The 72,089-nt window shown below is 43.7% G+C and overlaps 2 protein-coding genes across 2 annotated transcripts; one reads left to right on the top strand and one right to left on the bottom strand.

Annotated features, from left to right (window-relative positions):
- The first annotated feature begins 41,838 nt into the window (after positions 1-41,838).
- LOC307033348 (uncharacterized protein) lies at positions 41,839-45,141 on the top strand. The gene is made up of 5 exons (XM_079671778.1): positions 41,839-41,940; positions 42,254-42,435; positions 42,806-43,063; positions 43,472-43,643; positions 43,942-45,141. Exons 2-5 carry the CDS (start codon positions 42,258-42,260, stop codon positions 44,087-44,089), a joined length of 756 nt encoding a protein of 251 aa, XP_079527904.1. The 5' UTR covers positions 41,839-41,940; positions 42,254-42,257; the 3' UTR covers positions 44,090-45,141.
- On the bottom strand, positions 44,479-46,596 carry LOC307033349 (uncharacterized protein; the record flags this gene model as incomplete). Its single annotated transcript, XM_079671779.1, has 3 exons — positions 46,003-46,596; positions 45,469-45,690; positions 44,479-44,671 (listed from the first exon to the last, which is right to left on the bottom strand). The coding sequence occupies exons 1-3, from the start codon at positions 46,335-46,337 to the stop codon at positions 44,479-44,481; spliced, it is 750 nt and encodes a 249-aa protein (XP_079527905.1). The 5' UTR covers positions 46,338-46,596.
- Positions 46,597-72,089: the final 25,493 nt, after the last annotated feature.

Here is a 72,089-nt window from a genome sequence, read left to right as displayed (position 1 = left end):
TAGGCAACCTACATAGCAACATTTTTAATAAACATTGTTCTCCCATAATCAGAACATTGAAATTATATATGAGCACTATACAACAATGCTTCAGCAATAAACTTAACAAATCTCTGTATGTAATTTGTTTAAAGCCCTGTGGTAACAAATGACATGCACAGTTGCCATTTCAGCATACTGCTTTCAGTGAAACTCCCTCATATACAACGTTTTGCAAGGGCAGCAAATGTTAAAAAAGGGAATTAAATGTAACAAACAGAAATATGAGCACTATATAACAATGCTGCTATGCTTATAAAAATATCCACATCGAAGAAGAAAAAAGAGACCGGGACAAAGAGCTCCATTAGGCAAAACCATGTGTGCTATACATAAACAGAGTCATGTGTGCTACAAATAAACCAGTCAATGTGATCCCTGGCCCTGCTTTCCTTTGCTGAGCTCCATTATCTGTGGATCGTACTTTGTCACTTTAAGTTGCACACAAGCTTCAGAGTGGTCAGTTGTCAAACGACTGCGGGAGGGGCTGAGCACGCTCTTCATGTGCGAGAATATCTACTCACAGAGATATGTTGAACCAAAGACTGTCAGCAAAGCCAATGCAATTTTCCTGACACAGCTGAACTTCTCCGGTAGAGATATCCAACAGGTGAAGATGCAAGACCTGTGATCATGTCTTGCCGTGGTTTCCAGCTGTTTCCGCAACTCCGCAAACTTCGTCATCCACAGTGTTGAACTCTTAAGCTCAATCATCTGCATCATCACGTCCTGTGTATCCAGCCAGCCTATCACAGATACATCCAGTTCATGTCCATCAAAGCTTTCGGGTTTGATCAAGAAAGAGAACATGGGTCCATACTTCTGAAATTCCCCGAATCGTGTTGTAAACTCCGACTCCAGCTCGCTGATGTATTTGCATATTTCAGCTGTGCTGATGCTGTGCTGCGTGGACAGCTCCCTCAAGTGGGTGAAGTAGCGGAAAGTGGAGGTGGCCACATCATCTGAAAAAACTGCCAGCTTTCCAACAAAAGCCTTCCATGTGTCAAACATATCCAAAACAGTTTGACCTGTGCCTTGCAGTTTCAAATTGAGCTCGTTGAGGTGTCCAGTAATATCTGTGAGAAACATAAGTTTCACGACCCATTTCTCGTCCTCGAGCTCTGGAAAGTCTTGGCCTTTTTCAGCCAGGAAGGCCTTTATGGCATCAAAGCAGCCAACAAACCGCTCCAAAACCTTTCCACAGCTTAGCCACCTAACTGCCGAGTGGAGAGGGAGATCTTTGTATGAGCTGTCCATTTCCTCCAGCAGGGATTGGAACTGTCGGTGTGTCAGAGCAGATCGCTGAACTATGAAGTTAACAATCTTCATCACTGTGGCCACAACCTCGTTAAGATCTGAATTTGACATCTTTGCACAGAGGTTTTCTTGGTGTATTATGCAGTGGAGTCTCATGATGGGGTGACCGACTTGTTTCTCAATTAATGTGACCGCTCCCTTGTTTCGCCCGACCATGGCGGGAGCGCCATCTGTTGTCACTGCAAAAATCTTGCTTATGTCAATCCCTCGCTCCTCAAAATGCTCCATACAAACTTTGGCTATGTCCTCACCTTTTGTTGTTTCAGGCATTGGTTTTAAGCAGCAGAGCTCTTCTCTTACAGTCGAATCACAGTATCTTACCATGACTGCCAAGCGTGGTATGTCGTTCACGTCCACGCTCTCATCCAGTGCAACGCTGAATACCGTGGCTTCTTTCAAACCAGCTGTCTGCTGCGCGCAAACGTTTTCTGCCAGTTCCTCAATGCGTCGTTCAACAGATCTGGCTGACACTGGAATTGCTTTTATTCTTGATTTTATTGTCTCTTTGTTTGGTAAGGAATTAAACAAAACCTCTGAGCTACAGAGGAAAGCCTCCTTAATATATTCACCGTCAGTGAATGGCTTTCCATGTTTCGCGATGCAATGAGCAATGCAATAGCTTGCTTCGGTAGAATCATTGTTAGCAGTGGCAAAGGCTTTGAGAGTGTTTACCTGTTTCCCATAACCAGACACGGCACATTTTATGGATTCAGCCTTGTCTGCCTCATCCTTGAAAGTTGTCTTGTGTTTGGTCTCAAAATGCCGTTTGACACTTGACGTCCGACAGACAACATTTTCCAGACATAAAGTACACACAGCACGGTCCTTCTGAAACACAAAACCCCACTCTTCTGTCCACGAGGGCTGGAATGTCCGAATATTTATTTTAGATTTCTTAGGTAGCGGACCTGCCATTGTCTACCGGGCCTGCTCCGTCACTGATTAAAACAATCTTTAGGCAGGAGTCGTAAATCAATTTACCGTAAATAAAACGTCGTGCATATCTCCCAATTGCTGTGAAAGAGGTAATTTGGCATGCAGATGAGAAAGCACTTCAACATTTTCCCCAAAACAGCTCATTATGGCTACTGCAATTTGTGAAGTGCGTTCCTCCGTGGTGAAATGAACAGCACTACACCACAGTGGAAAGCAGCAGCAAATCGCCTGGAGTTAAAGAGAGAGGGGCTGCGTTGCGTGCATGGCTTCCTTCTGCACGTAACGGGGAGACGCGCTCTGGCAGCGGTCTCGTTCAGGATCCTACATTTAAATATTTTGCACACTTATTCCTAGCGTGCCACTGGTTACGGTTCCGCGTGCCAACGATGACCCGCGTGCCAGGGGTTGCCGACCCCTGCTCTAGGACCTAACATTCACACACCGTTGGCCATGCTATTGGGAGCAACTCAGGGTTAAGTATATTGCCCAAGGATACATCGACATGTTGACTGCATGGGCTGGGATCGAACCCACAACCTTCTGGTTGAAAGACGACCACACTCCCTCACGGCCTTAGAACTTCAACGTTTTTGAGATACGTTCAAAACAAACGTAACGTGGGAGAAAATACGTTTCTTCCTAAACGTAATTGAGAATGCAGTATGAAACGACTACAAACAATATTGTGATTATTTACCCATTAACCAGCATAATAACGGATTTGGTAAACGTAACAGTGAGCCGCCAGCCCGAAAATAAGTTTGCTCTAAAATTATATTAATAAATGATTATTATCATTATTATAAGCTAGAAAATAAATGGCAAAGATAGGTAGAAAGTAAACGTATTTGAGTTATGTGCAAAACAAACGTAATGTGGGAGAAAATAGGTTTCTAGAAGATATGTAGAAAATAAACGTATTTGAGATACGTTGATAAAAACGTAACGTGGGAGAAAATACGTTTCTCATTAAACGTATTTGAGAATGCAGTTTAGTTTTGAGACAGGGCTGCTTGAAATGGAGTTAGCTGACACTTATGGCGTATCACATTAATTACACAAACACAAAACTCAAACTCAAAAGTTAACTTTTCGTGAAAGCCAAGTCAAAGGAACTCTGCGGCTTAGAGGGCAGAATTATAACTAGGTTTTAGTTTCTTTAACTTGTCTTTAATTATTTTGATGACACAGTTATTTAAAGAGCAACTTGCAGGGTTTTTTTTTTCTAGATTTATGCTTAACCTTGCCTGGAAATTATAATTTAAAAAGTTCATGCAGGATTTGATATGTTTTACAAGACATAAGGGCAGGAATTCAGAGGGAAAGGAGCCGTTTTGAGCTCTGCTACTAAAAAACTGCTTTTTAAAAAACGTCATACGTCAATCGCGTCATATTACGTCACATGGGGGAGCAACTTTCTCGGACTCCTACTCTGCCCAATCCGCGGTCGTAGTTTGTAGTTGGTTTGAGCGGTTGTGATTTAGTGAGCTGGTATTTTTTCGGTCATTCTACATTGCATTTCACCATTTATAATCATGGTGAGCTGGAATTTGTGCAGGTTGCACAAACTCCAGCCTGTCAGGACATCGAGTCCACAGTTTCCCGAACAGGAAAAGGACCAGAGCTAGATTCCGTTCCTGGGTGCGTTGTGCGAGGTGCGCACACTTATCCTCCACCTCCCTGCAGCACATACAGATGTAGCGCTTCATTTCACACGCCTACCCGTGCGGGTCCGTGATCTGCATGGGGTGGGCCCCTGCTGAAAAGGAAAACCCCCCCGCAGGACTTGATACGCCCCCTTGATAAATAAATGTAATTTTAATGAAACCAGCTGCAATGGATCATGGATCCACCAGGGGGAGCCGTGAAAAGCTGCCACACTGGAACTCATGTGAAATAAACAGCTGATAGATCTACAGGTATCTGATATAGCGGATATTTGTTGAGATCCATATGTCACGGATCGGATCATATTCTGTGCTAAATAAGAGACATGTAATCATTTACAAAACATCACCATGTTTTTATTTAACAAAATAATGTTGTTTAATTCACGTTGGCGTAAGTACAAAACCATCGCTATGTTTTTTCATCAGGAAATGCAGCCCGGCTCAAACAAACGATTTTCAATCATCATCCTCACGATCATTTAATGTATCATATGTTCGCGAATTGAAATGAATGCACTAATACATGTAGTTTAATCCACGTGAGTTTACAACAACTAAAATAATCGCTTTGTTTTTATATCACATCCGACCGGAGGAAAATGCAGCACGGCTCTCACTACCGATAATCCTAATCCCACGGGCAAACAATAATATGTACAGTGTTAATAGTTTACTGTATTATTAGTGTCTAATATTACTGCTATAACAATCACACATTGAGTTGTTCTAATCAGACCGTTGTTTTTTTTAAACAGTCTGAATTAAACGGCAGCTCTCAGGTGATCAGGTGTGTGTTTACCAGTGATGGGACTAACGCGTTACAAACTAACGCGTTACTGTAACACAACTACCTTTTGCGGTAACTAATAACGTTACTAGTTAACTATTCCCATTCAGTAACGCCGTTATAGTTACTGTGATTTAAATGGGTGCGTTACTGCGTTACATTATGTGATCCAACTGAACCGAATTTCCCTGCAGATGTAATTTACAGGCGAATACAGGGATGTCCTCTCACAGTACCATGGAAAAGTGAAAGTGACCAGAGAGGAGTGATGATTGGTTAACGCGGGGTAATATTTCCAGGTAAGCCAATCAGAGCCAGATTTGGGCGGGTCTTGCTTTATGGGGAAAATACACAGACACACAAACACTTGCTAAGGCTAACACACACACATACACGGCAACGCCCATCACCAGCACACACACTATGGCAGATGCAAGTATCAGCGAGAGCAGCAGCGCATTTACAACTTGGAAATATAACCACTATTTTCAATTTGTGGGGATAAAGGACGCAAAAAATATTACGGTCAAATGTAAACTGTGTGCAGGACAGAAAGCATTGTCCACCTCGATTAACAGCAATGATTAACAGCAATGCCAATCTCCTGAAGCACCTAAGTAATGTACATGGGGCTATAAAACTAGTCGCCAAAAACCCCACCGTCTCAACCGCCGTCAGTGACCCAGATGGAGCAACACCATCTAAACAGCTAAAAAACGATTTTTTTAAGTCGCCACATGTCACCCAGAGTCAACTAAACAAATTGATTGCTGAAAATAGTTTGTTTGTCTTCAGTGTCAGTCTGACAGTTTATTATTTATCTAATTGTTACTGCCAAAAGAGTGTAGTTCTTGTTTAACTGTTACACTGCCAAATAGTGTAGTTGTTGTTAATGTGTACACTGTGGTGATTGACATTATTAACCCACGGATCTATGGGTTGGGGTATTGTTGTGCACGGACATTTTAGTTAACCGGACTTCCTGTTTCCGCCGGTCTTCGCTTCCCGGGCATGAAGTTGTTTACAATGGATTTCAGATGCTAAATAAAAGTCTAGCTTCTACCTTTGATACCCTGCCTTCGACTCCCATCTCTCGGCACCACAACACTGCCAAAAGAATGTAGTTGTTTTTATTTCATATTGCACTACTTAGAACTTGATTGTTGAGGCTACAATAAAGATGCCTGTTTTATTGTTATTGCACAGATTACAGGTACTGAGATAACGAAATGCAGTTTAGCTTCTAACCAGGAGTGCAACAAGCAGTAAAGTGAAAAGTAATGTACACAATCTACAGAATAAAATATAGAATGAATTGAATGATGAATAAACAGTGAGGGGTATGAATATACACAGCAGCCTGTGAGCAGTATGAACAGTGTGTATGAATATGCTAAGATATATAAAGTATTAAAACGATAAGCAGTGCAAGTATAGTATAAAATATATGGATATTAATTTCATGATGATAAACATTGTGGAACAATGATGAAAAATGTGAATGGAAGTGGCGACGTAAAACTGACACAAAACAACAACAAACTTTTGCCGAGCCAATTGGAGAGCTTCATCAGCAGCACTGGGTACCAATCAGAATCAGACAAACAACACAACAATATGCTAAAAAAGTACTAAGTTATAATATAATAAACAATAAACAAAATGCTAAAAAAGTACTAAGTTATAATATAATAGACAATATGCTAAAAAAAAGATAAAAACTACAAAAGTTACATAATTTTCAAAAATACAGATCAAAAACAAATCAAATGTACAAATCAAATCCTGTAGCAGTTCTTAGGATTTAACAGCCCGGTATATATTACAGTTATTAAAGATGCATATGTATATAAAGTATATATTGCACATAAAGCACATATTGCACATAGTTTGACGGTATTTAACAGCAGCAAGTTACACAATCTACAAAATACAAGATACATACCTTGTAACAGTAACAAGGGTTTAGCAGCCAGGTATAAATTACACAGTTATTAATGGCACATATATATATTGATTGATTTAGTGGCCAGGTATAAATTACACAGTTATTAATGGCATATATTGATTGATTTAGTGGCCAGGTATAAATTACACAGTTATTAACGGCATATATATATATTGCACATATTGCATAAAGTTGGTTTGTATTTAGCAGCAAGGGGTGTTATAGTCTGTGCTGTGGTGTGTGTAGGAGGGTCTACTAGGGACAGTGCTGGTTGTAAAGTCTGACCGCTGCAGGAAGGAAGGACCTGCGGTATCTCTCCGTGTGACAGGTGGGGTGCAGCAGCCTCTCGCTGAAAGTGCTGCACAGTGAGGACAGGGTGTGCTGGAGGGGGTGGGACATATTGTCCAGCAGGGAGGACAGCTTGGCGGCCATTCTCCTGTCTTCCACCACCTCCACAGCGTCCAGAGGACTCCCGTCTCCCACCACCTCCACAGTGTCCAGAGGACTGCTTTCTCCCACCTCCTCCACAGTGTCCAGAGGACTCCCCAGGACAGAGCTGGCCTTCCTTACCAGTCTGTTCAGTCTCTTCCTGTCAGCAGCCGAGATGCTGCTTCCCCAGCAGGCCACACCATAGAAAATGGCTGATGCCACAACAGAGTCAAAGACGGTCTGAAGGAGTGCCCCCTGCACCCCAAAAGCCCTCAGTCTCCTCAGCAGAAAGAGTCTGCTCTTTCCCTTCTTGTACAGAGCAGCAGAATGATCAGTCAGGTCCAGTTTATTGTTCAGATGAACACCCAGGTATTTGTAAGATTTCCCAATCTCAATGTCCGCTCCTTGGATATTCACTGGTGTCGGGGGGGAGTGTTGGCGCCGTCTGAAATCCACCACCAACTCCTTGGCCTTCGCTGCATTCAGCTGAAGGTGGTTCCTCTGGCACCAGAAGGTGAAGTCCTGCGTCAGCTCCCTGTACTCCCTGTCTTCCTCGTTGGTGATGAAGCCAACGATGGCGGACTCGTCAGAGAACTTCTGCAGTTGACAGGTTGCGGTGTTGTGGGTGAAGTCTGCAGTGTAGAGGGTGAAGAGAAACGGTGCCAGCACCGTCCCCTGGGGGGCCCCCGTACTGCTGATGATGGTGTCTGATTGACACTCCCTGGTCCTCACGTACTGTGGGCGGTTGGTGAGGTAGTCCAGGATCCAGGAGGTGAGGTGGTGATCCACCCTGAGAGCTGCAGCTTGTCCCCCAGGAGCGGGGGCTGGATGGTGTTGAAGACACCGGAGAAATCAAAGAACATGATCCTCACAGTGCCCCCAGCCTTCTCCAGGTGGGATAGGGACCTCTGCAGCAGGTAGATGACAGAGTCATCCACCCCGATGGCAGGCTGATAGGCGAACTGCAGCGGGTCCATTGATGGTTTCACAATAGTAAGGGCATTTTATCAGATATTTGACCGATCTGCAAACTAAATCCTTACCAATCAACTTCTTCACTAATGTCTTTGTAAAGGTGTGTAGTAAGATCTATTAAAAAGTTGAAGTTCAAATCCTGTATGTTCGTAACAACTGCTCAAAGTTGAGGTACCGAATACCGATTTTCGAAAAATCTAAAATGTTCAGTTTGGCCTTGGGTGACTTGTGAGGGGTCAAACTAGGGGTTTTTCATGATTCTGAGTTGATTGCAATCATTTATTTTTCACTAAAATCATTCCTTTGTGGAAAAATGGCCACGGTCACCTTTCCCGCTCCATGATTAGTTGTCAACTTTGCTTACTTGTTAGCTGTGTAACAGTAGGCGCAGCAACATGGTTAGCTAGCTAATGTTAAATCCATGATGTATTACTCCATGATTGTATCCAACTAGGCAACTACCATGATGTATTACACACCTCAAACTGAATCTTATGATCCTTTTATTTTCTTAATGCTAGCTTTCTGGCCCATTAGGTTACAGTGGTGTATTGTCTCTGACAGGATCTTTTGTGTTTAACGTTACTGTGAAGCAGATCTTCTATTTTCCTTTGCAATCATATCTATTACAATGTTAATCATCTACTGTACATGAGATTGTCTTTAATGTCAAAACATAATGATATTATGACTGAATAATACAATGTTTATTCTACTTTGTAGGACATATTAGTCTAGCAGTATGGATGAAGACTCGACTCCACCTTTGCTAAATTGTTTCATCTGTGAAAGCCCGGAGACACCAGCTCAGAGGCTGATACAGCCAACTCCTAAAGGCTACCCTACTTTTTTGGAACAAGCACAAGTAGTTGAAAATGCTTACATTTTGGAGCGTTTGAAGGAGGTTCAGAACATAGGAAGACTCAGGTACCACAAAAAGTGTAAAGATGATTTATACAACAGGTTTCTTGAAGTCACCAAGAACTCGGGCCAAACATTAAAGGCAGAGAAAGAGGCAGCTAAGAAGAAGAGAAGACGCACTTGCTCTGACTTCAGTGCAGCTTCTGCATGCAGTTCTACAAGTTCACGGTCCGTTCAGCTTCTGTACAAGAATGTATGCATTCTTTGCAACCAACCTGCACAGATCTATAAAACTCGTCCAGAGGAAGCTAGAAAGAGATACAGAGTGCCAGATAATTTGACTGCAGATAGACTGAAGGCAAGCTTGCGGAAGACAGCACAGAGTCGCGGGGATGACTGGGGCACTGAAGTTGTTGGACGTCTGGAAGGGATCAATGACCTTGTGGCAGAAGAAACCCTGTAACATTTGCGCTGCAAAACTCTTTTTGAGACAGGTGGCCATTACTCCAAGACTGAAGATAGAGGACAAAGGAAGAGAGGACAAAAGAAAATTGATGAGGAACGAGAGGCTGTTTTTGTTGAATTATGTGATTGGTTAGACTCAGAACTCGGGCATGGGGTCATGACTCTTAACCAAGTCCACGAAAAGCTACAGCAGTTTGATCCGCCACCAGATAAGAGCCTCTCTTATTCAAAGTATTGGCTAAAGAAGAAACTCCAAGACAAATTCCATGACACCTTGTATTTCACATCAGAGGAGAGAAGGGCAGATGTGCTCTCCCTCAAAGATGACACAGACAACATTCTGCGAGAGCATCATGCTAATCTTGAGCATGGAGATGAGAAGACTCAAATCATAAAGACTGCACTAAAGTTCGTAATGCAACGACATCGCCATGGTCGATCTAGACCCAAAGTCATACCCCACAGCACACAGTATGACTGACATCCAGAATCAGCTGGCTCTTGTTCCTGAGAGTCTTCAGATGTTCCTGAGGCCAATAGTGAAGACCGACGAAAGAGTAGCCATTTTGGGGAAAACTTCATAAAGGCCTGTCGGCCTCGATCAGGAGTTTTGCCATACCAGATGGGGCTTGCCATACAACTTGATCATAGATTTGGGTCAAAATGGATGCTGAACAAGTTACACCAGCTTGGATACACAGAGTCATATTCCGAGACACAAAACTACAAATACTGCTTCCTTAATGACAGGAATGGAGATGGCATCCAAGATACTTCTGATACTCTTTATACCATTGTGGAAGAAACTGATGAGCAGATCGATGATGAGGTTGCGGTTGACTCTGCACTTGAGGATCTATCATTTATGACAGCCAGTGGAAGTGAAACTAGCCATGACAATCGGGTGGTCATGGAGGCCATGGAGGTTGGGGAAGCAACCAATGTATTCACTCAGTTTGTCGGAGACACTTTAGATTTAAACATTCTCTCTATTCAGGGAAACACTCCTTTCCATTCAATGTGTTGGATCAAAGTCAGCTCTCCGGCACCATCTTTGCCAGATCCCAAGACTACAGCAGCTGTCCACAGAGTGAATTTGAAGGCACTTGACAAAGCTAAGATCCTCAGAGGAGCTGAAGTGAAGATTCTTCCATTCACCAACAGAACAAGGACAGGGATAAACATCATCACATTTCTTCCCATTACTGAGCTTGCCTCTTCTGTGACACAAGACCAGCTACTCCTCACTCCGGGCGATACACTCTGTGCAGCAGGGTGGGTGATCAAAGCCCAGGATCCTGAGTTCCCACACTCCAACTCGAATGGCTGGATGAAGAGTATCCATGCAGATGATGTCAAGCAGCGCACACAGATCAACTTCCTCCCAATCATTGAAGGTGACCCTAATGACCTCAACACCATCTTCACCACTCTCAAAGAGTGCACGCGGCTCTCTGCAGATAGAGTCACTATAGTGACATTCGATCTTCCGATGTAGCTGAAGGCTGTGGACATCATAAAACAGACACATCTACCAATCATTCCGAGGTTGGGTGGATTTCACCTGCTTAAGTCCTACCTTGGATCCATTGGAAACATCATGGAGGATTCTGGACTACTGGAGCTGATCCAGCTGATCTATCCAGGGAGTACGACAACCAACCACATCCTGGATGGAGGATGTTTTGACAAGGCAATCCGTGCTCACCTCCTCATCGATGCAGCCATCTATCAGCACATCATGAAACATGCCTTCACCGAGGAGGAACTCGGTGAAATTAGGACTTTCATGGAGAAGGTAGCTGATGGGAAGATGGGAGCCAGACACACAGATCCAGTAGTGGCACTGTTTGAACAGCGGTTTGAAGAAACCATCAAAAGACTTGCTGAAGGAGGAAGAATGCCTGCTCTCTGGGTGCAGTACCACTACATGGTAGATGTGATCAAGGTCTTCATCAGAACTGAGCGGCTTGCAGATCACAACGGCCACCTGTGCTGCATTGTTAGCAGGATGCTGGACATCTTTGCGGCTGCAGGGCATCATCAATATGCCAAGGGTGCACAGCTGTACTGTCAACTCATGAAGCAACTTGAAACTTTGCCTGCTTATAAGGAGACATTCGAAAGTTTCACTGCCCATGGAAACCATGTCGTCCGTTACTCCAGCCATGATTGGTCCGGCACCTGGTGTGACATCTGTAACGAGCAGACATTGATGAAGTCAGCCAAGTCAGAAGGTGGACTGAGCAGAGGGAGGATGAGACACAGTGATTCTGGTCACAAGTGCTGGGTGCTCACCCTTAATCACTTCTCCAATGTCAACCAGCGCATGGAGGAAAGTGTCAAGAAACATGCTACGCTCCACAGAGACCTTGGCAAAACACAGATGAAGAGAGATGCTGAAGCAATTGACCTTGCCCTCCAATGGTTTGAGGAGAACAACCCATTCGACCCCGATCGAGACAAGGAGTTGCTTGTGTCTTTCTCAACAGGATTCAGGATCACAGGAGATGAGCCAGTCAATGCTGAGAGAGCAGCATAAATAGGGAGAGAGATGCAGATCAAGCTGGATGGACAGTCAGTGACATCGACCATGGAAGTGAAGTCAAAGGTACAAGCCCTGTCATCACTCAGAGATATTCCCAAGATCAACGAGAAGAAGATACACCTTGACTCACTCAAGTTGTTCAACCGACTGATAATTTTTGCCCAACGGGATATGACAGTTGAGTCAAGCTTGGCGTATGAGCTGACTCCCTTCCCATTGTCCCTCTTCAGCAATAAAGATCAGAAAATGAACAAGGCGAACAAGGCAGGCTTTTCCAAGACTAGTCTGAAGGAGTTAACTGATCCCCTTGACCTCACTAACCAATCCTGCTCCACTCTTGTAGTTGATGGCGGATGGCTTCTCTACATGGTAAAGTGGGAACAAGGTCAGACTTGGTAGGAGATTGCCAACAGTTACTTGAGCTACGTACAGTGTCTTGGCCGCCGCTCTCAGAAGACCATTGTGGTCTTTGATGGCTTCAGCCGATCACCAAAAGATCATGACCACATCCGGCGCACTAAGAAGTCATGCTGTGATCTCCAGATTCGACCGGATATGATACACTGGACACCAAGAGCAAAGTTCCTGGACAACACCAATAAGAAGAGTGAGCTAATCCACCTCCTCTCTTCAAAATTCAGAAAACATAACATCACAGTGGTGCAGTGTGACAATGATGCTGACACTTCGATTGTGAGAGAAGCATTTGCCACTGCTACAGATGACTCTGTTGAGGTTAGTAGCATTTGTGTAGGTAGCCTATTTTGGAAACAAAAGTATTCACTCTTGAGTATTCAAACTTGAATAGTTGTATCTGGTTTTGTATAGTGCAACACGCTTTGCATATCTTGTTCTATTTTCAGGTGCGGGCAGAAGATGCAGATGTGCTGGTGATGCTAGTACACCATATTCAAAGCACCAACAATCCACTCTTCTTCACAACATCAAAGGGCTCTTATCATGTCAGAAGGATCTGCGAAGCTCTCTCTGAAAGAGAGAGATGCTACCTGCTCTTTTGTCACGCCTTCACTGGTTGTGATACGGTTTCTGCAATAGCTGGCCATGGGAAAACAACCTTATTTGACAGGTAATAATTATTTAAAAAAAATTCTATTTCACTTTATATTTGAAACAAATCTCAAAGTGCATTTTTTTTGCAGGTTCTGTGCAGGGGACATTGATGAACACATGGACATCTTCCTTGACACACAAGCTACTAAGGATGCAGTGATACAGGCTGGTACAACCATCTTCCAGTACATTTACCATGCACCAGGTACTGCTTTGGGTGAAATTCGACACAACATGTTCTCACGGAAGGCAGCGGCAGGGCTGATCAAACCAGAAACTCTACCTCCAACAGAGGGTGCAGCTGCACAGCATTCTCTCCGTGCCTACCTACAAACCCAGGACTGGATCCTTCTGCAGAGTATGTCTCTGAACCCTAGTGACTATGGATGGACATTAGGTGTACATGGCTATGAGCCAGTCCCAACACTAGACCCCATGGCTCCTGAGGAGCTACTGCAGTTCACAAGCTGCAACTGTAACGGATATTGCAGCAACCGGCGGTGCAGCTGCAAGAGGAATGGCGTTAAGTGCGTCTCAGCATGTGGAGTCTGTAAAGGAATTTCATGCAATAATTGTGGTCATGATGGTGGTGAGTCTGGAGAAAACTCAGAGATTGACTCCTGAAGTGATCAGCACTTGTAACCACTTGTAACTACAAATAAAGCTACTTTTGAATTTAAATATAAGAGTGGGCGTGGCCTTTTTTCAACCAAGGAATGATTTTAGTGAAAAATAAATGATTGCAATTAACTCAGAATCATGAAAAACCCCTAGTTTGACCCCTCACAAGTTACCCAAGGCCAAACAGAAAATTGTAGATTTTTCGAAAATCGGTATTCGGTCCCTCAACTTTGAGCAGTTGTTACGAAAAAACCTACAGGATTTGAACTTCAACTTTTTAATACATCTTACTACACACCTTTAAAAACACATTAGTGAAGAAATTGATTGGTAAGGATTTAGTTTGCAGATTTTCATATATTTCCCTTACTACAAGGGGCCGGAGGTGTCCAAGGACCAGCCTCTCCAGGGTCTTCATCAGCTGTGATGTCAGCGCCACCGGCCGGTAGCTGTTGAATTCCTTGGGGTGAGGGGTCTTTGGCACAGGTACCACACAGGACGTCTTCCAGAGTTGTGGTACCCTCCCTTGCTTCAGGCTCAGGTTGAACAGAAGCTCCACAATCCCAGACAGGTCATCTGCACAGGATTTGAGGAGCCTCGAGCTGATGCCATCTGGACCCGCCGCCTTCCTCGCCTTACACCTCACTTGATGTGAGAAGTGTAAACCACCAATGAGCGCTCAGCTCGAGATACCAGCGAGTCGAGAGTGAATTATATCTGCATTTTCTCTTTTGAGAAGCCCCCACCCCCCATGTTGCCTATGCTGTATGTTGCAAACTCTTTGTTTAAAACTAATTGGCCATCGGAATGTGTGGAGTAAGTCTCCCACGGGGGATGGTCACATTCCACAGCTCTCCGCAAATTTCAGTGTTCATTTTGGCAGCTGTTTTTGATTTAGTCTTACTCTTTAGACGAAAATGGTTATTAGTCAGATTTTAGTCATTTCTATCCTTCGTAGTTTTAGTCTAGTTTTAATAGACGAAAACTCGAAACATGTTAGTCTAGTTTTAGTCAACAAAAACTCAAAACGTTTTAGTCAACTTTTAGTCAAAATGTGTCTCTATGCTCTCTGAACGCTCCATCACCGGCAGATCTCTGTGTCCGCTGCAGCATGTCTGTTAGGCCCCGCCCCCCACACACAGAGAGACACAGGGAGATCGCTCTTCTGGAGTGAAGAAAGTGGAAATAATGATATTGCAAGTTAGAAACGTAAGATGCATTTTGACAGACAAGATGGACACTAGGGGGGAAATATGCTGCATTTTGAATGTCCGATAGTCCACCATTTACACCTTAGTCCCGTCTCGTCAACGAAAACTAAATATACATTTCATCATAGTTTTCGTTATCAATAATCTATTTTTAGCTCGTCATCGTCTCGTCTTAGTCATGTAAAAAAGGTTGTTGACGAACATTTTTCTGTCGCACTTTCTGTTGTTTCTATCGCGCATTGCCGGTATGAAAGGGTCTGTGCCGGAAATATCAAACATTTAATAAAAGTGATAAACAATGAACAAGACTTAACGTATTAATAATAATTAATTATATTTATTCCGTTTGGATGTAGGATTTTTGACTTAGTTTAGAGCAGTGATCTTCTCTGCAGCAGAGAGCTAAGCGCTGTCAGACCGGACCTAACCCTGAAAAGTATTATCGTCTGAAATTAATCATTATGTTATTCATATTAAATACATATTGTATTTTTACAACTTGTATTTAGAAATACTCTGTTGTATTATAAATGTGTTCATCCATTCAATGTGGCATCTGCTATAATGGGTGTAGGGAATGTTCCGGTATTTGGACAACATTAAAATGGGATCACTCCGGTCAATGTACGTACTTCGTCTCACTGGAATATTAATGGCCAGATTGAATACAACATCGACCCAAATTCTCCGGTCAATGACAGGAGAGTTTTGAAAGTGACAAAACACTGTTCCACACATTTAAAAAACACTTAATCAATGTTTACCCAGGATCCATGCACCTTTCCTGGCTTGTAAAATGTGGTGATGCGCCCTGGAGGTAGCGGGCAGGCTCTGGCCGTGGTGCTGAACCCCAGCCTGTCTATGTTGAATACAAAAACAAACAAAGACAAACACCTTTAAGGACACCAGGGGCGTGAGGTTCTGGTTCTGGCGGTGTGCATGGAGGGGTTTGACCTGGCTCCCTGACACAATGCACATAGTCTGGAGCTCGCTGGGGTCCCGCATATGCTTTAAGGCGAGACACTACAGGTGAATAGGGTAATTTGTTTAACTTAAAGATATCAGCTAGAAATTTCTCCATTTAATTACTTACAATAAGGCAATTGTTTTTTGTATTACAAGTTTTCAGAAATAGCATGTTTAAATATGCAAATTAGCCATAATCTCATTAAATATGCGCATATTTTAACACATTTCAGGAAACGCATTTTTTTTATTGGATAAAGCCAGGTTCAAAATTCTTGTTTCATTTTGTTGTCATATTAGAATTGAAGGCTTTTACAGAAGGGATTTTTTATATCTCTTTTTATCACTAAATAAATCAGAAAATACTGTCAACAGCCCTAAAATATCAATTTTCGCCATGTTTTTAGGTATAAAATGTTATATAATTCAGGCTATGAATGATAAATGAACAAACCCTTCTGTAAAAGCCTTCAGAATATGGATAGGAATATAACTGGAAGGTTTGGTGTGTCTACGTGCTACTGAAGTGGAAATTTTGTGCTCAGACCTTTAAAGATATGTATTGTCAAATTCCATATTTTTTTTATTGGAAGACACTATTTTCAGACACAATATATAATCTAATACTTACAACAACAACAATATAGAACATATAAAACACAATACAACTGAAAACTGAGTAACACAGTATGTACCTGATGAACAAAACCACAGTAACACACACACACTACGACCACAGTAACACACGCACTGCAGAACTGCCACCCTAGTCCATGCCTGCTCCATAAGTAGGCCCCTCCTGCATCTCCTGCTGATGTCTTTTCATCTTTTTTGCTGTGCTTAGACTCTTGCGCCTATATTTCAAACTAGCAGATGTAATGGCCTCAGCTTTTGAAATTCTCAGCAAATCACTTTGTCTCATTGCGCTGACAGTAACAGCTGTGCTCTGGAGCCACAACTTATCCATAACAGCCAGCATGGCAGAGGCACCTTCATTAAAGGTGGAGATGGCCATACTTGCAGCTGCCTCAACCCTGCTTTTCCCCACAAAGACCGTTTTTGGACACCGCGCCCATATCACAGAGTTGAGGCACTCATTGGCATTTTGAGTACCTCCATGCTGCATTCTCTGGAGCAGGCTGTCACTTGACATGCGGTGGTACACAGGGATAAGCTTCTCCCCCACCTCTCGCTTTAAAAAGTTTCCAGCATGTTCTTTGTGGCTACCAGGTGTTTCCCCATTATCCTCTGCTTTCCTATACCAACACCAGGAGGGATTGCACCTGGTGTGTAAGGGGCTGTCATCAGTAGACATGCCGTGGAGGAGACCTGCCCATATTTCTCCCTTCATTTTATCGATTGAACGCTGGTTGTTGAGAATTGCCCCCCTGTAATCATTTTGCAAAGTTTTGCATTTCTTTGCAGTCAGCTTCCCTACACCCTTCCCTCCTAACTTTTTCTGTGAACTCATTTTTCTGAGTGCTGTACCCATTCGCTTGTGGGCATGATTAATGCACTCTAATTTCACCACTTCATGCCCAGGGTATGGGTTCAGTGCAACCACCTCCCTAAATGCTGCGCTATCCCCATCTGACAACATCTCTGTGTACCGCACCTGGTGGCGATTCACAGACCTGGCCCACATCCTCTTGGCTGACTCCTGCTCCATTGCCTTGCTTGACCCTGCAAAGTTTCTTGCACAATCACTATGTGTCTGTTGCCAACTGTCATACTCCTCTTCTGTAATCTTTTGCTCTTGCTTGGCATTTCCCTTTAGAGCACAAGCATGGCAATAGGATGATAGGATTTCATAGTCTATCACCAATCCAGTAAGGATGTCAATGCACACACCGATCCCATAATGGGATGTGAAGCCTCGCTTTTGCCATGTGCCATCAAATGACACGCTGATATTTATAACTGCCTCTGCATCCTCCCTCAGCAACTCTGCAACATCTGGGTCCACATCTGCATAAGCCTGCCTGACCTGCTCTCTTGTCCTGTGAAGTGACTCCAGGCCTCTCTCTATTTCTGCCACGAATAAGAGAAAAAAATAAGTCAACTGAATGTCCTGATAAGTTATACTCTGAATTCAATAGTTCAAGTTTTCATGGTCTCAATCCTGTTTCTATACCTGTCACTCTCTTGTCATGTCTCTGATCAAGGGCGCCGGAAGCAGGGGGGCCAGGGGGCCATTGGCCCCCCCACTTTTTAGCCCTGCCCCACATTTTCGCAGCAGCAGATGCCGCGGAAAACTGTACAAATCCCGTTTCAATAATTCCCCTCTACTCTAAAGTCGCATCTAAAACGCGATCTGATCTAGCTGTGTACATTTTGTTATTTTTGATTGTTATATTCAGTCTCACTAGCTTCAGGCATGTTTGAAGCTTGTAAAGGGAAGATGACAGCTCTCACTCGCCACTCTGCTGTTCCTCAGCGCCGCTCCCCCTCCCTCCCACTGAAATTATGAATGTAAGGTGTATAGTAATCATAGATAACACGGCAGGGTCCGTTACAGTTTGTTTTTATCTGATTTCAAATAAGCAAAGTCTTGGCTTTCAGTACATTAAACTTGTTTCGGCAAATTCAGATGATAAATAGGCCTACAACTTTGAAGCTTGTAACGGAATAATTACAGGCGGAGAACGGAGTAATTTAACGTCACTGCAGGCATAACAACAGCCGGTGTTTCTCGTGAGTCTTTTCCCCGGGAAACAAACACAATACACACAAACGCAAAAATACACAAACACACACGTATATACACGCGGCGCGGAACACTGTACAAATCCCGTTTCAATAATTCCCCTCTACTCTAAAGTCGCATCTAAAACGCGATCTGATCTAGCTGTGTATATTTTGTTATTTTGTATTGTTATATATATTCAATCTCATTAGCTACACGCATTTTTTAAGCTTGTAAAGGGAAGACCACAGCTCGCCTCTCACTGGCCACTCTGCTCTTCCGCAGCGCCGCTCCCCCTCCCTCCCGCTGAAATTATGAATGTAAGGCATAGTAATCATAGATAACACGGCAGGGTCCGTTACAGTTCGTTTTCATCTGATTTCAAATAAACAAAGTCTTGGCTTTCAGAATATTAAACTTGTTTCGGCAAATGCAGATGATAAATACAGGTTTGAAGTTTGTAATGGCATAATTACAAGCGGAAAACTGAGTAATTTAACGTCACAACAGGCATAACAACAGCCGGTGTTTCCCGTGAGTGCAGTAATCCAAACGAAAATATCTTCCCTCCGTAGTATTTTTGATCATTTGCTCCGCTAATAATCAATCAGATCGATGGATTCCAGAGAAGATAAACACTTTAAAGGCCTTTTTCTCAAAACGATGACTCTGTAACAGTCATTATATAATGTGACATATTTTGCTTAATATTTGGAGTACAAAAACAATCCTGATCTCATTAGAAAGCTAGGAATCAAAATGTGTCTTCGGGTCAATGCGAACGATTTCGATGGAGCAGGTCACTTTGCATTAGGTAAAATAAAGCAGGCAGACATAACAGGAATAATATGTACATTTTTAACCCAATCAAATAGGACATTGTCACACCATTCAAATGTATCCATGTAAATTACAACCAATAAAAAAGCTTAGATTTGTTTATTTGTTACGTTGTTTACTTTATTTGTTACGTTGTTCTGCTGTGTGTCAGCCGTTAACCTAGAAATATAAAGAATATATACACTTGCAAACATGTCAGAAGAACCAGCGCAGAAGAAAACTAAATACGGTCAATCTAAACTTAAATTTAACAACTGGAAGGTCACATCCCTGACTACCACATCTCCGGAGGCTGGACCTTCTTCAAACAGCGAAGCCAGATGAACCCAAAAGCAGCAGCTCTAGTCTGCGGCCGCAGAAACTGTCAAAACCGCCGCCGTTGTTGAACCGAAACAGGCTGGTTCCAACTGCATGGAGGTTTGCTGTCGGGACATTGAGGCGGTTAAAGCTGTACAGCTAACTATCAGAAAAAAGGAGACCGCTAGTAGATTATTTGGGCAAAGAGAAGGTACTTCAACGCAGAATGGTACAAAAACAGAGTGGTTAATTCTTTGCAAAACCACTAAACGATAGTGATAAATTGCGATGTTAACAACCTCATGATAACCTCATTTTTTTTTTACTTAGGATCATACCTGTGTTTAGTCTAGAAAAAGGTGAATGTGTGCATTTTATTATAAAATTGTGTATATTTACAGACTGTTGCAAACACTAAGAAGCTTATAAACATCAGGTTTAAAACTAAGAGCTTTACAAAAAAGTAACACAATTAAAGATGTTTGGAGTTTTATTTGAGTTATTCATTTACATTTTTTGTCAAAGAGATGCTGATTTGAAACCGTTGTAGCCGTTACGGCATTTCCTGTTTCTGCCAGAGAGAGGGGAGTTTGTCCCAAAGCTTGCCGCTGTATTTACTCCCTCCATCTGACAGGAGGGAGCCTCATGTGTCACTCCACGGAATTCACTCCGTCACGGAGGGGGAGTGTCTAGGGCGTAGTTTGGGATTGGGCCATACACAAGCACTTTTTTTGGCCCCCCCAATTCTAAAATGAATCCGGCGCGCCTGTCTCTGATAGGTTTTGAGATGAAGTGCAGGAATCCCCAACACTTTGCTTATTTTCTTCAGAGCTGCATAGCCCAAGCCTAACTCGTGCGCTAAGAGCACCATTCTCACATTCACATCAAAAGCAACATCCTTCCTGGTTTCGTCTTGAAGACGTGTAGATGTGTACACACTTTTGCGGTACCCACCATCACACAGACTGCACTCTAAAATTAAGCTGCGACAGAAACCATGGTTTTGCGGATCGATGTTAACTTTGAGCCCTGTCCCTGCGCAATTTGGGCAAATCAACCCACTGAGCAGTTCATTCAGCCGCGCTACATGTATTATCAGCCACTGCTGTGTGGCGCTATCTAAACCCTCCTGCTCTTTGGGTGACAGCTTGCGCATTGACGCACTAAGTGAAGGTTTTTCAGGTTCGGGGTCATTTGTTTTGTCTTCTACCTTGCTACGTGCAAGTGACAATTGTTGTCCTCTTCTCTTTGAACGATTTTTTCGCGGATGTTTCGGCATTTTGAGATTTAAATTTTCAGCGCAAATATAAACAAGGAAGTGTCATGGCGCACCACGTGACGCATCTGAACGAATCACGTTGTCAGAAATTGACACCAGCCAATAAGATTCCGTTCTTTGGTCAGATGACCCCTTTGTACTTTCACGATTGGTTGCTGATACAAAGGAAATGACCATATTTGGATCCGATGAGATTGTGCAGGAGAACCTGAGCTTTCCAACGGTACCTCTCATGACATGGTGCAAACAGCGGTCACGGCACTTTATGTTACGTTAGATTGCTAACTTTTGGTGAATTTAGGAGAAATCTACCGACGGAAATAGACAAACTATAGTAAAATAAACACCTAAATGTGTATTTTGTACGTTTTCCTTCCAAAAGCCTGAAAGAAAACATCTTATTGAATCAAAATAGCACAAAATCTCAAAATTGACATGGGCATGAAAAACTATGTTTTTGCCTGCCGTGTCTCGCCTTAATCACACTTTTGTCCATTTGCCTATCAGTTTGTTAACGAAGTGGACAGAGGCTGTTTTTTGCCCCTAAAAGTGACTTTAAATGGTGGCCCTTGCGTTTAAATGATGGGTCTTATCATTCACAAGGGTCCCCGACACAATGCACACAGCCTGGAGCAGTGGAGCAGCGGCTGGGCCGTGTTCCCCCTTTTGTCCATTTTCCTATCAGTTTGTTAACGAAGTGGACAGAGGCTGTTTTTTGCCCCTAAAAGTGACTTTTAATGGTGGCTTTTGCATTTAAATGATGGCTCTTATCATTCACCAGGGTCCCCGACACAATGCACATGGTCTGGAGCTCGCTGGGGTCCCGCATATGCTTTAATCACACTTTTGTCCATTTGCCTATCAGTTTGTTAACGAAGTGGACAGAGGCTGTTTTTTGCCCATAAAAGTGACTTTTAATGGTGGCTTTTGCATTTAAATGATGGGTCTTATCATTCACGAGGGTCCCCGACACAATGCACATAGTCTTGAGCTCGCTGGGGTCCCGCATATGCTTTAATCACACTTTTGTCCATTTGCCTATCAGTTTGTTAACGAAGTGGACAGAGGCTGTTTTTTCCCCCTAAAAATGACTTTTATTGGTGGCTTTTGCATTTAAATGATGGCTCTTATCATTCACCAGGGTCCCCAACACAATGCACATGGTCTGGAGCTCGCTGGGGTCCCGCATATGCTTTAATCACACTTTTGTCCATTTGCCTATCAGTTTGTTAACAAAGTGGACAGAGGCTGTTTTTTGCCCCTAAAAGTGACTTTTAATGGTGGCTTTTGCATTTAAATGATGGGTCTTATCATTCACGAGGGTCCCCGACACAATGCACATAGTCTGGAGCTCGCTGGGGTCCCGCATATGCTTTAATCACACTTTTGTCCATTTGCCTATCAGTTTGTTAACGAAGTGGACAGAGGCTGTTTTTTGCCCCTAAAAGTGACTTTTAATGGTGGCTTTTGCATTTAAATGATGGCTCTTATCATTCACCAGGGTCCCCGACACAATGCACATGGTCTGGAGCTCGCTGGGGTCCCGCATATGCTTTAATCACACTTCTGTCCATTTGCCTATCAGTTTGTTAACGCAGTGGACAGAGGCTGTTTTTTCCCCCTAAAAGTGACTTTTAATGGTGGTTTTTGCATTTAAATGATGGGTCTTATCATTCACCAGGGTCCCCGACACAATGCACATAGTCTGGAGCTCGCTGGGGTCCCGCATATGCTTTAATCACACTTTTGTCCATTTGCCTATCAGTTTGTTAACGAAGTGGACAGAGGCTGTTTTTTGCCCCTAAAAGTGACTTTTAATGGTGGTTTTTGCATTTAAATGATGGGTCTTATCATTCACCAGGGTCCCCGACACAATGCACATAGTCTGGAGCTCGCTGGGGTCACGCATATGCTTTAATCAGGCGTTTTAACACTTTTCCCCACGAAAATGATTTTTAATCATTTTTTGGGGGCTATATAAATCAAATTCCGGTTAATGCAGAGCACAATCGTACCTTTTACTATTTTAATGTATTTGCATTATATATCTTTGGGCTATAAAAGCGACATATTTGGATGACTTTGTCAGTTTATGGAGCTTATCCCACAAATCCCGGAGGATCCAGGCCAAATTTGGGAGCTCATAGGCGGCCTGCCATAGGCCCCCACCCATGGAAAGAAAAAAAAATGAAAGAAAACGGTCAATTATATGTTAAAATAATCAAAAAATGAACTTTTAAAATTACAACAGAGAAGGGGCTCAGAGAAGGGGCGAAGGGGCTCAAGTGTTCGGGGCTTCGGGACGAAGCCCCGAACACTTTTCCCCTCCCCCGTTGCAATGTACAACGGAGAGGGGAATCCAGACTTCCTCTCCTCCGTTGTAAAAAAACGTTCATGTTTTCCAAGCTACTGTCTGCACGAAATCGGAAACCCGGTTTTTGAGAGGACTCAGAAAAAAAACGGCTGTGTAACTTCATGGAGGAATTCATCCGCTGTATGGGCACTCTGGCTCGGATACATTTTGTTGCCCGGAGACCCCCCAGCATGGTTCTTCCCAAACTTTAAGTTTTTGAACTGAGATCCGGAGGAAGGCAAGGGGAGATGACAGGGGACTCAATCCGCCTCATGAGGCACTATTCTCGGATACATTTCAACACTTTTAGCCCTTTTTGATTGTTCTCCAAAAAATAACTCTGACTTTTTCAGAGTGTGGAGGAATGCAAGGGGAGTTGACAGGGGACTCAATCCGCCTCATGAGGCACTATTCTTGGATACATTCCAACACTTTTAGCCATTTTTGATGGTTCTCCAAAAAATAACTCTGACTTTTTCAGAGTGTGGAGGAATGCAAGGGGAGTTGACAGGGGACTTTACCCGCCTTATGGGGCACTATTCTCGGATACATTTCAACACTTTCACCCATTTTTGATGGTTCTCCAAAAAATAACTCTGACTTTTTCAGAGTGTGGAGGAATGCGAGAGGAGTTGACAGGGGACTCAATCCGCCTTATGGGGCACTATTCTCGTATACATTTTTTCATTTTCACCCATTTTTTATGGAACTCCAAAAAGACAAGTTAGTCTTTTTTTCCCCTTCCTCTTCTGATTTCTCACTGATTGAATGGCAAACGCGACCCGCCATCGGAGGGTCTCCGCCGGCCCGGCCTCGTGCCGGTGCTCTGGCGGTCGGTTCCTCCGAACTGCGGGTTCGACTCTGATGGCCGGGAGGGACGAGGGAAACGTCGGGGGGGTCTGCTGGAGGCTCCTGCTGGAGTCTTGCGTTCACTGGGACCTGGCTCGAAAAACTCGAAACCCTGACTCCAGTGCGGTGTTGCGGCCATGCGCCTCCGGGTACCAGACTCCCCTGCCTCCTCCGTGTTGCGTGGGCTGCGTGGGGGTAACCCTGCGTGTCCGTTACCCTGCGTGTCTCTTACCTCCCAGGCCGACCGATATGAAGCGTTTCCAAGACGAACCGTCTGACTCAGGGGTCCCACCACGGGTTCCGTAGCGGGGTGGAAGTTCCCCCTCCCCACTTCGCCGCGGAGTGCAAGACAAACACTTGTTTCTCTCATCCTCCACTGTGGCATAGCGGCCTTAGTCGGCTGCGGCATTCAGCAATTGGCCTTGCTCCGGGCACAGGACCCTACTTCATCAAACTACCTGTTTGATCCTGCGTAACAACCACATATATGCTTGTCTGCAAAGACATTGATCGAATGGCAAACGTGACCCGCCATCGGAAGGCCTCCGCCGGCCCGGCCTCGTGCCGGTGCTCTGGCGGTCGGTTCATCCAAACAGCGGGTTTGACTCTGCTCCTGGGAGCGCATATATGCTTGTCTGCAAAGAGGGACATGCCTGGTCCCGCCCAGGTGTTCTTCTACGGCTAGTGTCCAGCCAGCTGCGGTATCATCAAATTTGACCCGCCATCGGAGGGCCTCCTCCCCGGGTCCAGCTTCCGGTGCTTGGCGGTCGGTTCATCCAAACTGCGGGTTTGACTCTGCTCCTGGGAGCGCATATATGCTTGTCTGCAAAGAGGGACATGCCTGGTCCCGCCCAGGTGTTCTTCTACGGCTAGTGTCCAGCCAGCTGCGGTATCATCAAATTTGACCCGCCATCGGAGGGCCTCCTCCCCGGGTCCAGCTTCCGGTGCTTGGCGGTCGGTTCATCCAAACTGCGGGTAATCCTGGAGCGGACAAAGATATGTGTATTTGCCTGAAGGATGGAAATAAACAAAGAATGATATTTTACAGGACATGACGGATATGTGTTTTTTCCAGGCTTTTTGGAAATAAACCAAATGTGATTTTGCAGTGCATTATATAGCTCATTTTACCCATGTGATGTTGTGCAGTACATTACTGAGCTCATTTAACGATATGGTCTACCAGGCGAAGTGGGATGCTGCCATGTCCCAACTGGTCTCCGTGGTCTCCGGAGGAATATAAGGAGAGTTGACAGGGGACTCTGCCCAGTGCTCATGAACCAAATGAGGGGTGTGTTAGAGGGGAAGGCTCTGGCTGTTTCTGCAGCCTCTGCATCTACCTTCTCTCCCCACCCCGATACCAGCGCGTGCCTGCTGTAAAAGGCAGGTGCACGGGCTCTCACTGCCACTAACTCTGAGCCTGGCTCCCGAGCAGCACGTTCTCCCTGGCAGTCCGCCAGCAGATGAAAAACACCCACCTCTCCGCCTCTTCCGAGGGACGAGGGAACCGCGCGGGGGGGTCTGCTGGAGGTTCCTGCCGGGTGCTCCGTACTGCGTTTCACCGGGACCTGGCTCGAAAAACTCGGAACTCTGACTCCAGTGCGGTTGTGGCGGTCTCGCCCTGGCCGTCCACCGTGCGCCTCCGGGTACCTGACTCCTCCGGGGGCAGGTGCGAGGGGTTCAATGCACCAAATGAGGGGTGTGTTAGAGGGGAAGGCTCTGGCTGTTTCTGCAGCCTCTGTATCTACCTTCTCTCCCCACCCCGATACCAGCGTGTGCCTGCTGTAAAAGGCAGGTGCACGGGCTCTCACTGCCACTAACTCTGAGCCTGGCTCCCGAGCAGCACGTTCTCCCCGGCAGTCCGCCAGCAGATGAAAAACACCCACCTCTCCGCTTCTTCCGAGGGACGAGGGAACCGCGCGGGGGGGTCTGCTGGAGGTTCCTGCCGGGTGCTCCGTACTGCGTTTCACCGGGACCTGGCTCGAAAAACTCGGAACTCTGACTCCAGTGCGGTGTGGCGGTCTCGCCCTGGCCGTCCACCGTGCGCCTCCGGGTACCTGACTCCTCCGGGGGCAGGTGCGAGGGGTTCAATGCACCAAATGAGGGGTGTGTTAGAGGGGAAGGCTCTGGCTGTTTCTGCAGCCTCTGCATCTACCTTCTCTCCCCACCCCGATACTAGCGCGTGCCTGCTGTAAAAGGCAGGTGCACGGGCTCTCACTGCCACTAACTCTGAGCCTGGCTCCCGAGCAGCACGTTCTCCCCGGCAGTCCGCCAGCAGATGAAAAACACCCACCTCTCCGCCTCTTCCGAGGGACGAGGGAACCGCGCGGGGGGGTCTGCTGGAGGTTCCTGCCGGGTGCTCTGTACTGCGTTTCACCGGGACCTGGCTCGAAAAACTCGGAACTCTGACTCCAGTGCGGTGTGGCGGTCTCGCCCTGGCCGTCCACCGTGCGCCTCCGGGTACCTGACTCCCCTGCCTCCTCCGGGGGCAGGTGCGAGTGGTTCAATGCCTCCTCCCCCCGCTGCGGCGAAAGCCGGAGTGGGATGGAGCGCCCGGAGGCACTGTTATCCCCACGTTTTTGTACCCAAAACTGTCTTGTGAGCTCGTGGCAGAACCATGAAACAAAAAACAATCAATGTAACGGACCCATCACCTGCCCCGCGTTGGTGCGGAGGTGGGACCATTTTAACCAGGTGGTAACCCAAGTCCTCCCCTTGGTCCGTGTTCCCTGCATTGAAGCATCGGACCCATGGTTGCAATCACCAGTTGGCTAACGCATATAAACGGAGAAACAGAAAACCATTTAAATAGAATTCATTGTGTGTGTTTTTGGAAGGATGTTGACCGAATGCCCGGTGTGCAGTCTCCGCTATCTGGCTTTGAATAAGCACCTTAAGCACAAACATGCAGTGCGGAACCTGGAGGAAAGAGGCATCATTCTTAAAATGGCCAGTGGTAGAATAAATGTTCGGACCAAACACAGGGTGTCCCATCACAGGGTGTTCGTATGCTGGGAAGAAACTACAACTCGTGACCACCCTGAGTTCTCCCGAGATGAGGCACATCAGGTCATGGCAAGGCTGAAGCATAGTGTGGCCATGCAGTTGCTCCATGACATCCGAGAGACTAATCCCATCATTGGAATGGCTACATTATTGGATATAGACAATGAGGAGGAATACCCGGTGCACCCTCCACCCTTCTCCCCACATACCGAGTGTGACGAAGAGGATTGCATGCAGGTGAGGCTGGACAATGTGGCATTGAGGGCTCAGAAGGATGCCCTCATTGATGAGGTGAAGACCCTGCGCTCCAGGCTAAAACAGGGTCTAAAACCCAGGAAGCAGAATGCCACTGCTGCTCTGCTTGAGGAAGACGAAGAATGTATACGATTTAAGGGCATAGCAATCCCAAGTACCCCCGACATGAACTCAGTAGCCTCCGGCAGCAATACCCCTCTCAAGACCCCGGTGAAGACTGTCATGCGGTCCGACAAAGCCTCCGGTAGTGAAACCCCGGTGAAGACTGTCATGCGGTCCCCAGAAGCCTCCGGAAGCAAGACCCCGGTGAAGACTGTCATGCGGTCCCCAGAAGCCTCCGGAAGCAAGACCCCGGTGAAGACTGTCATGCGGTCCCCAGAAGCCTCCGGAAGCAAGACCCCGGTGAAGACTGTCATGCGGTCCCCAGAAGCCTCCGGAAGCAAGACCCCGGTGAAGACTGTCATGCGGTCCCCAGAAGCCTCCGGAAGCAAGACCCCGGTGAAGACTGTCATGTGGTCCCCAGAAGCCTCCGGAAGCAAGATCCCGGTGAAGACTGTCATGCGGTCCCCAGAAGCCTCCGGAAGCAAGACCCCGGTGAAGACTGTCATGCGGTCCCCAGAAGCCTCCGGAAGCAAGACCCCGGTGAAGACTGTCATGCGGTCCCCAGAAGCCTCCGGAAGCAAGACCCCGGTGAAGACTGTCATGCGGTCCATAGAAGCCTCTGCGAGTGAGACCCCTCTCAAGTCTCTGATGCGGTCCCCAGAAGCCTCCGGAAGCAAGACCCCGATGAAGACTGTCATACGGTCCGTAGAAGCCTCCTGTAGTGAGACCCCTGTATGCCAGAAGACCCGTGCGTCTGTCTCCAATAAGCTGAAAGCTAATCTGGCTAAGGACTGGCCCTCTCCCCAAAATCAATGGTCCACTGGGAAGGGACTGCGGAATACCATGCGTGAAATCACGTTGCCTAAAAGCATGGAGACGTACATTCAGACATACAGAGGTCATTGTGAGGGTCTCGCACCGACAGTAAAACGGAAAGAGAATTGTATGTCCAATGTCAGCCGGATAAAGAACTTTATAGTATTCATGGCCCATGGTGTTGACCGGCTGTCAGACTGGCTGTTTCTAAAAGACACAAAGAGGGTCCGTGGCTGGAGCAAGTATATTTCAGAGTCGGGCCGGACAGTCACAACATCGCTGTTGTTCCTGAAGACTGTGAACCATTTCCTGAGGTACTTGTCTGCATCAAAGCTCCGGGGGTGCAGGCTCACCCAGTCTGATATGACCCACATCATCAGAGAGGTGAAAGCCAACATTAACGATTTGAAAAAGTCTGTCACTCTCCACCAGTTTAAGGTGAAGAGGGACAAGCTGGATCGTCTGCCGAGCCAGGCGGAGCTTCTCGCCGCCATGGCGGCCGCTGAGAAGCGCATCCCTGATCTCCTTGACCTGATGGCTAGCAATCCGACCTCAATCACCCAGTACCTGCTATATGGCTATCTAACCCTCCATTGGAGCCTCCTGTATGGCCACCGTCCGGGTGTGTACGCAAACATGACCAACACAGAGGTCTTTGAGGCAGACAGAAGGGGCACTGCTGAGGGCTACATCATCTACGTGCAGGATCACAAGACTGCCAAGACATTTGGTGAAGCACAGCTGGTGCTTACAATAAATGAGTTTAGCTGGGTCATGCGGTGGATGGGGATAAAAGAGGGCTTGTCGGGTCCTGAGAGTGAATTCTTCCTTTTCACATCGGGGAAGCAGGCTTCCAAGAACCTGAACGCTCACTTGAAGAGGGCTTGGGCTGATGCTGGGCTAGAAACAGCCGTCACCTTCAACATCTTGCGCACTGCCCTGGCTGACAATATCAAGCATCACCAAGATCCAGAAAGCAGGTCGATTCTGGCTAGGTTTATGTGCCAGGACGTAAGCACTGCAGACCGGTTCTACGCGAATACGCCTGGAATAAAGGAGGCATTGCAGATCCGATCCATGTTCAGGGCGGCGGCAGCAGCTGCAGCAGCATCATCATCATCATCAGAAGGAGGTCTACCACCGTCAACTACCTCCGAAGAGGACTCAGGGGCGGAGAGCAGCGATACCTCTTCTTCAGGACCGATTGATACTCCTGATGAGGGGAAATGGGCCGTGGACTCAACCTTTTTTCCCCGGTGCACTGTACAAGTTAGACGGCTAATATGGCCCCCAGGCCCCTGTTAATCATGTTGTAATCATGTTGTTATTATGTTTATTTTGTATACTGTTTTTGTAAAAATGGTGTGATAATTAAATAAAAAAAATTAAAAAACATTAGTATAACCTTGAAGGTTCCCAGGGGCAAATACAGTGCCAGGTATCAGACTATTTAAACAATGTGTACCAATGATTAAGACACCTTCCCTGGCTTGTAAAATGCGGTGATGCGCCCTGGACGTATCAGACTATTTTAAACAACTTTTCCCTGCCTTTCAAACACGTATCCCTGGGTGTTTTAGCCTGTCATTTTGCAGGATATCATTTAACATGGAATCTCTCCTGGAAATGGACATATTATGTGCATTTCCAGGAGATGTTCAATGTTAAATGATATCCTACAAAATGACAGGCTACAACTCTCTTCCATGTGTTTAAAACACTTTTCCCGACCATTTAAACATTATTTCTGGCTTGTAAAGTGCGGTGATGAGCCCTGACAGTATCAGACTATTTAAAGGGTTACCAGGAGCATGAGAATATCCTCCAAAGAAGGGGTGGTAGTGTCATGAATAAGGCTGAATATGTATGCCGATGTGCGGACGGTAAAGCACCGCAAAATCCACCCCCTTTAGGGTAACCAGGAGCATGAAGTTCTGTAGGGTGTGAACATCTGGGTTTAGTCCGTGGGGGAGTGCTTAAGTCCGGGGGCCGGGGTCTCACGGTGCACGAGGTTATGGAAGTACCACTGTTGCCGGAGGTCCTCAGTCCGTCCTTTGGGGCTCTGTCAGGGGCTACAGAGAGGTGGTTTTCCCGGTCCCTCTCCTGGAGGTATGAATTAACCTGAGCTCCATGTGAGGGAGCCGTGCTGGAGCTGCTTAGTCCGTCCTTTGGGGCTCTGTGAGGGGCTAAAAAGAGGTGTTTTTCCCGGTCTATTTTAATGTAAGTCTGACATGAGCAGAGTGTGCATGTGAGGGAGCCGTGCTGGAGCTGCTTAGTCCGTCCTTTGGGGCTCTGTGAGGGGCTAAAAAGAGGTGTTTTTCCCGGTCTATTTTAATGTAAGTCTGACATGAGCAGAGTGTGCATGTCAGGGAGCCGTGCTGGAGCTGCTTAGTCCGTCCTTTGGGGCTCTGTGAGGGGCTAAAAAGAGGTGTTTTTCCCGGTCTATTTTAATGTAAGTCTGACATGAGCAGAGTGTGCATGTGAGGGAGCCGTGCTGGAGCTGCTTAGTCCGTCCTTTGGGGCTCTGTGAGGGGCTAAAAAGAGGGGTTTTTCCTGGTCTATTTTAATGTAAGTCTGACATGAGCAGAGTGTGCATGTGAGGGAGCCGTGCTGGAGCTGCTTAGTCCGTCCTTTGGGGCTCTGTGAGGGGCTAAAAAGAGGTGTTTTTCCCGGTCTATTTTAATGGAAGACTGACATGAGCAGAGTGTGCATGCTTTGAAACTAATCCACCCACGCTTAGTATGCTATTTTAGGGTATAAATCGTACCTTGTCACCATGCATGTAGCTGCATTTAAAAAAAGCTTACAGCACCGGGTATTCCCAGGAGGTCTCTCATCCAAGCATTGACACGGACCGACCCTGCATTACTATGGGTCTCTGAAACAATCTGACTTTTACAACACTGTGAGCAGGGTTTAATCCGATTTTCAGCACTCTTTCCCCCGCAGAAACTAGTTTAAATCACCGTGGTCACCATGGTGGGGATTTAGGAATGTACCTGTGTGTGGTGCGGAGCTTCCCTGCACTTTAAATCCATTGATTTGCCCTGTTTTTGTTGTATTTTTTACTATTAATGCACTGTGCTCCCTGGGACGACGTGCCCTCCTGTGGGGACACATGAGAACTGCACTCAAATCACTTTGTGCTTTTTAAACAGTTTAACATATTTTTTTTCACATTTAAAAACCGCTTTCTGCCCTGGAAATCATTTCTAATCATTATTACCGTTATGGAGGGGCTGCAGGAACACTTTCCCCGCCTTGCAAACATTTATTCCTGGTTAAAATAATCAATTTGTTCCGCCTGCTTTCCGTCAGCACCTCTGCGGCTGTCGGATTAACACAGATGAATGCACTTTTAACACTCACGCAGCCAGAATTCCTGCTCTTTTCCTGGGTTACAAAGTGAGGTGACGCAGCCTGTCCTCTGAGTCTCCCCGCCTCTCAGAGACTTATTTCTGGGTAAAAAAAGCCATGTGCTCAGCCCCCTGGATCTCTGCATGTGTGTGTGCCTGTGAGTCTCTGGCTACTGTCCACATGCCCGCATTATGAGGCACTATTTTCGGATACATTTTCTCATTTTCACCACTTTTCATGTTTTTATTATGTATATTGTTATATTATTATTATTGTATATATGTATACTGTGTATACTGTTTTTGTAAAAATCATGTGATTATTAAATAAATAGTAAAACATGAATATAACCTTGAAGGTTCCCAGGGGCAAATACAGTGCCAGGTGTCAGACTATTTAAACAATGTTTACCCAGGATTCAGACACCTTCCCTGGCTTGTAAAATGCGGTGATGCGCCCTGGAGGTATCAGACTATTTTAAACAACTTTTCCCCGCCTTTCAAACACTTGTTCCTGGGTTATAGCCTGTCATTTTGCACGATATCATTTAACATTGACCCTCTCCTGAAAATATTCTGTGCATTTCCAGGAGAGGTTACATGTTAAATTATATCCTGCAAAATGACAGGCTACAACTCTCTTCCATACGTTTAAAAACACTTTTCCGACTATTTTAAACAACTTTTCCCCGCCTTTCAAACACCTTTTCTTGGGTTATAGCCTGTCATTTTTGCACGATATCATTTAACATGGAATCTCTCCTAGAAATGGACATATTCTGTGCATTTCCAGGAAATGTTCAATGTTAAATTATATCCTGCAAAATGACAGGCTACAACTCTCTTCCAGACGTTTAAAAACCCTTTTCCCGACCATTTAAACATTATTTATGGCTTGTAAAGTGCGGTGATGAGCCCTGACAGTATCAGACTATTTAAAGGGTTACCAGGAGCATGAGCATATCCTCCAAAGAAGGGGTGGTAGTGTCATGAATAAGGCCGAATATGTATGCCGATGTGCGGACGGTAAAGCACCGCAAAATCCACCCCCTTTAGGGTAACCAGGGGCATGAAGTTCTGTAGGGTGTGAACATATGGGTTTAGTCCGTGGGGGAGTGCTTAAGTCCGGGGGCCCGGGATCTCACGGTGCACGAGGTTATGGAAGTACCACTGTTGCCGGAGGTCCTCAGTCCGTCCTTTGGGGCTCTGTCAGGGGCTACAGAGAGGTTTTTTTCCCGGTCCCTCTCCTGGAGGTATGAAATAACCTGAGCTCCATGTGAGGGAGCCGTACTGGAGCTGCTTAGTCCGTCCTTTGGGGCTCTGTGAGGGGCTAAAAAGAGGTGTTTTTCTCGGTCTATTTTAATATAAGTCTGACATGAGCAGAGTGTGCATGTGAGGGAGCCGTGCTGGAGCTGCTTAGTCCGTCCTTTGGGGCTCTGTGAGGGGCTAAAAAGAGGTGTTTTTCCCGGTCTATTTTAATGTAAGTCTGACATGAGCAGAGTGTGCATGTGAGGGAGCCGTGCTGGAGCTGCTTAGTCCGTCCTTTGGGGCTCTGTGAGGGGCTAAAAAGAGGTGTTTTTCCCGGTCTATTTTAATGGAAGACTGACATGAGCAGAGTGTGCGTGCTTTGAAACTAATCCACCCACGCTTAGTATGCTATTTTAGGGTATAAATCGTACCTTGTCACCATGCATGTAGCTGCATTTAAAAAAAGCTTACAGCACCGGGTATTCCCAGGAGGTCTCTCATCCAAGCACTGACACGGACCGACCCTGCATTACTATGGGTCTCTGAAACAATCTGACTTTTACCACACTGTGAGCAGGGTTTAATCCGATTTTCAGCACTCTTTCCCCCGCAGAAACTAGTTTAAATCACCGTGGTCACCATGGTGGAGATTTAGGAATGTACCTGTGTGTGGTGCGGAGCTTCCCTGCACTTTAAATCCATTGATTTGCCCTGTTTTTGTTGTATTTTTTACTATTAATGCACTGTGCACCCTGGGACGACGCGCCCTCCTGTGGGGACACATGAGAACTGCACTCAAATCACTTTGTGCTTTTTAAACAGTAAGGCGAGACACTACAGGTGAATAGGGTAATTTTTTTAACTTAAAGATATCAGCTAAAAATTTCTCCAGTTAATTACTTACAATAAGGCAATTGTTTTTTGTATTACAAGTTTTCAGAAATAGCATGTTTAAATATGCAAATTAGCCATAATCTCATTAAATATGCGCTGTTTTAACACATTTCAGGAAACACATTTTTTTTATTGGATAAAGCCAGGTTCAAAATTCTTGTTTCATTTTGTTGTCATATTAGAATTGAAGGCTTTTACAGAAGGGATTTTTTATATCTCTTTTTATCACTAAATAAATCAGAAAATACTGTCAACAGCCCTAAAATATCAATTTTCGCCATGTTTTTAGGTATAAAATGTTATATAATTCAGGCTATGAATGATAAATGAACAAACCCTTCTGTAAAAGCCTTCAGAATATGGATAGGAATATAACTGGAAGGTTTGGTGTGTCTACGTGCTACTGAAGTGGAAATGTTATGCTCAGAGTAGGAGAAAAAACTCATTTTGAGAAAACGACCTTTAAAGATATTTATTGTCAAATTCCATATTTTTTTTATTGGAAGACACTATTTTCAGACACAATATCTAATCTAATACTTACAACAACAACAATATAGAACATATAAAACACAATACAACTGAAAACTGAGTAACACAGTTTGTACCTGATGAACAAAACCACAGTAACACACACACACTACGACCACAGTAACACACGCACTGCAGAACTGCCACCCTAGTCCATGCCTGCTCCATAAGTAGGCCCCTCCTGCATCTCCTGCTGATGTCTTTTCACCTTTTTTGCTGTGCTTAGACTCTTGCGCCTATATTTCAAACTAGCAGATGTAATGGCCTCAGCTTTTGAAATTCTCAGCAAATCACTTTGTCTCATTGCGCTGACAGTAACAGCTGTGCTCTGGAGCCACAACTTATCCATAACAGCCAGCATGGCAGAGGCACCTTCATTAAAGGTGGAGATGGCCATACTTGCAGCTGCCTCAACCCTGCTTTTCCCCACAAAGACCGTTTTTGGACACCGCGCCCATATCACAGAGTTGAGGCACTCATTGGCATTTTGAGTACCTCCATGCTGCATTCTCTGGAGCAGGCTGTCACTTGACATGCGGTGGTACACAGGGATAAGCTTCTCCCCCACCTCTCGCTTTAAAAAGTTTCCAGCATGTTCTTTGTGGCTACCAGGTGTTTCCCCATTATCCTCTGCTTTCCTATACCAACACCAGGAGGGATTGCACCTGGTGTGTAAGGGGCTGTCATCAGTAGACATGCCGTGGAGGAGACCTGCCCATATTTCTCCCTTCATTTAATCGATTGAACCCTGGTTGTTGAGAATTGCCCCCCTGTAATAATTTTGCAAAGTTTTGCATTTCTTTGCAGTCAGCTTCCCTACACCCTTCCCTCCTAACTTTTTCTGTGAACTCATTTTTCTTAGTGCTGTACCCATTCGCTTGTGGGCATGATTAATGCACTCTAATTTCACCACTTCATGCCCAGGGTATGGATTCAGTGCAACCACCTCCCTAAATGCTGCGCTATCCCCATCTGACAACATCTCTGTGTACCGCACCGGGTGGCGATTCACAGACCTGGCCCACATCCTCTTGGCTGACTCCTGCTCCATTGCCTTGCTTGACCCTGCAAAGTTTCTTGCACAATCACTATGTGTCTGTTGCCAACTGTCATACTCCTCTTCTGTAATCTTTTGCTCTTGCTTGGCATTTCCCTTTAGAGCACAAGCATGGCAATAGGATGATAGGATTTCATAGTCTATCACCAATCCAGTAAGGATGTCAATGCACACACCGATCCCATAATGGGATGTGAAGCCTCGCTTTTGCCATGTGCCATCAAATGACACGCTGATGTTTATAACTGCCTCTGCATCCTCCCTCAGCAACTCTGCAACATCTGGGTCCACATCTGCATAAGCCTGCCTGACCTGCTCCCTTGTCCTGTGAAGTGACTCCAGGCCTCTCTCTATTTCTGCCACTAATAAGAGAAAAAAATAAGTCAACTGAATGTCCTGATAAGTTATACTCTGAATTCAATAGTTCAAGTTTTCTTGGTCTCAATCCTGTTTCTATACCTGTCACTCTCTTGTCATGTCTCTGATAGGTTTTGAGATGAAGTGCAGGAATCCCCAACACTTTGCTTATTTTCTTCAGAGCTGCATAGCCCAAGCCTAACTCGTGCGCTAAGAGCACCATTCTCACATTCACATCAAAAGCAACATCCTTCCTGGTTTCGTCTTGAAGACGTGTAGATGTGTACACACTTTTGCGGTACCCACCATCACACAGACTGCACTCTAAAATTAAGCTGCTACAGAAACCATGGTTTTGCGGATCGATGTTAACTTTGAGCCCTGTCCCTGCGCAATTTGGGCAAATCAACCCACTGAGCAGTTCATTCAGCCGCGCTACATGTATTATCAGCCACTGCTGTGTGGCGCTATCTAAACCCTCCTGCTCTTTGGTTGACAGCTTGCGCATTGACGCACTAAGTGAAGGTTTTTCAGGTTCGGGGTCATTTGTTTTGTCTTCTACCTTGCTACGTGCAAGTGACAATTGTTGTCCTCTTCTCTTTGAACGATTTTTTCGCGGATGTTTCGGCATTTTGAGATTTACATTTTCAGCGCAAATATAAACAAGGAAGTGTCATGGCGCACCACGTGACGCATCTGAACGAATCACGTTGTCAGAAATTGACACCAGCCAATAAGATTCCGTTCTTTGGTCAGATGACCCCTTTGTACTTTCACGATTGGTTGCTGATACAAAGGAAATGACCATATTTGGATCCGATGAGATTGTGCAGGAGAACCTGAGCTTTCCAACGGTACCTCTCATGACATGGAGCAAACAGCGGTCACGGCACTTTATGTTATGTTAGATTGCTAACTTTTGGTGAATTTAGGAGAAATCTACCGACGGAAATAGACAAACTATAGTAAAATAAACACCTAAATGTGTATTTTGTACGTTTTCCTTCCAAAAGCCTGAAAGAAAACATCTTATTGAATCAAAATAGCACAAAATCTCAAAATTGACATGGGCATGAAAAACGATGTTTTTGCCTGCCGTGTCTCGCCTTCATATTTTTTTTCACATTTAAAAACCGCTTTCTGCCCAGGAAATCATTTCTAATCATTATTACCGTTATGGAGGGGCTGCAGGAACACTTTCCCCACCTTGCAAACATTTATTCCTGGTTAAAATAATCAATTTGTTTCGCCTGCTTTCCGTCAGCACCTCTGCGGCTGCCGGATTAACACAGATGAATGCACTTTTAACACTCACGCAGCCAGAATTCCTGCTCTTTTCCTGGGTTACAAAGTGAGGTGACGCAGCCTGTCCTCTGAGTCTCCCCGCCTCTCAGAGACTTATTTCTGGGTAAAAAAAGCCATGTGCTCCGCCCCCTGGATCTCTGCATGTGTGTGTGCCTGTGAGTCTCTGGCTACTGTCCACATGCCCGCATTATGAGGCACTATTTTCGGATACATTTTCTCATTTTCACCACTTTTCATGTTTTATTATGTATATTGTTATATTATTATGATTGTATATATGTATACTGTGTATACTGTTTTTGTAAAAATCATGTGATTATTAAATAAATAGTAAAACATGAATATAACCTTGAAGGTTCCCAGGGGCAAATACAGTGCCAGGTGTCAGACTATTTAAACAATGTTTACCCAGGATTCAGACACCTTCCCTGGCTTGTAAAATGCGGTGATGCGCCCTGGAGGTATCAGACTATTTTAAACAACTTTTCCCCGCCTTTCAAACACTTGTTCCTGGGTTATAGCCTGTCATTTTGCACGATATCATTTAACATGGAATCTCTCCTGGAAATGGACATATTCTGTGCATTTCCAGGAAATGTTCAATGTTAAATTATATCCTGCAAAATGACAGGCTACAACTCTCTTCCAGACCTTTAAAAACACTTTTCCCGACCATTTAAACATTATTTATGGCTTGTAAAGTGCGGTGATGAGCCCTGACAGTATTAGACCATTTAAAGGGTTACCAGGAGCATGAGAATATCCTCCACAGAAGGGGTGGTGGTGCCGTGAATAAGGCCGAATATGGATGCCGATGTGCGGACGGTAAAGCACCGCAAAATCCACCCCCTTTAGGGTAACCAGGGGCATGAAGTTCTGTAGGGTGTGAACATCTGGGTTTAGTCCGTGGGGGAGTGCTTAAGTCCGGGAGTCCGGGGACTCATGGTGTGCAAGGTTATGGAGTTGCCCATGTCAGGGACACATAATGGAGGTCTGTGGTCCGTCCTTTGGGGGTCTTGGAGGGGCCACAGAGAGGAGATTTCCACGGTCTCTGTCCTGGATGAGTGAAATAAACAGAGTCTCCATTTCAGGGACACATGCTGGAGATCTCTCTCCCGAGAGTGGACGTCCATTGCCTGTAAATAGGTCTAACATTAGGTCTGTCACTTTGGCTAACCGCACCACTGTCGGTCGTCTCCCGAGAGTGGACGTCCATTGCCTGTAAATAGGGCTAACATTAGGTCTGTCACTTTGGCTAACCGCACCACTGTCTGTCGTCTCCCGAGAGTGGACATCCATTGCCCCTAAATAGGGTTAATGTATGATATTACTTAATAATACAATACATTATAATATATGATATGATAATTACATTTGAGTTTTATTCATTTCTTATTTCATAGTTTATCATTATTATTATTTTTATTTTTATCGCTCATCTTATTTTTGATTGTATTAATCTGTGTGAATCTGTGCTATCCTGTTTTTCACTCTTACCCTGTTGCTGTTTGAACTACTGAATTTCCCCACGGGGATTAATAAAGGTCCATCTTATCTTATCTTAATGTATAAATTGATTTACTTCAATCTACTGTACTGTGTAAAAACACCCCAACAATATTACAAAAAATATACTGTATAAAGCAAACTATATACTTTATTTGATCTAAAACATTTATGTTTTTTCATTATAGTAGCCTGTGAAAACCATAACAAATAAGTGATTAAATGCTACAGTATTCAGCAAACACAACTGCAGAGCTGCAAACATTGCAAACAGAATAAGTTCTACAACACCCAGTTGTCTTTGTGTATTTGTGAATGAAGCGCCATCTCATGGTTAAATCCTGTAATTGAACAAATGGGGACATTTGGCAACGCCCTCTAGCAATTTGGCAACACCCCCAGCCACTGGAATCCGCTGGCCTTTTGACTGGGACACACCCATGTGAGTCCTATCTGGAGTGCTACATCTGTACTCTCCACAGCTGAAGCCTATCAAACAAAACGTTTATCAGGAAACCGTATTACATCTCTCTCCCCCCTTCGCCGCTCTCTCTCTCCCCTCCGGTAAACAGCACCGTACGTAGTGTGGCGTTGCATTATGTAACGCGAGATACGGCTGATACTTGCGCATCACTTTCTGTTATGGATCAGTATCAACAGTCCTACCAGTAACGTCACTATATTATCAGGGTCTATTGGCCGCCTAGCAGACTCATAATGATAAGGTTGTGGTCCGTCATATGGATACAAATATACATTTTCAACCTCTTCTGTGTCAAAACTAGCATTGTGATTTGTGATCCATGTTTATTAATACGTTCATGTGACGTCACACGTGGGTGGTCTTTAATATGGAAGTAAAAATGTCTTACAAAAACAACGCCAGATGTCACTTTAGTGTATATTTATGTCTATTCTTTTGAAAATCTAGTGTTTACATCATTTTCCTACACATTTATTCTCTGGGGTCTCTAACCTGCAAGTTGCTCTTTAAAGAGCCTGTGACACGAACCCAACAACTGTTGTGCAATGAAATAGTGGGCTACTAGTAATCTCGAACCGTCAGTTTAAAAAAGAAAAAGCGATACCGCTCTTATAAATATCAATAATTTCGAACATCGCGGGAAAATTCCTTCGACTCATTTTGAGGTTTTGGGGGAAGCCGGAAGTGACGTCAATGCGGGAACGCTTCACTGTGCGGCGTGAGATCCAAACACGGACAAAGTGTGTTGTCATACGTAAGAATGGTTCGACGATGCGTTGTGTCTGGGTGTTCCAATACAGCAAATGACGAACTAAACATCGTCATCCATAGCTTTCCCACAGATGTCAAGCGTCAGCGCACATGGGAGAAAAACGTGCAGAACACAAGGGCCAAATGGTCTGTAAAGAACCCCCGAACGACCTACATATGCAGTGCCCACTTTCTGCCCGATGATTTAGAGGAAAGGCCTATATTGATGGTTAGAAGTGGGATAGATGTAACGCGAAAACGGATTCTGAAGCCGTCAGCAGTGCCTACTCTCTTTCCCACGCCGTCGCAAATCCGTGAAGGCACCGGAGACTTTGCCACCGTCACCCCCCCAGCAAAACGCCACAGAAGTGCCTACTTTGAGAAACGAGAGAAAACTCAGGTAAAAACAAATACTTTGGCCGCGATTCAGTTTAGCAATCGTGTAACTTTAATAATTCCTGATGTAATCATTGTAATGTAAATGTCACCCTAGTGCTTGTAGGATTTGGATGCTCTCCTAAAGCCACGGTTGACAGCTGATGGTGCATCAGCTGCACATACTTCAACTGCATGCAGTGATGCATCAGATAATCCCATGCAAGAGACGCCAGGCACTATGACCTCTGCTTGTCAAACTGATCCAATAAAGGAGAAGAAAAAGCCACAGAGGAGCAAAGGGGTTCAAACTAAGCCGCGAGAAAAGACGACAGGTCAGTTATTATTATCCGTCATTATCAGTTACAAAATTAAGTGCATATGTGTGTCCAGTAGTCTGCATTGTACAATCCCTCTGCGCTATGATGCCTCATCGAGAACCAAGTTATATTAATTATGTTCCTGTCCCTCTATTATAATACCACCTACATTATATGATTTTCTTGGTGCAGGCAAGGTCTTATAATGGAGGGACCACTCACCAGTGTAATCCAATTATGCATATACATATATACTACAAAGCATAAAGTTTATAAATCAAAGGAAGATGAATTTGTTAATGCATAGGATTTATGTATTAAATACCGAGTCAAAATAATTGTTTTGGGAGGGAGGGGGTATGTAGATGATAACATAATTCAATAACAACTTTTCCATCTCATAAAATCGTACATGTAGATGTATCACAGCATGTCAAGTTTGGCGGGACATTTATATTGAACTATTAGGCGAAATATACGTGGACCCTGGAAAATAAGCCTAAAATGCAAGTGGCTTCATTTTCCAAAATAAGTCACACTCTAGTACTTTCCATATAATTTGCGCATGCTTGTATTGCTGTAAACTGGACTGTCTATTACCTTCTTGCAAAATATTACTGGTATGGTTTGATGATTGGTTTTTCATATCATAATTCATATTTGGAAATCTCTTTTCAGGGACTCCAATAGAGAGGAAGCTGTTCCAAGACACTGGCAGTCAATGCAACATAATTCCCACCCCAAAGAAAGAGGTATCACCTCCACCATTATCATCATCATCATCTCCATCTCCATCTCCACCTTCATCACCAGGATATGATCCACCTTCGTCACCTGGCCTTTCATCATCAGAAGATGACTACCAGAAGAACAGTGAGCCGGATATGGATGAGCCTGTCACACCCATCCACAAGGAGAAGAAGTTTATTGTCTTCATGACTTGCCTCACGAGGTTGCTCAGCTGGTGCCACTGCCCCGACTGTGGTTCAGTTGACATTTCCACATGCCACAATGTCATTGGCTCACTCCTAGTCATTACGTTGTCATGTGCATCTTGCTTCAAGAAAGTGACATGGAACAGCCAACCCTCCATCGGAAGCACACCAGCGGGCAACATTCTCTTGTCCGCTTCAATTTTGTTGGCAGTTGCCACTGCAGGAAAGGTTCTGCGGGTTATGAGAACCATGGTATTGGCGACAATATCATCACGGACATATTTCCGGCACCAGAGATTTTTTTTGTTGCCAGTTGTCCAGCGAGTATGGAACATGAGACAGACATTCTTGCTTGGCACATTTCAGACAGAGGGAAGGGACCTGGTCCTTGGAGGTGATGGCCGGGCCTATATCCCGGGACATTGTGCAAAGTTTGGGAGTTACACCATGTTGGAGCTGCATGCCAATGTAGTAATAGATATTCAGCTAGTTCAGGTGGGTTACCGGTATCTGAAGAAGTTTATGAGTAGGGTTGAAATCACTTGACTGATATATTTTGTATATGCAAAACACTGATATTAAGTGTATTTTTTAAATATCTATTATTACATTTGTTGACATTTTTGCAAATCATTAGCCAATGGTGTGGCCAATTCAAACCAGCTGCATTGGACATATGGACAAAATAGATATAGAATAAAACCACAGCTAGGTTTGCATAATTGTTTTTCTCGTGGTTTCCAATTATTCTATTTACAAAATGTCAAGGTGCTGTATGTATGTATGTATCTGTTTTCTGCTGTTTTAGAGCAATGACTGTGGTGGTAGCTACCATATGGACAAAACTGGGTTGGAGCGCTCCCTGGCACATCTTGAGCGGCAGGGACTTGCAGTTGGCACGATGGTCACCGACCAGGCAAATAGCCAAGTGGCTCAGAGAGACCTACCCCCACATTGAGCACCTCTATGATATCTGGCATGTAGCAAAAGGTTTGTGTCAGCATTTGACATTTGACTAAGTGACATATACCTCGCTTGAGTAAACGTTTCTTAGTATGTTTAGCACTTGGCTCTCTGAGCTCTCTTATATGTAATGGAATTCTTAACACACAGATATGATATAAATGTAGACACATGTAGGATTATAAATGCAATCATGTAATTGTTTTGTGGCTTGGTTATGTATTTGTAAAATAGATAAATATTTAGTTTCTACATTTTATTTGCAGATACTGAACCTGATAAGTAGTCTAGTGACTAGTCTATACAGCTGTGCTAAGTTTATGAACATATTGATGTCCTTTAGATTTAAACTATTTATTTAATGCAAACATCTGTTTGTGCCTCTATATATTTCTAGGATTTTCCAAAAAACTGCTTGCGGCGTCCAATGAGCGGGAGTGTCAGGTGCTTCGCCCATGGATAAAGAGTGTGAGCAACCATATGTACTGGTGTGCGGTGTCGACCCCTTCTGGTCAAGGAGCCCAGATTGTTGCGAAATGGGAATCGGTTGTGTCTCATGTACAGAACATACACACAGGCCATGGAAAACTATTCCCGTCATGCATCCATGGCAGGCTGGAGGGGAGGGAGTCCCACAAGAAATGGCTGGAACCATGTGAGTGTTTTTTTTCCCAAATGTAATATATAATTAGCATAATATAATATTAACATAACATAATATATATATAGTATGTTATACTATATACAAATCCTGAACTGTAAATATACATGGCTAAACATTTTAAGTTACTAATAATGGATCAATGTAATCAGTTGCCAGTAATCAGTAACAATTCTTTGTGCAGTCCCAAAGCAGAAATGTTAGGGACCAAAGAAAATAAATATGAGGGATTTTTTTCTGTTAGGTTATATAATATAGGATCAAAGGTATCCAAAATGGCAAACAGTCATATTAAAACAGGTTCTTGTATTTAAATACAACCTCATCATTTTGCAGTGGTATGTAAATATGATATACTGTATGCAAGTTTCCATAGGGTAAACTTTTAAAAATCTTTTTCAGCATCCAAGGCAGCAGTCAAATTGGAGACGCTGGTGTGCAACAAAACCCTGTGTAAAGACATTTTGAAGCTATCTGGGGGCTCCCAAACATCAGCAGTGGAGGGATTCCATAGCCTCCTTATCCAGTTTGCGCCGAAGATGTATGTCTTCTCTTACACAGGAATGCTTTGTCGGTAAGTTTATCACCATTGATCCGGCTTGCAGTGTTTTAAAAATAACCATGAGGTCTACCAATAATACATATTTTATATGAAGTAGCCCTTGAGAAACTTCATTGACAAGAGGCTGGATTGAAATGAAATATCGAAGTATTTTGCAAATGTATGTTAAATTCAGTTTTAAAAGTAACACAGGTACACATGCTTATAACAATTGTAAAACAAAATCAGGAAGCCCCCCCCCTCCCAGTTTGTATGAATCCCAGTAATAAACAAATATTAAGACATAATTATGCTCCAATTCTTATTGCAGGATACTGATTGCAGCCCTCCACTTCAATGAAAATGCCAACCGGGTGCAAGGCGTGACAAAGACTGGGGAAGCCATGTATAGCATCAAGTACCCAAAGGGTAGAAAGGGAGCAGCAGAGTGTTGGAAAGTGAAATGTGTAATAATATAATAAAGAAAAAGTAAAGACAACATGATGTGGTTGCCATGCACATTGTATCAGTGACATTCTGTAACATACAACCTTGTAACATTACCAATTCCTTCCTCAGACAGAGATAATTAATTAAGGCATTTGTGCATTTAGTAAGGTTTGCACAGTGATGGGCATGACTATTGTGAAGTCACGCAAGAATCAATTACAAAATTGCAACAGCATGTCTTGAACTATTTCAATTGGCACTTGCAGAATATGCCCAAGAACTCCTGGCAGCAGTAGTGAAGGAGTGCACAGACAAGGAGAATGTTGAGGCAGAGTTCGCAGTGGAACCAGTGAATGTGCCACCCCCACTATGTGCCGAGTTCCCACATCCCGAGAAAGCAGACTTTGTGAAGCAACACCTAAGCCGCTTCAAGAAATAAATTAGGTTCATCAGGTTCTGGCTGTGGCTCTTGAAATCCCTGGTAGTCGGGTGATGGGAAGGTATCACGGATCTTCACCACGACACAGGCAGGCAGAGTTACCCTGATTTGCTTGCCGAGGTATCCCCAGCACCATCGTACCAATTGGCGGTAGGCAGTGTAGCGTCGACGTCTGTAGGGAAAACATAGGGAGATTGAGTTATTAGCTTTAATATGCATCATACATTACCAAATGTAAGATGTTCATATCTGTAAAATAGTTTTGTGATGTGTGTTACGTGCCGTAATGGGTGCTGGTGTTTGTGTGTGTGTGTGTGTCTCTCTCTCTCCCTGATTGTCTCCAGGTGCAGCCTCTCCCCCAGGTGCTCCCAATCACCAATCAGGACCTCCATAAAGGACCTGAGGAAGGCTGCAGTGGCCCGCTCCCCTTCTCCTCTGGCTGCATGTGTGCAGCATGGTCTCTGTGTCTCTGTGTGAGGCCTAGTTTAATGTGTGTGTTGCTCATTGTTAGGAGATGTTCTCCAGTGTACCTTGTTTAATGTAGTCACTTTCTGAGTTGTTATAAATAATAATAATATATATAAAGTTGTTATAGTTTATTTTGCAAGTTGGCTGGTGAGCCCTTTCTCTTTGTTTAATTAAAAGTCCATCTTTTGGCTTCACAAACCGGTTTCCTCTCCTTTTTCTCTTGCCCGGTTGTTTCTGTGTTTTTTTACTTCTCTTTGGTTCCCCTAGTCCAGTAGGGAACGTAACATGTGGCAAATCTAATAAGTACTATGGCAAATGCTCACAAAAGTGACAGTGAAATATGTCTGTTACCACTTGAAGTAGCAATGTTTCAGTGGGCAAGCTAAAATCTGTAGTGGTATTGTCATCAGTGTACATGGTCGCCGACTTGCATCAATATGGTATGAACAGTGTATAGTGTTTGCACATCAGAAGTTTAATTTGTTGTCAGATTATACCTACTCGTGTGGAGATTTGTTGAGGTGGCCATGGTTCTGCTTGTAGTATGAATAGGCCACGTCCAGCACATATTCATTTAGGCAGACTGCCTCAAATCCAGGGTGCTGTGTGATGCAGGATCCCCCATGGTTGCCATTGAGTGCCTGGACCTTTGCCAGCTCTCTGCAGCATACACACTCCTGTGCTGTTTCCAGGTTGTCTGCTCTGCAGCATCCACATGTGCACCTGGAAAACAACAGTTGTATTTTTAGAAATGCTGCATGAATTGTAATAAACATCAGTAAAATGTGGTATATATTGTGTGTGATAAAAATCATTGTAAACATGATTCATCACATATTTGCTGTTTGTAATCTACCACATCTTTATTTTATTAACATGCATTAATTAATAGGAAGCCAACAATTAATTGTTGCCTAATGGAATATATTTTACTCCAGAAGCTATAGATTTTCGTGGGAAATATAATTATTATGCACAATTTGTAGACCACTCCATTCAACCCCATTGGCTCCGTAAATAAAATAGTTTACAAACCATTCCACATTGTTCAGGCGTTGTAGATCGAGAGTTATCTGGCGATCGTCGGGCGGGTTGTCATCTCCACTGTCCGACTCGGAGTTCGTTTCACCCGATTCAGAGGCATATGGTTCGAATCGGTAGGGCATATAGCCAATATCGTCTACAATGTCATCATGAGTATCACTTTCCGATCCTTCAGCCTCATATGAGCTCTCAGACACGTTCAAAATTAAACTGTCATCGCTGTCTGAGCTTGCTCCATGCTCCGTGCTCCATCGTGCGTTTACATGCAGATGCTGGGATCCTGAACGGTGCAGCTGGAGCGCTGTGCCCGCAATGACGTCACACATAATTTGGCGGGACTTGAAGAATCCCCGAGCAGATCCAGGATATGGTCAACGTTGAAGGGCAGATTAATGGTTATCAAAGTACAAATATCCAAAATCAGTTCAGTAACGGTTTTCAAGGGGACAATATTTACTCAAATTGATGGGTTTGGATGATGGGGTAAACTCGTGTCACAGGCTCTTTAAATGTTATCTTTTGTTTGTATGGCATTCACAAAGAGCTTAAAATAATGGCAGAATTAAAATAATGAGATGTGGTAAATGTCAATTTGCCTCATTTTTGAATGTTTAATTTACTGTAAATAATTTGAGTTACATCATTATCTTACCTTTATGTAGCACGAGTTGCTTTGTAGTCCTGTCCATGTGGTAGAAATGAATTCTCCTCTGGTGTGGGCGGGACATAATTGCGCTCTCTCTCTATTGACATGGTGTATGAGATTGACACATCAGTGGAACCAATGAGAGCGCTCCAACTACCCTTCGCTCATAAACCCATTAAAACTGACAAAAAATCAGACATTTTCCATCTTAATTTCACTAAAGTTTATATGTATATATACATACTACCAGTCAAAGTTTTGGACACACCTTCTCATTCAATGGTTTGTGTTTATTGAAAAGTTGTTCTACGTTGTAGATTAATACCGAAGACATCAAAACTATGAAAGAACACATAGGAATTATCTAGTTAACAAAAAAAGTGTAAACAAATCCAGAATATGATTTTTATTTTAGATTCTTCAGAGTAGCCCCCTTTTGCCTTGATGACAGCTTTGCACAATCTTGGCTTCTCTCATCAGCTTCATGAGGTCGTCACCTGGAATGCTTTTCAAGTAACAGGACTGTGCCTTGTCAAGAGTCAATTTGGGGAATCCCTTGCCTTCTGAATGTGTTTGAGAACATCAGTTGTTTTGTGCAGAGGTAGGGTTAGTGCACAGTGGAAAGCCCTATTTGTTGTAGTGTTTAATATTTCGCATCACGTTCAAGGTTCAAAGTTTTCATTTTTGCCATACGAACAATACAGTGTAGTATGACAATGAAAATCTTAGGTCACAGGCTCCTCCAACAATGCAACACAATAATACAGATAAACAGAAAAACATAGTGCAAGTAAATAGTAAAAACTAAAATAAATAGTTAAAAAAAGTGAAATAGTGCAATAACAGTCTATAAGGAAGTTATTCGAATATGATATATTAGATAAATAGATACATAATTTCTAAGTAGCAGCAAGATGAATGTATGGATGTTGTCACATGAACATTTATAAAAAAGAATAAACCTCCTGAAAACATTTGTAGAATGTTGCTTGGAGAATGTTCTTCATTTGTTATTATCTAACATTGAGGGAAAGTTCTATAAAAGAACATAGTTAATGTGTTAACCCAACAACGTCCAAAACAAATCCTTACAATATTGGAGGCAAAACGTTCCACCTTTGTTAACATATCACATGAAAGGAACATTTTATAAAACCCTTTCTGTCATCTCAGGCCTCAATAACATCCTGACAATTTTTTCAGAATGTTGCTTTGAAAATGTTCTTAATTTGTTATCATGTAACATTGAGGGAACGTTTAATAAAGAATATCTTTAATGTGTTACCTAACAACGTCCAAAACACATCCTTAGAATGTTGCAAGGAAAACGTTCCACCTTTGTTAACATATCACATTAAAGGAACGTTTTATAAAAAGACTTTCTGTCATCTCAGGCCTCAATAACATCCTCAAAACATCCTCTGAATGTTGCAGTTAAAACGTTATGTCTTAGTTAACCTTAAACCATATAGGAACATTATTTGAAAAAATAAACATCCTAAAAAGGTTCTTTGAACATCAGATTAAACTGTTTCTTTAAAACCTTATTAGAACCAATAGGTAACGTTAGCCAAAGTTGTGAGAACGTTCCCCACTGGCTGGGTAGATGTGTATATAAGCTTCTGGTGCTTTTTTAAACACGTAAGCAAATAGCTGTAGGCTACCCGAGGTCACAATATCAATCGTTCCAGCAGAGCAGTAGCCTATAGGCAAAACACAGAAGATCAACAAAAGATATGACATACATGAACTTACCAAAGCTGAAGTAGATGGTCAACTTCATTATTTTCTTTCCGTTTTTCAGATTTTAATCGCTATAAACTGCTCTCTCTCGTTTCCTCTTCACATCTAAACTTTTCGCGGCACACGTACTTACAGCCAATCAGCTCTCTGAATTAGGAGATGACGTTTGGTGCGTATGGCAGCAAAGTGACCCTATGGTGATTATTTGTTTGCCGCACACATTGAATAGAAAAATACTCTGAGCATGCGCAGTGTAGTTTTTACAGTACACGTTCATTATAACAGCAGAGAGAGGGGCTTGCCCCACATCGCTCAACATGGCTCAATAGGCACACTGTAGACACAGAATAAAACAGCAAGGTACAGATGAATCAGATGACTAAACGTGATCTTAAAATATATTTTAACATGTATATCTCTGCCCCTAATGACGTCACTGGCTAAGCTAGCTGTGTTCTGTCTCCGGAAATGTTCCTAATGGGCAAGACATTTTATTTCCCAAAATATAGAACTCTTTGTTGAATATATTTGTACGTCTGTGTACTGACATTGCACATCCGGACTGACACACACACACACACACACACACACACACACACACACACACACACACACACACACACACACACACACACACACACACACACACACACCCAGGGATCTCACGGCAGATAACATGACACTAACTCAAAGAGACAGCTCCTTCTTAACGTTGACTCACGTCTTCTGTTTTTGAGAGAAATAGACTAATATTTACTGTCCAGTAAAACGAACACTTGCCTCCCCTGCTCTCTGTCTTCTTCAACCCCTCTCTTTAATTCTTTTATACATCACACATGAAAGAAAACGGGTGTTAAGCATCAGTTAATTTGGCAGTTATCATGATCACACTTGTATGTATGTAAGTACATGTGAACAAGCCCCGCCCTCCCGGTGGAAATACAGACATGAACCAATACCTTAACTGATTCAAACCATCAGAATCAGGTTTGTATAATAAAAACTGGATACAGCGTCGGAGGCGGGGCCTCGTTCTTTCCTATGAGAGCTGCTCATTGGCTCATGAAGGCAAAATTGCCTGAGATTTTTGATAGCAAACGTCACAGATTACCCATCATGCCTGGCTGTCAGAGCAGAAGTACCCGTATGTGCGCTCATAGAACATGCGCAGTTGAGTTGTCCCTTAAGCCCCAGAGCTCCTGCTCTCGGCTCACTAGAATGAATTGGGAGAGCAAATAAATCTGGATTCGGCTTTTAGTGCATTTTACAACTTTAAGGTCCTACGGTAATTATTCTAATAAGGGCTATAAAAGTGTTCGTTCTGGGTAGTTTATTTAGTTAAAAAAAAATTATCCGCTGATTCACAGACGTCTCTTTCCCAATGTTAGTCAATGGGGAAAAGTATTTTTGGGCCGGGTGACGTCACGGACTGATACGGAAATTGTAGTACTGCCGTTTGGACTACTACTGGAAGTACTTTCCTCAGAGTCCGGCGCACTTCATGAGGGCTTGTTCCTGACACTATCTCACCTCTGTGGCCGTCCACTACAGGTGGTTCTGTCCCCCGGGCAGACCCTGCTGGAGGTCACAAAAATACGGGAGGGCCAATGATGAAAGGGCCATTAAAAGTTAAACTGACAATAACAAGAACCCATTCTGAACGCCTTGCCACTCCCGCCCAGTGGCCAGCCCACCATCCAACCCAGGTAAGAGCTTATGCTCCAACAACCTCCAGGTGAGCGGAACAGCCATGGGCCAGATATATGCACCCTCATATGCCAATATTTACATGAGCGATTGGGAGCGAAGTGCCCACTGAGACCCTCCCCCTGCCTCTCGTATCTCACTCTTCCCACAGTTTATTGACACCCTCAAAATGTTCTTTACCATACTTGTTTGTTTCATTGCAAGAAATGCTTTAAACACAAACAAACCAAGCTACTTTTAAATAATGAGCTAAACTGTCCCTTCACCTCAGTAAAAGTGTTACTTATTTTTATTCATTTTTGTTTGAATGAACTGAACCCTGCAGAGTAAGACCCTTTGGTACAGTTCGTCTGTGTGGTCTGAACGCCAAACTTTAACAAGGCGGTTTATTTGACATTATTTAAACCTTAAACGTTCATAGGAAACGTACCATTTATCAATGGGTTTCAAAGGTTTTCTTGTTCTAGTTTTGATGACTGGCGAACTAGCAGCAAGTGCATTTATGATAACAATGAGCTAGCTATAGGAACCCGACATCCCTGCCTCTAGGACAGGGGTCCAATCCAGTGTCAAAGTGTCAAAATGTAAATGTGCAATATAATGTCAGCCAGCAGCTTCCGTACAAAAGAGTTTGGTTTGGTGGGTAAAATACTATATTGTTCAGTTCCAGATACCTGTGATTAAATGTGTTGTGCCTTTGTAGATACACTGTGATCTGTACGTTGTAATACACATGTGTAAATTATAAACTGACGCATACAAATTGCACTTTTTTTTTCTTAATGTCAGGTTGTTCATAACGTTCTGTAAAAATATCATTCATTAATGTTAACATTTTCAGAATGTATTTGGGCCGTATGTGTCTCCTGAACTTAAATGAACCTGTTGAGTGTCAAGGTGGGATTGAACCACTGAGCCATAGCTGCCCCATGTTCATTATAGAACTTTAAAGCTAGCTAGCTATCGAGCAATTTAGAATTTGAGAGGCAACCGGTTAGCTCATTTTCACTTTTTTTACTTTTAGTTATGTAATGTTGAATATATACTCCACACTGCGATCTTAAAATGCAGTCAGAGATTTATTAGGACGACTGGGTACACAGACCTTCATCACATTATCCCATAAGATGTCATTTATTTGATCAAATGAACAGATGTCCCTCCTGTCTGGGGTCTGTCATTTGTGCCCACCGTTGGTGTTAACGCCCTTGCTTTAAAGGACTTGTTCAAGTGTTTTAGGCAGATTAATCTGAGACATTTCTCCTCCAAAAACACAGACTCTGTTGCCAAATCTTCCCCCACCTACGAGCACCCTTTTGCCCTAACATCACTAATGCATCCATCAAAACTCTCTGCAGAGTAGCTGAACAAGACATTAGGAAGATGATCAATCAACTGTTTCATGTTTCAAAGAGTCTGACACTAAATGAGAGGATTTCTTTGAGGGAACTGATACATGATAGAGCCATTGTGATTAAACTTGCAGATAAAAGTGAGGATTGGCATCAAAGAATCAGATATCTACCAATTAGAAATGCGGTTGAAGGTTAAACAATTAACCAATTAGCTTGACCAAGATGTTTGAGACATTGGCTTGGATTACCAAAGCAGTTAAGGATTTTTAGTATTGTTAGCGAACTATCCGCCCTGTATTGCACACATGCCCAAAAACAACCACATTTGGCAAGGTGCAACTGTAACGGATAATGTATAATGGGTAAAATAAAAAAGGAAAGATTGTATTGGAAAGACCATTTGGCAAAGATTTGAGGAAGTATTTACCAGAGGTATGATGACACCTGCCACGGCAGATGATGCCACTGATGAATTAGTCTATTTAAATGCCTGCAAGGTTTGGTCCCATCTGGTATTGGCAAAAATGGAGGGTATGAAAGTAGCTGCTTCTATCACAAGTGCTTGAAGCATACCTTATGAAGTCTTGAACATGTAAATGATATAGTAGCCAGCCTCGTGACACAGTATAGTAAAAACAGGCATAGGTATAGCATAACAATTACATTAAGGGTGATGTGTAAAATGAAAGACTTGTTAAATGAGTGAATATGCCCTTTGCATCAAGTTTTTTTATTTGTTACTTATTCCAGAAAACAACGTACCCTGGGAAACCACCTGAATTCCAAAATGACAAAAGGTTATTATGGATGTTCTGTCCAATAATTCCAAAGATAAACTGCCCTGGTTGATCAACAAGTAGATCCCTACCAGGTTAGCTACTGTAGCTAATCTAAGGGCTAATTTATGTGGGGTTTCTTTTGGTTCCAATCTGAATTATTCCTGCTCGTTTTAATTTAATCTGGGAAAGCATTAAGAATCTGTTGCTGCTTGTGATGCACATTGTTCTCATTGACAGATAGTAACGTCTCCTGAACCATTTTCTCCAATTTTGTAAAAAATACAAGGAATTTTCCTTGTCAGAGCAACTGGCATGGTGTAAGGAGCACATAAGTCCTCTTAGGGTTAAGTCAGGGGTCTGCAACCTTTTTGACCAAAAGAGCCATTTTGCTCCTTTTTCCCAAACATTTTTTTGTCTGGAGCCGCAAAACATATTTCATAGCTTGATAGCTAATAGAGTTGTATTTATTGTTATATCAGACAAAAACTACAGTTTTTTTTGCATTTATTAGGCTATTTATTACATTATATAAAACTGTTAACCTCTAATAAGAAACAAAGAACTCCTATAAGGACTGCTACAGGATTTGATTTGTAGATTTGATCTGTATTTTTGAAAATTATGTAACTTTTTTATTTTATTTTTAGCATATTGTTTATTATATTATAACTTAGTACTTTTTTAGCATATTGTTTATTTTATTATAACTTAGTACTTTTTTAACGCATTTCAGATATGCAACACTAAGCTGTCTGTGGCTCTTACCTGCTGTAATGCTGCAAATTTCCCCTTTGTGGGACTAATAAAGGGATTCTGATTCTGATAAGGAGAATTAAAAATAATACACAGGCCTACTTTAAAATAAATTAAACACAGCACTTGGGGAGTCCTCTGCACATTTGAAGGGGTACATCTTTTTATTAAAATGGGCCCACTTTGAAATAAATAAAACATATAGCTGCACCCTAAAAAGAGTTAAAGGTAGGGTAGGTAAGAATGGAGAAACCAGCTTGAGTGCGCTCGAATTTGAAAATACACAACCGGAAAAAATATGCCTCTTCCTTCAGACTTTCTTACAGAGTCCCTCCTCCAACACACACGAACGCGCATCATCAATGAGGCCACGAGATAAGTTTGTGCACAGATGGAAGGCTGACAGGCAGGTAGGCCATCCAGTTATTTTTGCCGGGCCGGCTCAGATGATTGGTCGTGCTTTTTACAGCGCTACGGCTTCCAGAGATTAATTTTTGTATGTATTTATTGTCAAAGCATTTAATATATTCATTGCTATCGGGACGTTAAGAGCATTCCATTGAATATAACAAAAAGTGTTTTCTGAAATAAATTACATACCCCATTGAATTATGACTGACGATCGTCAGCTGTCTTCCTCTCCCGTGTTGTTCCTCGATACGTAAAGGCTGCAGCACCTTTGACAACTTCTCTCTACATATCAAACATACCGGTAAACCAGCATCGTTTGCTGTGAAAGCATATAACTCTGTCCACGCAGAATTAAATCCTGTGTTCCTCCGGTACTTTTTATTTATTTAACCATAGTTCGCTCATCGAGCCGGGGGTCAGGTTATTCACCCGCAGGAAAAGGCGCTGGCACGGGACCGTAGCAGGATGTGACGCATATTTTAGTTGACCTAATTAAAACCGTTTTGTTTTTTATTTATGTGTCACAGTATCACCTCAAAATACAAGATACGAAACATTTTCAACCGTGCAACAAAATATAAATAGTCCTACAAATACTTTTATTTTATTTCCTTCTTATTTTTGTCCAAGCCTATGGTCTAAGCTCAAGGGAGCCAGAGCAGAGGGCTTAAAGGGCCGCATGCGGCCCGAGGGCCGCGGGTTGCCGACCCCTGGGTTAAGTGATAGATGGGTCACACGAAAATGTGTCACGTTAACTTTGAGATAAAAGTAGATGCCCTGATTGAGGCAGATGGGCGTGCATTGAAGTGCTACACACTCTTTACTTGTTCACTTAAGGGGTCCTATTGTGGTTTTGGGGTTTTTCTCTTTCCTGTATTTCTATAGGTTGTTGTGCATGTAAATGGTCTGCAAAGGCATACATCCTAAAGTTCCGTCCAGAGGAAGTTGACCCTTGTCATCCCAGTTACATCACACTCATGCTTCTATTGGCCAGTGCTCCAGTACATTGTACATGATAGTCTAATGGGCGGGACACCTCTAAGTGGTTGACCAATCACAACAGAGCCGGCCAGCTAACCAATCAGAGCAGACTGGGCTCTGGTTTCAGACAGAGGGTGAAAATAGGTGCTGCAGCACAGGCAGTATGAGAAAAATAAAGAGCTTTTTGAACATTAAAGCACGGAGACATGTCATAGTAGAGACACTAAATACTGATATACACCTGAACATCAGCAGGAGAGGACTCTTTAAAGTAGAGACACTAAATACTGATATACACCTGAACATCAGCAGCAGAGGACTCTTTAAAGTAGAGACACTACATACTGATATTAACCTGAAAATTAGCAGAATAGGGCCCCTTTAAATATCCATGGGGCTGCGTACATTTATTATCAGCTGTTCTCCTAGTAAATCCCATTATAATGTGTTGTATGCAGGTTGTATGTCACTTTAGAGGGTGTCCGTGGGGTCTTAAAAAGTATTAAAAGTTGATAAATCAATTTAGCGAAAATTAAGGCTATTAAAAAGTATTAAACGGCTTTTTCCAAGGTATTACATTTTGTAGCATAGCAAGTATATACATTTTCCAAAGAGGTTGTATTCTACAGCTTGCCTAAATTTAATCATTGCGTAGGTTTGTAGTCTGATTCTGTGTAGTTTATTTATGGCATCCCGTTGGATTTGACGTCATCTGAACAGGACATCGCACGCTCCGTTTACGCCGGTTGTTAAACAACATCGTTATGGGGAAATGCAAGTCTGCGTGCAAATGGTTGGAAGATAAGGAGGAAGGACAATCAATACAGTATATAGTAAATGTGAGGTAAAGTGTGTCGCCAATGTAACCGGTTAAAACTCCAAGTGGCGATGAGGTCTTAAAATGTATGGAAAGGGTCTTAAAAGTTTTACATTTTACTTCAGGATTCATGCATATACCCTGCTTTAAGACATATTGCAAATTCTCATGGATGTTTGTTAGGTCATGGATTTTGTATAGTATACCCTATGCAGCTATTCACTGAGCCGACAAATCCTCTGAATATTGAGACATTCCTGTTCTGTACTTTTTGTTCCGTTTCTGTTTATTTTTGTATTCTCAACAGAAGTCATCAAGGTAAAGTACTCTGTCAATGAATTATTGGATGTTGAAGCGAGAGATGGAGAGAGGGGCGGAGAAGGACGCTGCAGATTTGTCAGTAAGTTTGCCAGCTGTGAAGTTATCTACTCTCTGCTTTTGGAAAGTAATCAATTTCTGCCTCTTCTGCTAGAAAACAGCTTCACACTTTTTCTGCTGCAGATTTACTGGCACCCTCGGCCATACTTTATGCAGTCCAGGTCCATCTCAATATAATTTATATGTTTCAGGGTTACATTTTTTAAAGTGGAGTGGTAGAGCGCCAGTGGATTATTTATTTTTTTGGTTAATGTAAGGACCTTGGATATCAGATTTGCTGTGAGGAATTGTTTTTACACTGAGACAAATGCAGTTTATTAAAGTATTGTAAATGGCAAAAGATCAGAAGAAGAAAAAATAAGAATAACACAGGTGAGGTGAGTTTTTCATGTTTTTTATGATTTCAGTCCTGCTCCACACTACACATTGTTTGCTCAAAGTCCATTAATACAATCAATTCCTGTCAGAAAGAAAACATTCTAACATAAACATAAAATACCGCCTCTTACAATCATATGTTATACATTAAGTAGCGCAAACAGATATTGAAGTCTAAGGGGTGATACGTTGTCAATAAAACTAATACAAATTTGATGTGAGTTCAGAATCAGGTTTATTGCCAAGTAGGTTTACACATACGCAGAATTTATCTTGGTGTACATGGAGTAAACATAAACACAGTAGAAGATGACAAACAAAGAAGATAAAAAGTAAGAAAAACATTTAATTTAATTAATTAATTAAAAATATGTATTTTTAAAACTATTATGTAAAAATATAGAATATTATTTACATGAAATATGAATACAACAAGAAACTACGTATGGTATACAAATGCACATTTCTCAGAATAATAAAATATGTGCAGTAGGGTGGTCCTTAGTGCCATGTACAACCATCCGTAATTTGTTGTGATAATCAAGAAATCTCTCCTGGTGAATTTTATTCTAATTCCAACAACATTTACCCCTCCCTCATCGACCGTGAAGTTTAGCCTCAGTAGGGTGGTCCTTAGCCTCAGTTGCAGCACCGTGGCTGCAACTGAATTCTGGGGGTTGGAGCTTAGACTTTCCGACATTCAATTTTAAGGACCACCCTAATGTGCAGTACTGTTATGGCAAGTGGAAAGCTGTGTACTACATAGCCGTTAACAATCATATGTTTTACAGATAAAACAACAGAGTTTTTATATTCCCTCAGACAAAAAGGGAAAAAGACACCAGAAAAACTATAAAACTAAAACGAGTTAAAATAATAAAAACGAAATAAAATGAAACATGCTTCATCTAACACGTTGTAGTCCAGTATACCGACTAGGGACAATCATATTCATTCGTAGGGATTCAAGATAAAACATGTTTATTCGAAAATATGTACAGCATTGTTACTGGAAAGTACCTACATGAAAAAACTAAAACGCATTCAAAACGACAACATGTGAAAATGGATTGTGTGTGTTTCTCAAAGTGACTGTTCACTTGCTCATGAGATGTTTCAGCCAGTCGACAGCCTTGACATCCTACATCTGCAGTGGAACACACCACCTGCGGCTCCACACACACACACACACACACACACACACACACACACACACACACACACACACACACACACACACACACACAGTCTCATTAGTCGTCTCTGTTTGTGCACACACACACAGTCTGACTGCTGAATGCAGACAGAATCATCCGTCAGCAGCCTGCTCTCTCTCAGGGCGCCAAACTCTCTCAGCTCAGGCAGTAGGCGTCGGCGTATGATACCAGGCTCCCTTTACTGTCCGTATGAGACGCTCAGCGTTATTAGATTATTAGTCAGAGCAACAGATGCAGCATCAAGAGCATGAAAGTATGCTTAAGGTGGGAGGTAGTGGAGAAAGGGTCAAACAAACAGGACTTTTACCTAGGGGACCGGCATTCATGTCCCGTGGTAAAGGCTGAGTTTGGTACTGATGTCCCCAAGACGCCATGTAACTTGGTCAAGTGACGCTACATCTGTGGCTCATTTCAACCTACACCATACTCTTTTCTTAATCCTTACCCTAATCAAGCTAATTTCTAGCCTCAACTGAACCAAGTACTTCACATGTCACTTGTTTGACGCTTTTATCAAAGCGACTTACATACATTCAATACTGTGGGCGATTACATGAGCAATTTGGGGTTACACAACGACATGCTGACTGCAGTGGGAATTGAACCGGTGCACTAACGCTCTTTATTTCAATTGGTTCCAATAAGAACAGAGCGCATGATGTCGAAGCAGAAAAAGCACAGCACCCGGAGTCTTTTTTCTAAGCTCCAATTTTTTCGTGCAGTAAATTAGAAGAGGAGCTTGTTTTTGGTTGCCAGGCGAAAGCTACCAAAAAAAGACCAAAGAGTGTATTTGTTGGAGCAAGTCGGGTAGGCAGACCCTGGATGTCGCTGCTGTTGAGTGTGTGACTTTATCTCCTTACGCAAATCTTCTGAGCGGTGAAGCTAATTCATACAAAGTGTGAGAGCTAGCATCTTTTGGTTGGTTGTAGTGATGAAAAGACAATGTAAAACAATACATAGTAACACAAACAGATAATAACATCCAAGGGGGCGGAGCTAGTCTGTCATACGTTGTGAAGATATGGTTGTCATTCAAAACCGATACAAAGCGCTGTGAGTTGATGAAACCCTTAGAGCAGGTGCCTCCCAGCAGCTATGTGGACACCGGACCTAAACTTAAACCTAACGCCAAAATCCTAACTCTAAGCATGTATTGTCATTGCCTAAACCTATCCGATCAGTTCCGTTGTACCCCCGTTTTTAGAGATTTGGGTACGGAGGAAATCAATCATTCAATGTTTATTTACTGTATATAGCAAATGTTACATTTGTCTCAGTGGACTTCACAGTTTGTACAGAATATCAGTATGACAATACGACACCCTCTGTCCTTAGACCCTCACATCGTACAAGGAAAAACTTCCAGAGAAAACCCACAGTTTAAAGAGGAACATGGGAGAAACCTCAGGGAGAGCAACAGAGGAAGGATCCCTCTCCCAGGACGGACAGACATGCAATAGATGCCGTGTGTAAATCGAAGAGATAATACATTTTAAAGCATAGGTAGTCCAAATGTTTGGAAATGCATGTGTCTATAACAAGAAGATGAATCCACGAGGATATCCATCCAGGACTCATGATCCAGGCCCACAGCAACAGGCACAGCCACAACTCAAGATCCAGGGCTCGCGATCCAAGACTCAGGACCGGATGGAGAGAGTTTGGTTTCCTGACACTTGGTGAGTTCCCCGACACACCGGGGACACATATTTATGTATAAAAGACATCAAAAAGTGCATTTTGCATGATAGGTCTACTTTAACATAACCGAGTAGTTTCATTGCCAAAAGCGAATTTGTTGCAAAAACCCGTTCTCAACATAAAATAACTAAGTAAAAACTGTGCCTACCTTCTGCAGCAAAGTACTGTGCAAAAGTATGACAAGTCAAGATGAGAACATAAGATTTGATATGCGCACCCAAACATGTGTGTGGAGATACTCAATCACACTTTGCTCCGTGTACCATTGGTTTGAGGAAAGAAGCCATTCATCAGGGAAAGAAAAGTAGTGTTGAATGCATAGAGAGGGAATAATAGAGGTTATTTTAAAGGGGTCAACTGTTTGCAATTCAGCCTTCATACTGTAGCTGCAGACTGGATGATATGTCTGTCAAAACCTGCAGTTTGACTTTACCCATAAGCTCTGACCAGACTTTTTCTCAGACGATCCATCCGTCTGACTCTTTATTGCTCCATATTTAATAACAGCCAGGGATAATGTAATGAAGGAATCAGTAGGAGTTGGGGAGAAAAAGCGAGTTAGTGTTGAAAGTGTAGCGGTATAAATGAGAAAAATATACTCATAAAACCCCGCCTTTATCCCCAGTCTTTTTTGCCCCCATATTTTTATGACAGAACACATGAGCTACAGTTCTCATTTGCGAGACGTTCCTGGCAAAGTGCAGAACAGGAAGAGCAAATACCAAAAGTTAGAAAATAAGAGTCAGAGCACAGGAGAGAGAATTTTTCAGGTGAAAATGGAGCTGCAGAAACTGAGCAAAATGGAAAACCTGCTGCTTCCTCTCCTTTATGTCGACCTATTTTCCCTTGTTGCTTTCCTAATGCAGTACCTATCTTGGTCTCACTGTGATGTTCATGCAACGGAGGAAAGAGGCAAATTATCAGAGAAGACTTATGGTTTTGATACACTCCTTGCCTGTGAGAGTGGAGGGGACTGTCAATGTGTCTCTGTCACAATGAACCAATGTCCATAAAACCCTCCCTTTCCTCTCAGCCTCTTTGTCTTCTGGTCGACTGGGACATTCTGTTTGTCTCTGCCACCTCTCATGGTTTGTTTTTTACGATGTCGCTTCAGTCATCCATCCATAAAACCCTTTCTGAGCAGCTCTGCCTCCAAAAGGCCATGTGAAAAAGAATGAGTCCATCTTGGTGTAAATGTTTGGACTTTTGAAGATTTGAGCTGGTGACAGTTTAAGGCAAATAACTTGTCTATTAACAGTTCATTTGTTTAAAACAGAGTGGGTTTGGATCTTACAGGTAATCCTCATATTGTCAGTTTGCATGGTGGATTCAATAAGGAGAAGAATGAGTAAGGTTATTCCATGATGTTCAGTTACCATAATAAGAAACAACTTATCTGAAGTGACATTCATACAGTGTTTGAAGATGCAAACATCGATAATACAGAAGTAGATGAAGAATCAAGAATAGTTAACCCTTATATTATGATCACATTGTGCACCCGTTGGTACTGATCTGAGATTATGGTAATAAAAAAAAACTAACCCTAACCCTAAAAACATATTAAGTCCCTAATATATATTTTCTGTGTCTTAATTCCTAACAATATATGTATGATTACTATCTATAAATACCCTGGAACACTTTAAATCTTAAAGAAATTGCCTTCTATGATCAATGATGAAGAAATATTTGTAGGCAGCTTCCTAATTTTACAATTCAAATATTACTGTTGACATCATTGCTTACAATGTGTAATATTCTTGCAGAATATGTGTATAACAATGTTCATCTATGCTTGTTTATGATCGGCTCACGTGATGTGACGTAGTAAGAGTATGCATGCGCAGCCAGACAGTTTGAGTGAAGTTTGCCTTCCTACTATACATGAATTTATATGTCTCCGGTATATCAATAAATGTTCAATAGAGCATGTCGTAGTCTGGAGTATTAATTATACACACAGTACAAGAACAAGACACAATGTATCTATCTTTTTCTGAAGAATAGGAATACAGATCGTTTTCCACAGATCTATTTCTTTCTGTTTCTCACCTCCAATTATCAGCCTGTCTTCTTCCCCCCCGCAACACTTCCTTTCTGTCACCTTGTACTTCCTTTACCTGCATCCGTCAGTTGTGGCTGTTCTTTTCAAAGTCCTCTAACTAATGTTCAGTTAGCAAGACGGTAACATGGTACCCTATATTTGCCACTTTTCGGAACACAATAATGCACTTAAATACAACTGTAACAAAGACAAAGTCTTGTCTCACACCTTGGTAGATTCCCTAAACTTACATTTTCCTTTAGTAAAATATGAGCTGAAGCTTTATTCAAGGACATTTTCCCCCACCTGTTTTCAACAACTGGCTATACCAAATTACAAGCTAGGATACACAATCGTCTGACTTTATCAAAGGCCAGGCCGACTGCTGAAATCCAACCATTCTGCTGAACAGAGAGAAACACAATAGCTGTGCAGCCCTGTACTTTAACTCAGTGTGTCACTTTGCCCCCCCTGCTGCCATTTCATAGGGACCTTTTATTGGTTTCAGTTGAGTATTCAGAAATTGTGTCAACAGAAAAGAACACCCGCTCACTCCAGCCAGCCTCAGAGTAAAAAACACAACAGTGTGAGGCTGGAAATACTAATCAGAGTACCAGGAGAGGTCCAAATGTAGCAGCCGGTGTAGGAGAGGAATGAAAGTAGGTGGCAGGAGAATGAGAGTGGGATGCAGAGAAGGATAATTAAAGAAACACCAGGCAGGAGGATGGGAGTGGAGAGGTACCGCAAGAGAAACATAGATATAATAAAAGGACAAAGTGCAAGAGAGCTGAATAATAGAAAACATGTTACTGCAGTTATTTTGCCTATATATGGCTCATGCTGAGACACTTCTCTTCCTCATTCTGATACACAATACATTAAATTGTAGTGCTTTGTTTTAGATTGGGACAAATTATTTTCTTCACTGTTCCTTAACTGTTAATGTGGCCTTTTAGCTTGAGGTCACAAGCACACAGCAAAAAATAACCAGGAATAGTGCAGGAGAATGGGTAAAATAATGATGGACCATGTGTCCAAACCAAGTTTTGACCAGTTTGTCAAAGTTGTGCCCACTAACAGAGCATATAACATTACATTACATGTCACTTGTTAGACGCTTTTATCCAAAGCGACTTACATACTCAATACTGTGGGCAATCCCCACAGGAGCAATTTGGGGTGAAGTGTCTTGCCCAGGGACACAACGACATGCTGACTGCAGTGGGGTTTGAACCCTGATCCGAACCCAACGCACTAGTCCACTGCGCCACAGCCTCTCTATAAGGCCAAGATTATACAGACAACTCAAAACTATAGGTTACTTACGTAACCCCAGTTCTCAGAGTAACATGAAGTGAGATGTCTCACTATGGGATGCGCCTCATCGCGGAGCAAACAGAAGCATCAATCTCATTACGCCAATCCTGATTGGCTGGTGATCTTGACGTCAGCGTCAGGGAATCCACCCCCTATAAGTGGCTTGCGCTACGCCGCATGCGTCATTCAAAATAAGCACCTCTTCTCGCTTCACCATAGCAAGGAGGGCCGTCTGGTGAGACATCTCACTTCATGTTACTCTGAGAACTGGGGTTACGTAAGTAACCTATAGTTCTCATTCATAACACCGTTCGATGTCTCACTATGGGATATTGTAGCTCCCGTATTGCCAGACGAGCTTATCTCGAAAGTCACCAAGACCAACCAGAACTTAACAGTTAGAGCTCTAACTCAGCAGGGGGCCCAGCACTGCATGGGCCACACTGGGAGCAGAGACGTCTAATCTGTAAAAGCGGACAAAAGTGAGCGGCGAGGACCAGCTCGCTGCTGCAAACATGTCTTGGATGGAAACACCCCTGAACAAAGCCCAGGATGTAGCCAGACCACGAGTCGAATGAGCACGCAAACCCGAAGGTGCCTGCAGACCCTGACTCGTGTAAGCCAAAGCAATTGCCTCCACAATCCAGTGAGAGAGCCGTTGCCTAGTAACAGGCTTGCCCTTCTGAGGGTTAGCCCAGGAAACAAAGAGTTGGTCATTATGACGAAACTCTTTTGATCTGTCCATATAAGTGCGTAAAGCACGGACTGGACATAGCAAATTCGGCTGCTGTTCCCCGGAGGAACACAGCGGCGGAGGAAATGCCTCAATGTCAATGGGGATACATGAACCAACCACCTTAGGTATAAAGGCAGGGTTGGGCTTCAGCAACATTCTCGTTAACCGTCGGGCGAACTGAGTGCATGAAGGATGTACAGATAGCGCATGAATGTCACTGACTCGCTTGGCGGATGCCAGGGCCAGTAACAGCACTGTCTTGAGTGACAGGTGCTTCATGTCAGCTTCTTCCAGCGGTTCAAATGGAGGTCGAGTGAGCCCATCTAAAACCACTGTCAAGTCCCATAAGGGCACCAGTGACCTGGAAACAGGAAGGAGCCTGCGAGCTCCCTTCATAAAACGGCAGACCAGAGGATGCTGGCCGGCCGTCTTACCCTCAAAACCCACATGGCATGCAGCAATAGCAGCCAGGTACACTTTGATCGTGGAGAAAGCTCTGTGTTTATCAATTAGGTCCTGTAGAAATGATAACATCACTCCCACAGCGCATTGAAAAGAGGTGTGCCCTTTTTGAAGGCACCAGTCCTCAAACACCCTCCACTTACAGTCATAAAGAGACCTAGTGGAGGAAGCTCTTGCACTCTGAATAGTGTTTATCACCTTCTGCGGGAGACCCACTGCATTCAGATTATACCACTCACGGGCCAGGCCCATAGGGCCATGCGCTCCGGATTTGGGTGAAAGATCGTCCCCCCCGCCTGAGACAGTATGTATCTGCGTAGGGGGAGCTGCCACGGCTGACCGCACAGCAGCTGATATATCTCCGCCAGCCAGTACCTTACAGGCCAATGCGGAGCTATCAGGATCATTGTGTGTCGCCGTTCCCTCACTCTGGCCAGAGTTGGGGGTATCAGCGCCAGGGGTGGAAACGCGTACAGGAGGACCGGAGGCCAAATGTGCGCGAGCGCGTCCACGCCTAATGGTGCGTTTTGGTCGCGCATTGAAAAGAAAAGCTGACAGTGAGCATTTTCTTTTGATGCGAACAGATCTACCGCGGCTCGGCCGTAACGCACCCACAGCTGGCTCACAACCATTGGATGTAGAGTCCAGTCTGCATATAGTAGTACGCTTCTGGACAGCAGGTCTGCCCCGAGGTTCATCACACCCGGTACGTGCGTCGCTCTCAGAGAGAGGAGACTGCCGCAGCTCCACAAGATCAGTTTGCGTGCCAGCATGTGTAACTGGAGAGAGCGCAAACCTCCTTGTCGGTTTATATACGATATTGTGGTCGTATTTTCCGTCCTCACGAGGACATGGTGTCCTCTGAGAAAAGGCAGAAAGCGTTTTAGGGTGAGGAACACCGCTAAAAGCTCGAGGTAATTTATGTGCGACCGCTGGAGGTCTCTGCTCGAGAGACCCCTCACCGGACGACCTTCGTAAATACCTCCCCAGCCTGTCAGACATGCGTCTGTGGTGACCACCTTCCGTGAAAGGACAGCACCCATAGGCACGCCCCGTACCAGAAAAGTCGGATACAGCCAGTGGCGCAGTGCCATTACGCATTTCACAGTAACCATCACTCTCCGCGCGCCATGACGCGCGGGGTTTAGTTTTAAAGCGGCTACCCAGCGCTGAAACTCCCTCATGTGTAACCGTCCCAGTCGTACGACCAGGATGGCTGATGCCATGAGCCCCAGTAACCGCAGGCATGATCTGAAAAGAACATGTTTGCGCAGCTGGAAATGAGCGAGGCAAGCTCTGAAAGCTTTCACTCTTTCCGCTGACAGGCAAAGTAAAGGGCACCGAGTTCAGGTGTAAACCCAGGAAGAGTACAGTCTGTGCCGGGCACACCATGCTCTTTTCTGTGTTTATTATGAAACCCAGGTTGAGCAGGTGCTTTACGAGGACATTTGTCTGCGTAATAGCCTCCTGTTCCGACTGTGCGAGAAGCAGCCAGTTGTCTAGGTAGGTTGCCAGGCGAATACCCTGTTGTCTTAACGGGGCTATCGCGGCTTCCGTACATCGTACAAACACTCTTGGACTGAGAGACAGACCGAAGGGAAGTACTCTGTATTCGTAACAGATCCCCTGAAATGCGAACCTCAGATATTTCCTGGGTGGATAATATACTGGGATATGGAAATGCGCATCTTTCAGGTCGACTGATGTAAACCAGTCGTTTTGTCGCACGAGACGCAGCAGAGATGTGTGAGTGAGCATTCTGAATTTGTATCTTTTTTAGATACGCGTTCAGAGCCCTCAAATCTAGTATTGGCCGAATTCCGTTCCCTCCCCGTTTGGGAACGAGGAAATACTTGGAAGAAAATCCGCTCTGACTCCGCTCGGCGGGTATTATAGATATAGCCTTCTTTTCTAGAAGCGAGAGGATCTCTCTTTCTAGAATGTGGGCTGACTCCCCTCGGGCCTGTGAATACAGAACGCCCGAGAAACGAGGGGGGGTGACAGCAAATTGGAGTCTGTAGCCCCGTGTAACTGTCTTGAACACCCAAGCAGACGTTGTGAGCATCTTCCGCTGTTCGCTCCTTAGAGCCAGCGGAGATGTCACGTCTTTTGCCCTCTGAGTCTCTACTTGTTGTGTTATGGGGCCCTCTAGTGTCTGAACACGGTGGTACCCCGATTTGACAGTCCCCACCGACACTGCGCATGCGCGTGACGGAGGTGCCTTCACAACCCCAGCCGGCACTGCGCCTGCACGTGACGGTGGTAGCCTCACAGCCCCAGTCGTCACTGCGCATGCGCGTGGCGGCGGTGCCTTCACAGACCCGTTCATTGTCCGCCTTTTGAGAGAGGCCGTAGCTGCTCTCAAAAGGGGAACAAATGGCGGGCTGTTTATTGGTTTTATTGTTTTCATTGTTTTCTCTTTCATTTTCCTGAGCTGCGCCCTCAGCCTGAGGCCTGGATGCGTCAGCGGAAAATGCTTTATCTGAGAAAACAGAACAATATTGTGACATGTGTTTTGGTGCACTTGAGGATGACGTTGAGGCATCTCTCGAGGCAGCGGGAACACATCTGGAGCTGGGGAACCTTCCAGCTCCGTCACCGAGGGAAGAAGAGGAGGCTGTCAGGCCGCCAGCTTCTTCTTCCTCGACTGCTGGCCGAAATTCCGGGTTGGCTGCGCCTGGGCTGCAGCCGGAACCGGAGATTTTCTGGGCCAACTCGCCCTCGTCTCCTGCCTGGGCTGGGGACTCGGGGTGGGCCGTAACCTCTGCTGTTTCGGTACTTTAAACCGAGCAGCTGAGGTAGCTTGGGCGAAGGACTGCCGCTGTGAAGGCAGCGGCTGGACCCTTCGAGGAAGACAGAGGTGGAGGGCCTCGTCTTCCTTCTTCTTGGACTCGCATCTCTTCTGCATAGAAGCGAGCGCAGATCCAAAAATCCCCTCGGGAACGATGGGCATGTCCAGCACATCCTCTCTTTCCCGGTCTGGGAGGTTGGTGAGGTTGAGCCATCTAGCTCTTTCCTGCACGACTATAATTCCCATTGCCTTTCCCGTGGCCTGGACGGCGCAGCGTTGAACGCGGAGACAGATGTCCGTGATCGCGGCTATCTCGTCCAGTACTGCCGGTCCCGGATTACTTGACAGATCCTCGCAGAGCTCCGCTTGGTAAGCGGTTAGCAGCGAGGACACGTTCAAAGCCCTGGCAGACAATGGGATGTCTAGTCTGGCTACGGCACGCTGACACACGGCCTGCAGGTCCATACTCAGACAGGGCGAAGCTGGTGTGCTATCGCCCGGGAGAGCAGCCATCGCTCCCGGCGTTGCAGCCTGAGCCGATGACATGAAGACGTTGTCTTCCTGCTCATCAGAGTCGGACAGGAGGAATCCAGAGGTTTCATCCTCTTCGTCCTCCGTATAGTCCAACTCCAGGACATCTTCTGCGGGCGAGACCATGGTGAGGTCCAGCCGGGGGCCCCAGCTTGGTATAGCGTGGGGCCCCGCTCGCACGTCCCTCGCTGCCACCGAGTCCCAGCCTGACACGGCGCGGGACTCCGGTTCTGCAGCTGCCACTAATGATGAGCCCCAGACCGACACAGTGCGGGGCTCCATCTCTGTGGCGGACGCCCCCGTGTCTTGATTTCCGTCCGGTAAATCAGAGGACATGAGGGGGTCCTGACCCGACAAGCTAGCTTGGCGAGCTAACCGTCGGCGGAGGCTCTTCACGGTGAAACGGGCACAAAGCCGGGGTTGTCGATAGCCTCCTGGGCATGTTGCAGCCCGAGGCAGGACGAGCACACCTGGTGTGCGTCTGTGTCCGAAATCTCCAACCCGCAGCCGCAGAGCCGAGCCTCCGATTCCCTGGCTCCTCTGGTGTGAGGGAGAGACGTGTCCATCTTGTCCACCATTATGGCGACGTGGGAAGGACGTGCTCGTAGCAGGTGCGTTGCTGAGAAAAGAGAATCACAACCTGTCGTTAAACCGGAGAAAAAGCGACGGTGTAGATTTTATTCTCAAAGAACATTAACTGGTGTGTTAATACCTTTTTTATCTTCTACTCCTCTGGTGTGAGAGAGAAAAAGAAAAAACGTCCTCGCTACCGTGGTGTCGGTAGTGGGGGAAGACAAACTAGCAACACGTGTGTTGCTAGCTTGAAAAAATCAAAACCTTACCTTTATTTCCGAAGAAAAAACGGCGAGGTCGATTTGCAATACTAACTGGTGTGTTAGTATTAACAGTCTTCTTGCAGAAGTATATATAGAAGTAGCCGGCGAGCGCCCGTCGACCGAAGTTAGCTTGGATAGCTTGGCTCAGTCTGTGGACTGTTAAGCTAGCCCGGCTACCAATATAGAGATGTGCTCTGAAGCGAGAAGAGGTGTTTGAATGACGCATGCGGCGTAGCGCAAGCCACTTATAGGGGGTGGATTCCCTGACGCTGACGTCAAGATCACCAGCCAATCAGGATTGGCGTAATGAGATTGATGCTTCTGTTTGCTCCGCGATGAGGCGCATCCCATAGTGAGACATCGAACGGAGTGTTATGAATGAGAACAACTGTTTCAATCTAACCAGGGATGCAACAATATACAAAAAGGCAGAAATGAATTCAACATTGTCATACATAGTAACTTCTTTAGCTTTCCATTTCTCTTCAATTCCGGTCTTATTAAGCCATTGCAGATACTGGAATAATGTGATGTTATTTTCATTTATTTTTGCTCAGCAGATATTTTCAGCAATGTAATTTGTTTAGTGGAGTCATGGTTGAAACGTTCACACTACAAAAGGTAAAGGCCAGGGTGAAATGCAATAGCGGTCTCTCATGAATTAATTAACTTCATGTTGCTTCATCAGCCAGCAAATAACAAGGACATGGATACGCAGGATATACTGTAGGGCCAACAGTATATCCTGCGTGTAGGCCACAAGAATGGCAACAACACAAAGGAAGTTAAAACCGTGTGAAACTGATACAGGGATAACACTAGCGGCGTTTTCTCCTGGAGGCCAAGGGAAGCCAGGCTGCTTAGATTAATAAGACGAGGTGAGTGCGTGCGGACCTGTCGGTTAGATAACAGGCGTGTGCAAGTCCTGCATCTGTATGATACAAATGTGTGTAAAATGATACTGGGCGCTGTAATCACTCATCTGATTACGTTATTACATCGACCACCCCACCGCCCCCCCTCCAATACAACATTTTGAACTATGAAATAACTAAATGTAGTAAGATAAAAAATAACCATATTTCCCTTTTTTCAATGGAGTAAAGTAGAAGTGCTATGAAGGTAAAGTAACAACAGTTGGGCTTAAGTTAATGTACTTATTACATTCCATTTCTGTTTAGGTTAAAAGTTTGGTGCGCAAAGCCTGGACTTTGGGAGACATCTTTAGGGAATTCAACTCAAAAAAGATCTTCTGAAACACTTAAAGTGTATTTTAACTTTGGTTGGCAAGCTAAATTCATGGCATAGATTATGCCCATGGGCAGAAGGCAAGCGTTTGCCACACATTCGCACTGATCCAGGAGCTCAGTTCCCTCGATGACGACGACACATTAACTACACTTTCACTGAGGACAAAGATCTCCATGGGTCAGCATAGACTTCTTTGATGATGTCATTGCTTACATCCTGTCAAAACATGTGAATCAGTGTTAAGATGCATTACACTATAACTTTTCTTTGAAGTTACTGTAGAGGAGTCTCATTACATTAAGGTGGGCATTTAATTAAGTATGTAAGTAGATTATCCAGTCTCCTTTAACTCAGATAAGGATGGGGTAAGTTTATGAAGGGAATTTATATTAGCTCTTGTTTTTGTAGGTGTGAATGCAGCTAATGTCATTAAATCTATGCTTTCTTCTAACCAGGAAGTAAATAACAAAAAATAAAATGGAGAAAGTTTAAAAGAACATCTATAAATAATAAATATAATACAGTAAACATATATATTATATGTTAAATGTGTTAATTGCTCAATTAGTTCATCCAATCCAATCCACTTTATTCTATAGCACATTTTAAAAACCGAGGGTTTGCCAAAGTGCTTCACAGCAAACATAACATTATAGCAAAATATAATATTACGGGACTTAAAAGTTTGAAGAGTGGGTGACAGTTTGACATGGGGGGGGGGCAGGTTGTTGCAGAGCCTGGGGGCTACCGCTGAGAAGGCTCGGTCTCCCCTGGTCTTTTCCTTTGTTTTAGGGACTACCAGCCGCAGCTGTTCAGCCGACCTCAAAGCCCTGGAGGGGGTGTACTGAGGGGCCAGCCCATTGAGCGATTTTAAAAACAAAAAATAGAATCTTAAAATGAACTCTAAAATGGAGAGGAAGTGTTAGGAATTCTTGAACCCTGAGAGCAGGACAAACTGAAAAGAGTCAAGGGAAGCTTATAAAAGTGAACAGCAATTAATTACACAAATGATGCGGTGATATAGGCTACAATTAAATTGCGAGCGGAGGCGCTCTCCCCATTCAGCTGTTGCCGGTCGCGTGTGCGTTCGGTCAGCCGAGGTCAGGAGAGAGACCGATTCTTCCTGTGGCTCACGGGTTGTCCACTGTACACTGTAAAAATAAATATAGTGTTTTAACTTATAAACATAAGTTCAAGGGCTGCCTCATATATATGAGTTGACTTAAAGTAAAAATGTAATTTGTTTCAACTCACGATGTTAAGTTATTTAACTAATGATCATTCATTGTTATAACTTAATACTTTGAGTTAAAGAAACTTACAATTTTACATTATAGATTCAAGAAATGTTCATTATCTAGTCAAATCAACTTTAACTTCTACCTTATCTTAACTCACAATTCTAAGTTAGGATAACTTTAACTATATTTATACCGACTGACAAATTCAAGTTATGTTGACTCATGTTTTCAAGCAATTGAACTTACATGTTCATGTTAAGTAAACTAGTGTTTTCTATTTCTAACTCTTATTATAATGACAAGTTCCCCAGCTTCCTTAGACTTCTTACCGACTGAGCTTAGCACATTAAACATCACCCAAATGTATATAAAAGGAGATCAAGGCTTGAAGTTACTTCAGATGCTGAAATATTTTTATTTTTCAAGTATGAATATACAGTATACAACAGATATACATACATACAAATTATAACATCTAATTTATGTTATTAATTTTACAAATAGGACAGAGGGTGCAGCACAAACAGTACGAAACAAATAGAGCTTTTTGAACATTAAGTTCTTTCTGAACATCAGCAGGAGAGGACTCTTTCAAGACACTAGTAAATACTGAAATGAACATTAAATGTCCTCTTAAAATACAAGTTTCCACTAAATGGAATTCTCACTAACCTGAAACATTGTTATTTATTTTTAAAACATGTCGCTGTAGAGGCACAAAATACTTGAACATACAAATGAACAACACCAAATTGAAATGAAGCTCAGCGCAAGTTCAGGCAGGAAGACCTATCACTTTGTATTGCGCGTCATGGCAATACTCGCTCCCTTCACTAAATGATAGGGAGCGCCACTCCTCAGCTAACCTATCACTTCCCTCCATTCACAAGCCTAATCATCGCACCTGTTAATCCCTCTATATATGCTCTCCCCTTTTCCATCAGCTGTCTTCCAGGGGTCAACGCGCAACCCTCCTCCACCCCTTCGCCTCCTGCTTCCAACTCAGGGCCAAGCCCAACCTTCTCCCTTCCAACCGGAACTAACCACTTATCACCACCACCAGTGTCTAGACCCGGGGGGGTTCATCGGAAACGGTTCTTCCCTTCCCGAATGACATCCTACAAAACCTGGGCCTAATCGACAAACACCATTTCATTCAGTTGTATAAACTGTCATCATTATGTTTCATTTATATAATGTGACCCGATAATAAACATGTATTCCATACATCACGTCTCTCCTGATTGAACTCACTTTCTACACTCTTTGATGATCTACCTCCTTCCTAGCTCTATAATGGCAAGTGTATCATATTTGATACATGAGTTTCTGAGACCTCTATGTCATCCAAATGACTAGTGCGTTCCTAAAAGACCTGTTGTATGCAATGTGATACATGTCTTCTGCCCTCTGGTGGATCATTCGGGAACTGCCGGCTGTAGATCACTTTTAATGACCAAATCCAAAATGGCTACCGTCATGTAACGGTTCTGGCGCTTTTGGAAGCGTCATCTTTGTCAATATTGAATAAATTACGGTAATAATTACTTTTATATTGTTACTGATATTTCACTATGAATATTTACTCTATTGAAGCAACTTATAATCAGTTTATATTTTGTAGCTTATTTCATAGAGAAATCGTGTTGAAAATGTATGTATCAAATAGTATACAGCAGGTTTTTGAGTACATTTCCCTGGAAAATATGTGACGTGGAAAATATGTGTCGTTGTAGTATATTTCATGATGCAATCTGCATTATGCTTACCACAATGCCAAAAACACTGTATAGATTATTTAATTAACCTGTTAAGCCGAGAGCCCCACACACAGACATCACAACACGTAGCATTACGGAGCAAAAACGGAACATCGTCTCACCTTAGCTTTTATTCTGATCAAAAGTCGATAAAAATGATCAAAAACGTGGCTGAAAGTTAATCCAATGTGTCTGTCAGTGTCTGTCACTTTGAACAAATTATTGATAATCCATAATTCC

Source organism: Notothenia rossii (assembly GCF_949606895.1).
Source record: "Notothenia rossii genome assembly, chromosome: 3".
NCBI lineage: Eukaryota > Metazoa > Chordata > Actinopteri > Perciformes > Nototheniidae > Notothenia > Notothenia rossii.
Note: the sequence above shows the minus strand (reverse complement) of the source record. Positions and strands in the feature narration are given on the sequence as shown.

Bases quoted from the DNA above. Each gene is read 5' to 3' on its own strand.
- LOC307033348 (XM_079671778.1), top strand. From the start codon at position 42,258: ATGACTGTGGTGGTAGCTACCATATGGACAAAACTGGGTTGGAGCGCT. The intron at 42,436-42,805 runs GTTTGTGTCAGC...ATATATTTCTAG, and splicing joins TATCTGGCATGTAGCAAAAG to GATTTTCCAAAAAACTGCTT. The intron at 43,064-43,471 runs GTGAGTGTTTTT...AATCTTTTTCAG, and splicing joins CAAGAAATGGCTGGAACCAT to CATCCAAGGCAGCAGTCAAA.